Source organism: Dendrobates tinctorius, unplaced genomic scaffold, assembly GCF_039654945.1.
Source record: "Dendrobates tinctorius isolate UK_male_01 unplaced genomic scaffold, ASM3965494v1 ptg000044l, whole genome shotgun sequence".
Taxonomy (NCBI): Eukaryota; Metazoa; Chordata; class Amphibia; order Anura; family Dendrobatidae; genus Dendrobates; species Dendrobates tinctorius.
The window spans coordinates 6191877-6263965 of record NW_027361712.1 but is presented as its reverse complement, the minus strand read 5'-3'; positions in this window follow the sequence as shown (position 1 = coordinate 6263965).

The following is a 72089-nucleotide window of genomic DNA, read 5'->3' as shown; positions in this document are numbered from 1 at the left end:
AGACAGGCTAGGTGGGCCTTGTTTTTTACACGTTTTGATTTTGTGGTCTCTTTTCTTCCTGGAACTAAGAATGTAAAGGCAGACGCCCTCTCTAGGAGTTTCTTTGCTGATTCTCCTGTGGTAACCAAGCCTGCTACCATCTTAGGTGAAGGGGTAGTTCTTTCTGCCATCTCGACCGATTTGAGACTTTCTCTGGAAGAGTTCCAGGAGGACAAACCTGAGCGTTGTCCCAGTGGAAAGTTGTATGTTCCTGACCAGTGGAAGAAGAGAGTGATGTCTGAAGTTCATTGCTCTGCATTGGCTGGTCATCCAGGTATTTTTGGTACTAGAGATCTGGTGAGTCGCTCTTTTTGGTGGCCCACCTTGTCTCATAATGTCAGGAATTTTGTGCAGTCCTGTGGGACTTGCTCCCGGTCAAAATCTTGTTCTCGCTCTAGTGGGTTGTTGATGCCTTTGCCGGTCCCCAGGAGGCCATGGACCCATATTTCAATGGATTTCATCTCTGATATGCCGGTCTCTCAAAGAATGACTGTTATTTGGGTGATTTGTGATAGGTTCTCTAAGATGGTTCATCTTGTACCACTCCCTAAGTTGCCATCTTCCTCTGAGTTGGTGCCCCTGTTTTTGCAACAGGTGGTTCGCTTACACGGGATTCCTGAGAACATTGTATCTGACAGAGGAGTTCAGTTTGTGTCTAGATTTTGGAGGACTTTCTGTTCCAAGCTGGGAATTCAGTTGTCCTTCTCCTCTGCTTTTCACCCTCAGACCAATGGGCAGACAGAGAGAACAAACCAGACCTTGGAGTCTTATTTGAGATGTTTTATTTCTGCCGATCAGGATGATTGGGTTTCATTTTTGCCCTTGGCCGAATTTGCTTTAAATAATAGAACTAGTTCTGCCACTTTGATGTCACCTTTTTTTTTGTAACTTTGGGTTTCACCCTCGATTTTCTTCAGGGCAGGTGGAGCCTTCTGCCTGCCCAGGTGTTGACACTGTGGTGGAGAGAATGCACCAGATCTGGGACCAAGTAGTGGATAAGTTGTCTCTCTCCCAGGAAAAGGCCCAGCGGTTTTCCAACCGGCGTAGGACCGTTGGTCCCCAGTTTAAGGTGGGTGATATGGTCTGGTTGTCATCAAAAAATATCGCTATGAAGGTGGCTTCTCCTAAGTTTACGCCTAGATTTATTGGACCTTACAAGATTTTGGAGATTATTAATCCGGTCTCTTTTCGGTTGGCTCTTCCTGTCACATTTAAAATTCATAATGTGTTTCATAAGTCCTTGTTGAAGAGGTTTGTTGAACCAGTAGTTCCTGTGGTGGCACCTCCTCACCCTGTATTGGTTGAAGGTAACATGGAATATGAGGTAGAGAAGATACTGGATTCCCGTCTGGCTAGACGGAGACTCCAGTATTTGGTTAAGTGGAAGTGTTATGGTCAGGAGGATAATTCCTGGGTCTCTGCCTCTGATATTCATGCTGAAAGATTGGTGCGTGCCTTTCATCGGGCTCACCCTGATCGCCCTGGTGGCATGGATGAGGGTTCGGTGACCCCTCCTCAAGGGGGAGGTACTGTTGTGAGTTCATTTTTCCCTTCACCATTGAGGTCTGGTGAACTCCCTATTCTGGTAAAGGAAGGTAATGAGCCTGATTATCAGGCACCTGAGCCTAATGAGGATGACTGGCTGAGTGGAGTCACGGACTGGATATAAGGCTGCCGACGCCCTTCTGCCCTGCGGGTGATTTCTCTGTGGACTTCTAGGACACCAGTCTGATTCCTGCTCCTCTAAAGCTAAGTTTTCTGCTTTGCCTGTTAACATTTGTGTTTTGCTTTGTTTTCCTTGCTTTTCTGGATTCTGCCATTCCCTGCTGGGGTGAGCTGAATCTCCTTTTGCCGGTTGCTCTGTCTTCAGAATATTCCTGAGTACTGACATAGCTTTTTGAAGCCTAGCGTCTTCAGGGCCTTTTTCACTGTCAGTCTGTTGGCTCTTATTTTCATAGGGTTTTTCACGGATTGCAGACAGCAGCCTTCCTGTCCTTTCCTATGTAGTTAGCTTGGGCCCCTCTTTGCTCTGTCTATCTTTCTGTCTGTGTTAGTATTTTCATCTTGCTTCACCGTCATGATATGTTGGGGGCTGCCTATTGCTTTGGGGTCTGCTCTGGGGCAGTTTAGATTTCCCCTTTCTTTCTTTAGGCCTATTTAATTCTCCGGCTGTGATCGAGGGGTCTAGGACATCGTAGGAACCCCCCACGGCTACTGCTAGTTGTGTTGATAGTTTCAGGGGTCTGCAATTCGATAGCTGCCAACTTCTCTGGTTTTCTGGACTTAGCTAGCTTTTCTGTTTTTGCCTCCTACGGTGACTCAATCATAACACCTGTCTTTATTACATACCATCCTCTCTTGTTAGATATATAATTCAATGATGGCTGATGTACCATGTTAAAGCTTCTTTTCTAATGGAGGAGATAATGGACTGGTCATCTAGTCACCGGCTGTTCCCTCAGCAGTCAATTTATATCTGAGAGAGGGGACTATGTAATAAAAGAGCGTGCTGTGAATAGCAAGAATACACTATATAAGAGACAGTGCTGTACATTACATCAGAGGAAGCTATATAATAAGGAACTAGAGAGGATGGTATGTAATAAGGGACAGTATTATACATAGTAAAAAAGGAAACTATATAACTAATGACAGCGCAATACATAATAAGTGAGTATACTATATGCAAAGGGACTGTGCTATACATAAGTGAGTACACTATATATTAATAGACTGTGCTGTACATAATGAGTACACTATATACTAAGGGACTGTGCTATTTATAACAAGTAAGTACACTATATACTATGGGACAGTGTTATACATAATAAGTGAGTACACTATATGTCAAGGGACTGTGCTATACATAATAAGTGAGTACACTATATACTAATGGACTGTGTTATACAAAATGAGTACACTATATACTAAGGGACTGTGCTATACACAAGTAAGTGCACTATTTACTATGGGACAGTGCTGTACATGCCATATATAGTACTACATACTATATACTAAGGGACTGTGCTATACATAATAAGTGACTACACTATATACTAAGGGACTGTGCTATACATAATAAGTGAATACACTATATACTAAGGGACAGTGCTATACATAATAAGTGAGTGCTCTATATACTAAGGGACTGTGCTATAAATAATAAGGCTACATCTCTGTATCCATGTGGACTGTCGGTGTGCTGCACACTTTTACAGATGCATTGAGCATGTCCTATGCTGATCCTCAAAACCGGATCCATGATTTTTCATGTACTGTATGTGTGAATGGACCTATAAAACTATACGAGTCCACGTGCTGTCCAATTAAAACATCTGGAAGGACATGGACATTTCACACAAATGTGAGAATGTAGAATGAGGGATTTTACAGATAACATTATCACTCCAAGTCACACAGAACAGATACAGAATAATATAGAGCCGCTTTCTCTTGTTTGTTCTCCATCTGGTCAGACCATCATGTCGACATCTCCCAGCCATGCTTCATCTTGTCACAATGAAAATAACAAGGTCACATATATTGTATATATACTTGTGTCTCTCCCCTCAATACAGATACAGTTAGCTCCATATATATTTGGACAGAGACAACATTTTTCTAATTTTGGTCCTAGACTTTACCACAATGAATTTTAAACAAATCAATTCAGATGCAGTTGAAGTTCAGACTTTCAGCTTTCATTTGAGGCTATCTACATTAAAATTGGATGAAGTGTTTAGGAGTTTCAGCTCCTTAACATGTGCCACCCTGTTTTTAAAGGGACCAAAAGTAATTGGACAGATTAAATAATTGTAAATAAAATGTTCATTTCTAGTACTTGGTTGAAAACCCTTTGTTGGCAATGACTGGCTGAAGTCTTGAACTCATGGACATCACCAGACGCTGTGTTCCCTCCTTTTTGATGCTCTGCCAGGCCTTCACTGCGGTGGTTTTCAGTTGCTGTTTGTTTGTGGTCCTTTCTGTCTGAAGTTTAGTCTTTAACAAGTGAAATGCATGCTCAATTGGGTTGTCCTGTATCCCCGATTCATTATAAATCCTTGATAGCATTATAATGAATTTGGGGGTGGGAGAAGACCCCAATAATTTTGAAGTCCCCAATAGGTTCACAATGAACTGTGATATGGGGTAGGATGCTATCAGAGGCTTAGCACCCTCCTTCACTACCCAATTTATTTCACATCCATATCTTACGTCCTCTTCCCCTCCTCCTGTTCATAAGTCCATTATAAGTTCCCCTTACTCCCATCCCAATCCCCCACATCCATCAATGTCCTCTCCACCACCCCCATTATTGCCACTCCACCACCTCCATCATTGTACTTTTCACCACCCCAATCATTGTTCTACCCCACTACCTCCATCATTGCCCTCTCCAACACTCCAAACATTGTTCTCCCCCACCACTCCCATCATTGTCCTCTCCCCCACCCAATCATTGCCCTCTTCTTCATCTCCATCATTGCCCTCCCCATCACCACCATCATTGCCTACCACCCCCATAATTGCCCTTTCCACCATCATCATCGCTTTCCTCCCTACCACCCCATCATTGCCCTCTGCACCACCTCAATCATTGTTCTCCCCCACCACCTCCATCATTGCCCTCTCCAATACCCCAATTATTGTTCTCATCCACCACTCTAATCATCATCCTCTCCCCCACCACCCCATTATTGTCCTTTGCACCACCTCCATCATTGCCTTCTTTAGCCTAGGGGGGTGCTAGCAGGGGGCACATGCGCGAGCGCAGGGAGTGAAGGAGCCAGGCACGCAGTGCACAAGGACCTGAGCCTAAGCAGTGAGCACAGGACCTGGAACTAGGCAGTCACGTGACCAGGGGGCGAGTCACTGCACCGCACGTGAGGACAGGGAAAACAACTGAGCACATGGAGTACAGGACACAGAAAGTAAACGAAGTCAAGGGAGAGCCGAGAGTCAAAAGGCGGAAGAAAGCGTGGTACCTAGGGATTAGACAGAGAGTATACGGAGACAAGCCAAGTGGTCAGATAACCAGGAAGGACAGGGCAGTACAAAGCAGAATGCAAAAGTCAGGGGACAAACTGGGTCATACACAGCAAGGCACACAAGCACAGAGCACAGTGATTATGGGCGAGAAACCAGGGTCTGCAACCACAAACCGAGTATACAGAAGTATCACCTACTCCAAATCCAGGAACTGCCAACATTACATAGCGCTCCAGAACCAAGGAGAGGAGAACTAAAATTAACCCTGACCTTACCAGGATGGAGGCAGAACCATCCTGTCCAGAGTAATGACAGTACCCCTCTCAATGGGGGGCCACTGGACCCCCAGGTTTTCCAGGAACCTGGGCATGAAAGGAGCACACCAGACGATCAGCATGAACCATTGGGCAGGAACCCAGGATCGGTCTTCAGGACCATTCCCTTTCCAGTGCACAAGATACTGGAGGGAACGGCGGACCCACCGGGAATCCACAATGCACTCCACCTCGCATTCCTCCTGACTATCCACCAATACAGGCGGCGAGGGACACAATGATGTTTCTTCCATGGCCCTCAATGGTTTCAGCAGGGCCCTATGGAATACATTGGGGATCTTAATAGATGCTGGAAGGTGCAAACGAAACGCCACTGGGTTAACCACCTCAGTGATCTCATAAGGGCCAATAAACTTAGGACCCTTTTTGCCGAAGGAACCTTAAGCTTAATGTTCCTGGTGGACAGCCACACTTTATCACCAACCCGAAGGGTGGGACCCACAGTCCGTCTCCTGTCAGCAAATAGCTTAAACTTCCTTTGAGCATCCCCAATATTCTTTTGGACTTCCCGCCATAAATCTTGTGTAATCAGTATACTCGCTCATCACTATTACTCAGTAACGCTTGTTATTGTCTGTACATGTCCCCTCTGAATTGTAAAGGGCTGTAGAATATGTTGGAGTTATAGAAATAAAAAAATATTATAAAATTATGGTCAGTGGGGTCCGCTCTCTCTTTCCTGTAGAGTGTAAGCTCTTATGGTCAGCGTTGTCCTTTATCTTTCTCTATCTCACCTGTAAAGTGAAAGTTTTTATGGTCAGCCGGGTTTACTCTTTCTCTTCTCTACAATGTGTATTTTCTGAGCAATGGCAAGATTTGCAGTATTGAAAGGTGTGCAAATGTATTCACAACAAATAAAATTTTGGGGGAAAGTAAATGAATTTGCATTTCAAAAGATCCTCTCATCTCTATTCTCTTCACACCTCAGAGCATAATAAATGTAACATGTAAAAAATTTGAAAAACCTATTGATCACATCACAACTCACCTGTCATGGCATCCCTGTGGTCGCTGGTGCCTACTTCCTGCTCTTATGGTCTTTAGGGCTCTTTTTTATGCAGTTACGGATCAGTATCTTTACAGGATATTTGTCTGCAACCATGCCTTAGACATCACGGCACATTGAGACAGCAAGAATGATTCAATGCAATGCCTGTTGTTTTCATTCTTGATCAAGACCTGCAGCCACAACTAGGCCACAGAGATCATAGCATCTCATTTTGACATCATGATGTCACCTCTTAAGTTCTTTCCTAGAGTGAAGATTCTGGCTTACGGAATAAAGAGCCCTTAAGGACCATGGTTTTTGGGACAAGTGAGCAATGAGAGGCTAATTAGGTGAGCACATAAGCTCTGTGGTTAGCACTGTAGCCTTGCTGTGCTGGGATTGTAGGTTCAATTTACAATTAAGACAACATCTGCAAGAACTATGTGTGTTCTCTCCGTGTTTGTGTGGGTTTCTTCCCACACTGCAAACATATACTGATAGGGAATTTAGGATCGGATTCGACAATGCAAGTCTATGAGTGCGATTAAAAAACGCATTGAAAACGCACCACACGTGTGACTTGCGATTAAATCGCAAGACTTCTCCTGGTCAACAGGAAATAGCAGGAGGCATGGCCAGGAAGCTTTGGGATGCAAATTTCTCTTGCAGCATAAAAAAAGACCAGGAAGAACGCCTCCATGGAGTCCTCCATCATGTCCATGCCAGTCAATGTGGAAATGCTGATAGTTCTGGTCCAGGAGAGGCCAGAACTATGGGACCAGAGAGATACCCACTATGCTGACAGCACACGCAGGGAGGCAGTGTGGAGAAGAATCTGTGCCCAGATGTTCACTGGATATGCGGCAAGACCTTGGGAGGAGCGGGAGCAAATTAGTAAGTGAAATAATGTGTACACATAATCAAATCCCCAAATCTAATCTGCTCAATGTAAGTCCCAATATGTGTCGTCATTGCTCAGATATCTGGACATAACTACTCCGCCATCTGGACATAATTACTCCGCCATTTTTATTGTGTGCATATTTACAACATCTAAATTACAACTCCCTGACTGGTGGCACCATGACGAATTTGAAATACAGTCATATGTTAAAGATTGGGCACCCCTATTAATGTTAACCTTTTTTCTTTATAACAATTTTGGTTTTTGCAATAGCTATTTCAGTTTCATATATCTGATAACTGATGGACTCAGTTCTATTTCTGGATTCAAATGAGGTTTATTGTACTAACAGAAAATGTGCAATCTGCATGTTAACAAAATTTGACCGGTGCAAAAGTATGGGCACCTCAACATAAAAGTGACATTAATATTTTGTAGATCCTCCTTTTGCAAAAATAACAGCCTCTAGTCGCTTCCTGTAGCTATTAATGAGTTCCTGGATCCTGGATGAAGGTATTTGTGACCATTCCTGTTTACAAAACAATTCCAGTTCAGTTAAGCTTGATGGTCGCCGAGCATGGACAGCACGCTTCAAATCATCCCACAGATGTTCAATGATATTCAGGTCTGGGAACTGGGATGGCCATTCCAGAACATTGTAATTGTTCCTCTGCATGAATGCCTGAGTAGATTTGGAGCGGTGTTTTGGATCATTGTCTTGCTGAAATATCCATCCTCTGCGTAACTTCAACTTCGTCCCTGATTCTTGCACATTATTGTCAAGAATCTGCTGATACTGAGTTGAATCCATGTGACCCTTAACTTTAACAAGATTCCTGGTGCCGGCATTGGCCACACAGCCCCAAAGCATGATGGAACCTCCACCAAATTTTACTGTGGGTAGCAAGTGTTTTTCTTGGAATGCTGTGTTTTTTAGCCTCCATGCATAACGCCTTTTTGTATGACCAAACAACTCAATCTTTGTTTCATCAGTCCACAGGACCTTCTTCCAAAATGTAACTGGCTTGTCCAAATGTGCTTTTGCATACCTCAGGCGACTCTGTTTGTGGCGTGCTTGCAGAAACGGCTTCTTTCGCATCACTCTCCCATACAGCTTCTCCTTGTGCAAAGTGCGCTGTATTGTTGACCGATGCACAGTGACACCATCTGCAGCAAGATGATGCTGCAGGTCTTTGGAGGTGGTCTGTGGATTGTCCTTGACTGTTCTCACCATTCTTCTTCTCTGCCTTTCTGATATTTTTCTTGGCCTGCCACTTCTGGGCTTAACAAGAGCTGTACCTGTGTTCTTCCATTTCCTTACTATGTTCCTCACAGTGGAAACTGACAAGTTAAATCTCTGAGACAACTTTTTGTATCCTTCCCCTGAAAAGCTATGTTGAATAATCTTTGTTTTCAGATCATTTGAGAGTTGTTTTGAGGAGCCCATGATGCCACTCTTCATAGGAGAATCAAATAGGAGAACTACTTGCAAGTGGCCACCTTAAATACCTTTTCTCATGATTTGATACACCTGGCTATGAAGTTCAAAGCTCAATGAGGTTACAAAACCAATTTAGTGCTTCAGGAAGTCAGTAAAAAGTAGTTAGGAGTGTTCAAATCAAGAAAATGATAAGGGTGCCCATACTTTTGCACCGGTCAAATTTTGTTTAAATGCAGGTTGCACATTTTCTGTTAGTACAATAAACCTCATTTGAATCCAGAAATATAACTGAGTCCATCAGTTATTAGATATATGAAACTGAAATAGCTGTTGCAAAAACCAAAATTGTTATAAAGAAAAAAGGTTAACATTAATAGGGGTGCCCAAACTTTAACATATGACTGTATTTAGCTAATTGTTCTGCCACCAAATGCAGTGCTCTCCTTGTTTTTTTGCCCGTATCTTAGCCACTATATAAATTTTTTTTTTTTACTCAAAACATCATAGATGTTCGCATTATTGCCACAAGTTTTTCGAAATTTTGTTAGCAGTTCTGTTGGTTAGAAGGTCCTTTGTAGAAGGCCTCAACCTTTTCCTTTTTTTTTTGATTGGTGTGGAGCCAACAGGAATATAAATCATATCATTTGTAAAATGTGTGCCTAAGCATAGGTAAACCCTTGATACCATAGCCATATGTGTGGTGTAACAAAATCTTGTGTTTTTGTTCACATTGTAGTGACTGATGTGACAAGGCGTTGGCGCAGCTGCAGGGACACATATAGGAGGGAGAGACAGCTGAGGTCCCGTAGTGGAGCGGCCGGAACCACAAAGAGAAAATACCTGTACTTCGACCGCCTACATTTCCTTGCTCCTGTGATGGATCTGAGACCGTAACTGCATGGTTTAATGTAGTACTTTGGATATTCTCTATGCTAAATTTAATTTATGTTATTTTTTCCTTTGTAGCACCGAGTCAAACCTGTCAGAGACACCGCACTGCACTTGCTCATAGAGCCAGTGCGTGTGTCCTGAGAACAGAAGCAGTGCTAAAAGATACCTGTGGAGTGGGCAGCAGAGGTGACCATGCGTGCTTCAGGCTAATAGTGTCAGGGTCCAGTCAGCGCTGGAAGGTAAAGAGGCAAAGGACCTGCGGACACTGAAACTGAATAATGTGCACGGGACCTATGGTCATGTGACTGCAAGGGTGCGGGGCTTAGCGTCCTGTATTCAGATAGGACAGGACACCATACAACAACTCAGAGTCAGGCAAAACAGAGTCACAGCAGTACGGGCAAATGAGGTACAGGAGGGACAAACAGACGGGTAGTCAGACAGAGCCAAAGGTCATACACAAGAGGGCGACGTGGTACCAAGGGGACGAGCAGAGAGAAGTCGGGTCACAAGCAGAAAGTCATACACGAGAGGTAGCGCATTACAAGAGGGTCAGGCAGAACTCGTAACAGGGACAGAACCAGATCACAACCGAACAAGCAAGCAAGATATCAGGCACAAGGCACACGTATACAAGAGGTCACTTAACTCAGCCGAGGGCAGGAGTATAACTGACACCGGACCCAGGTCCAGTGAGCACTAAATAGCCTCCTGCTGCCAGAGAGAGGCAGCACAATTAACCCATAGTCTAACCAGGACGGGTCAAAGCGAAATCCCGTCCTGGATCATGACAAAACCTCACAGAAAGGGAGACGGGTTCCGACTCTGAGGTGGTGATTGATCCTGAGTCGGATGTTGCTGCAGGGTCCGGCCCATCTGCAGGACTTCCCAGAGCCACACCACCACCACCACCAAGATCACCACCACCAGAATCTGTTAGCCAGGCAGCACAGCATGATGACCAGGGCAACAGTAGCAGCCCCACCATGCCACTGGATACCTCTCCTCAGCCTTCGGCCTTACCACGACGAGGCAGGCGCAGGAGAGAAGGAGCACCTTTGGGAACAAGAATGCAGGTGGACCGAGGTGTATTGGACTACTTGTCCACAGCTGCTCATGATGATAGGGAGGAGGCTTATGGGCGCAATCTGGCACAGTATTTGAGGGCAATTCCCCGTGGGTACAGGCTGCGTACGAGAGGGGCTCTCCAAATCGTTTTGGATGCCAACACACCACCCAATAATCCCCGCAGTGTGTTTCAGTTTCTTGAAAGGTGGCAGCTGTCAGATGAGAATCAAATTGATAGGCTGGTTGGACTTGATGTGACAAGTCAACCATCCTTGGAACCTGTTCCTCCTCCTCCTCCACGGGTGCCAACACCTCCGCCTCAGCCTGCACACATCCCCAATGTGGCTCCACAGGTCCAATATATGGGCCAGGGCGCACATGCCCAATATGGCCAATTTAACGTACCCAATGTTGGTGGGTGGCCACAACATGGGTGTGTTAGACATGGACATATTGGGGGATATGGGCAATTAGGGAAGCCCTACCAGGACTACCCACACCAATATCAAAATTAACAAATTGATCTTGGCAAGATGCAACATATGACACAGCCAGCTGCCAGCGCACAGGGGGACAGAGATGTGGCCCAGCAACCAAGGCCAAATGTCCAAACAGGCCCCCCACCTTCACCACCCCCAACCTACCATGACTTGTAGGTTTTCGTTTTTCCCTTGATGTAATGTTTTGTGTTTTATACATGATGTTTCATTTTTGGTTTGGACTGTTAAATACTAATGTGCTGATAACATTAGGCCATATGCTATTACTATGATTATTTGGTACGGCAATACCAAAAAAAAACCAAGTAATAAACTTAACATTCACAATGTGTGTCTGTTCATGTTCGTACATGTTCTGCAATGTGTTAGATAGATATAGTAAAAAGTACTGTTTAAAAAAAACAAAACAAAAGGCCATGCAAACAATCTTTATGAGAACACAACACAACCAAAGCACTACATAGATAAGGCATCATCTTGCCAGGGAGTAGCACCCTGAGGTGTTAGAAAATAAGTTGTAAACACATCACGTACTTTGAGTCCGGAAATTGGACGACGGGGTGGGTTTACATGTGTCCTAGGCCTAGACACATTAGCAGACTCCAATTCAGCATCATCATGTGAGGGGCAGTCATAAATTCTTGTGAAGATATGTAGGACAACATAGGCTTTAATAACTTCATTGACATTAGCTTCACTGAGCTGAATTGCGGACTGTAGGACCCTCCATTTGGCCATAAGAATAACAAAGGCACGCTCCACCAGTCGCCGAGCACGTGATAGGCGAAAGTCAAATATTCTACGCCGGTGGTCAAGGGTTCGTCGTGGATATGGCCTCATGACATGTCTGCTCAATAGAAATGCCTCATCTGCTACAAGAACATAAGGCACCGGTTCCAGATTTGAGTTGGGAAGCTGACATGGTGGTGGTAGGTCAAGCTCATTATTACGCAGCCGCCGACCCATAATGGAAGAATTGAAGACTGTGGAGTCTCCAGTTCTTCCATAGGCCCCAATGTCTACAATTATAAACCTGTAGTGAGTGTCAACCAAAGCCAACAATACTACAGAAAAATATTGTTTATAATTATAGAATTGAGACCCTGAGTTCGGCGGCTAACACACGGATGTGCTTCCCATCTAGGGCTCCAATACATTGTGGAAACTGGCACGTGTCCTCAAATCCATGGGAGATACGCAACCAGTCAGGCATTTTGGGCTCCGGCATTACCACATGATGGAGTCTGGTCCAGATTTGGGAGCATGTAGACCGTACAATGCCAGAGATTGTTGATTTCCCAATTAAAAATTCTAAATGCAGACCAGCATATGAAAGGCCAGTTGAAAGGAAGCTAAAATTAAAAAAAACAAAAAAACATGAGTACACAGGCCAACAAACAACAGATACAGTTTCAAACACATTTAAAGTCGAGGAATTCTAAAGTGGGCACGATGAAGATTAAATTACATGCCATGGCTTGGTTCCGTAAGCCACAAGCATATAAATGTTTTGGGGAAATGTGGTGGAAATAATTTAAGAAAATAGGGCAATAATAAATAAGGTTCAAGGTCTGTTAAATAAATATGCTGCTTCACACATCATCAACATATTGGTTTGAGACATACCGTAAGGTGAGGAGTAGACGCTCCTCTGCAGACATAGCTTTGCGCATCCTCGTGTCCTGAAACGTGATCCCAGGGCGCACAATCTCAAGCAAAATATCAAAGGTAGCAAGGCTCATCTGACAGTATTGATAGAACTTCTCCGGATGGCTACGCAGAGATGTATAGAGACGGTGGAAATGGCCTTTAGATATCCTTCAGAGCAAAAGTGGTTGGACCCACATTCATCTAAGCCTCCTTGGATCCACAATCACAGGGTATTGCTCCCCAAAACGTCGTGATATAACCCAATAGAAAAGAACACGCTCAGTGGTGTTAAAAGTGAGTCTGTCTGTCATGTTTACCACAAAGCAGAGCTAACCAAATCCAAGCACTGACTGTATGTCAAAGGTAGCAGGCTCACACCTGTTGGAGAGCCCATAAATATAGGGCGGGATGATTTTTTAAATGAGTTTCAGGCCTAAAAACCGTTATTTGTCAATTTTGGAATGGTCAGAAAAAAAAAAAATCACCAGACGGATGTCAAACGGATGCTTACATGCGATTAAAATCGGATCAATGAAGAAAAATCGCATCAAAAACGGATCACTGGTCAAGAAACATTTGTGCGATTTCGGACCGTTAAAATCGGACCGATTTTTTAATGGTTGTGTGTGACTCCAGCCTAATAATGATTCTGAAAAGTGCTGTGGAATTAAAAGTGCAGTACAAGTGAGTAAATAAAATAAATATTTTATTTTTCACCAGCCCTTTAAAATTCTGTAAAATTACATCCACAGCTGGTCCCATTATGCTCAATTTGTGTAAATACAAAATATCTGTTCACTGGAGAACACAGATTTTTGCAAACTTGAAGTAAAATTCAATGCCAATTGGATGTTAAAAAATCCTTTGTTGTATCCTGTTTTATTTTGAATCTGCCGGAAAGGGATTAAAAAGAATTCTTAGCGTGCATTTTTTATTGGACAGCACACAAACTCACAGTGTATGTCCTATTCTGATTCCCAACATCGGATCAGAATTGGACATGCTCTAAGTTTCTCAGATCTCCTTCTCGGGTCTGCAATTCTCATGGATGTGTGAATGGATCTGTGACATTCTATGGGTCTGAATTCTGTCCAATGAAAAAATCGGAAAGCATTCGAACACTTCACAAAGATGTTGTAATGTACCCTCATGCTCAACTTTTCTCAGCCCTCCAAGTACCAGTCCCTTCACCACTGATCCCTCAGATCTCTATTTTTTATCTTCTGTCTTCTACAGTCATGGCCAAAAGTATTGACACCCCTGCAATTCTGTCAGATAATACTCAGTTTCTTCCTGAAAATGATTGCAAACACAAATTCTTTGGTATTATTATCTTCATTTAATTTGTTTTAAATGAAAAAACACAAAAAGAATTGTCCTAAAGCCAAATTGGATATAATTCCACACCAAACATAAAAAAGAGGGTGGACAAAAGTATTGGCACTGTTCGAAAAATCATGTGATGCTTCTCTAATTGGTGTAATTAACAGCACCTGTAACTTACCTGTGGCACCTAACAGGTGTTGGCAATAACTAAATCACACTTGCAGCCAGTTGACATGGATTAAAGTTGACTCAACCTCTGTCCTGTATCCTTGTGTGTACCACATTGAGCATGGAGAAAAGAAAGAAGACCAAAGAACTGTCTGAGGACTTGAGAAACCAAATTGTGAGGAAGCATGAGCAATCTCAAGGCTACAAGTCCATCTCCAAAGACCTGAATGTTCCTGTGTCTACCGTGCGCAGTGTCATCAAGAAGTTTAAAGCCCATGGCACTGTGGCTAACCTCCCTAGATGTGGACGGAAAAGAAAAATTGACAAGAGATTTCAACGCAAGATTGTGCGGATGTTGGATAAAGAACCTCCACTAACATCCAAACAAGTTCAAGCTGCCCTGCAGTCCGAGGGTACAATGGTGTCAACCCGTACTATCCGTCGGCATCTAAATGAAAAGGGACTGTATGGTAGGAGACCCAGGAAGACCCCACTTCTTACCCCGACACATAAAAAAGCCAGGCTTGAGTTTGCCAAAACTTACCTGAAAAAGCCTAAAACATTTTGGAAGAATGTTCTCTGGTCAGATGAGACAAAAGTAGAGCTTTTAGGGCAAAAGCATCAACATTGAGTTTACAGGAGAAAAAAGAGGCATTCAAAGAAAAGTACACGGTCCCTACAGTCAAACATGGCAGAGGTTCCCTGATGTTTTGGGGTTGCTTTGCTGCCTCTGGCACTGGACTGCTTGACCGTGTGCATGGCATTATGAAGTCAGAAGACTACCAACAAATTTTGCAGCATAATTTAGGGCCCAGTGTGAGAAAGCTGGGTCTACCTCAGAGGTCATGGGTCTTCCAGCAGGATAATAACCCAAAACACACTTCAAAAAGCACTAGAAAATGGTTTGAGAGAAAGCACTGGAGACTTCTAAGGTGGCCAGCAATGAGTCCAGACCTGAATCCCATAGAACACCTGTGGAGAGATCTAAAAATGGCAGTTTGGAGAAGGCACCCTTCAAATATCAGGGACCTGGAGTAGGTTGCCAAAGAAGAATGGTCTAAAATTCCAGCAGAGCTTTGTAAGAAACTCATTGATGGTTACCGGAAGTGGTTGGTCGCAGTTATTTTGGCTAAAGGTTGTGCAACCAAGTATTAGGCTGAGGGTGCCAATACTTTTGTCCGGCCCATTTTTGGAGTTTTGTGTGAAATGATCAATGTTTTGCTTTTTGCTTCATTCTCTTTTGTGTTTTTTCATTTAAGACAAATTAAATGAAGATAATAATACCAAAGAATTTGTGATTGCAATCATTTTCAGGAAGAAACTGAATATTATCTGACAGAATTGCAGGGGTGTCAATACTTTTGGCCATGACTGTATGGGTATGTGCACATGTCATCTTTTAGACACGTGCACACTCAGTGAGCTTTTCATGACAGTATCATGAATCAGCAAATCAGAGTATTTTTGCCTGAACCATCCTTTACAACATCTTTTCTATTAATTTTTAATTTTTTTGCATTGCATGACTTATATGCCTGAAGGACCGTCATCTAAAAAATGGTCAGTTTGCTTATTTTAAATGCTTTGCATCTTTGGAAATGTGAAGCATTTAAATAAAAGCTCCAAAGATTGAACATATCCCAGCAAGACACATTTACATTGCAATACATATGTAAAGACATTGTGTGCACATACTTTATCTTCCTTTATCTATCTTTTATCTTCATTCCAGGCCCACAGTCAATTCTGGCCAAGTTTTCCACTCATTAAGCCCTAGGACATGATGTGAGACATGATACACATCACTAAAATGTGATCACATGAGGTCTGGAATTGTAATGAAGGACAGAAAATAAAAGAGCCAAATAATAATTGGCATCAAAGAGAGGTGATTTTTAAGATTTTCTAAACTTCTTACCAGCCATCTCAGCCCTGGCCAGCGCCACCTCTTCCTGCTTGACTGATGGCTCCCTTGCCTCAAAGGGAACTTGTCCAGTGAAAAAACGCTATTGACATGCAAATATGGGGTTATTCTGCAGTTTAGTAGTCTGAACATGCCTTGCACCAGCACTTAGACCCCTGCTGCTGGAAGGAAATTAACATTGTTACTCCCCGTAACTTTGTTGTTACAGTCATGGGGTTGGCACTGATTCAGTCACAGCTCTGTGTATAGAGCCTGACAGCAGGATCCACATTAGACACAGCTGTTAGTCAGTGTCAGCGGTGCAGTTAAAGCCACCTCGCTCTATGCAGAAAGGTGACTGAAACTGTGCCACTGCATGAGGGTCCAGTCACCACAAAGGTACTGCACCTCATCCAGAGGTGTGGTACCCCACTCTCAGGTAAGGAGGGAGCACAACCCAGGACTCTAACACTCACACCCAACACAAACCAGTTCAGTCTGGGCATCTGGGTGTACCCTTAGGGAGGATGGCCTCATCCCAGGCTGGCTAGGAAAGGGTGTTGGGGAATGAGTGAGGAAGGTAAGAAAAAGGGGAGGAGCTTAGAAGGTGAGAGTGAATGAGCAGTGACAGTTGGTGGGAGGAGTTAGTGCTGAGGTAAGAAAATTGTTCTGGAAAGATTCAGTCAGGCAGTGAGTGAAAGACAGAGAAGGAGAAGGACTGCAGTAGGAAGATCTAGAGAGAGAGTTGTGAGGAGAGTCTGAAGAAAGCTCCTGGGAGAACAGAAGGGGTCCTTGGGGCACAGGAAGTGCAGAGACCACCCGTTGGGCCCATATACAGAAGTGGAGGGACCAGGTCGCAGTGGGGGAGCCGGCCCCTAAGACTAGTGGAAGACAACAAGACTCAGCTAGCAAGTCAGAGGCTCAGGTAACTGTATCCATTCAACAAAAAGGCAGCCATATAGGAGCAAGGGGGCTCAGAGAACGTCGCCTGACAAGGTCTGCAGCTGCTGACTTAGAGACACTGTTTGTGAAGGTGCTGGGCAGAAGAAGTGGAAACCAGTACAGTGAAATGGCCTGGAGAGAAATGCATAGAAGGGAGTCCTGGAAAGGTGTATCCCAATCTACCTGGGAGTTTGCTGGACCCCTCACCTGGAGGACACGGCACTAAGCAGGCACCTGCGCATAAGAGAACTGTGAGTAAAATATTGGAAACTGCTGTGTCATCTGTGTCTCACCTGCCCTGCACCGCACTCACCACAACAGCCACAATCATCTCTCAACATCCTAACTGCCCTGGGACCCAGGTCTACCCGTGGACAGCTTAACCATCTTTGCTGCCCTAACACCATGCCAGAGGATCTGCATTGCAGCATCGGCTACCCTTGACGAACACCACGGGTGGCGTCACAACTAAATCCCCTACAAACTACCTCATCATTATCATCTTTTATCTACATCATCATCATCATCATCATCTTCTTTTATTAATTTTACTGGACGCCCAGGGCCACGGATCGGGTCACTGCTGTCGTGAAATCCCCTGGAAAAACTGATTAGCCCAGTACCGAGTAACCTAAGGCCTTGTGGGGCGCTCCACTGCCCCATGACTAAAACCCGAATGCTACTGAAAGGAATAAGTTAATTTAATCCCAGCAGTAGGGTCCTGGTGCTGGAGCGAGCAGGTTCAGAACACGATTAACTTGCAGATTAACTCCAGGTTCCCTTTAAGTCACACACCATAAAGGCTGTCAATCTACCAGGAGGAGGCAGTGATGGGCAGGGAATAGGGAATAGAACTGAAGTGACTGAGGCTCAAGATTTGTCTTTGAGCTACATGCATATATTAATGGCCATAAATGGCTATAAAAAATATTAAGAAATTTATCAGCGCTTACATTTCAACCTATTTAGATAAAACAGACTGACATTTGAGGGTGGACAATCACTTTAAGGCATTGCTCAATTTGAAGTGAAGTAAAAACATTTAGTGCGTTACTTTTTTTCATAAATTTGCAGGTATTTTTATTATATGACAATGACATATTTTGCTCTTATAATATAATTAGAATTCATGGTAACTACAATAAGCAGCAAGTAATCTCTGTCCTCAGGGAAACTTTTTATATTGGCATTTATTGTAGGATGCTGAAGAACTAAGTATGATTGAACGTTTGAACTGACTGCTTTGCCACAGTTTTGTTTTTATTAAACATGAAACAGGAGACCTTTTCAGAAAGTCAATTTTTGCTGTCATGAGAGCACATCAACTAAAGTTAGAGCATGGCATTATCCTAATCCAATGTACCTTGCTGCGGTAACTTTTACCAAAATACAATTTCTAATCGCTACATTTGCATGTTTCGCATGCTCGATTTGACTGACATTCTTCTTTTCGGAAATATATCCCTAATGGCTCCACTTGTCAACACACAGACAATCAATTAGCCATGTGAAAATAATTGGTTTTGGGGAATAAAATGTGACCAGAGCTCTTCGAAACAAACTACCTGTCATTTGATAAAGAAGTGAATGTATATTTCAGTATTCTATTCAGGTGTAATTCCACATTACTTTGTAATCAGCATATACTTTTTAGATATTTTGATTATATTTATGCATATGAAATGGATTGAAGTCAAGTGTGCTGTGCACTTCTTTTGCTGACATTCCTATCCTTAGCAACTAGATACCTGACAGTACTCTTACCATATTTAAAAAAGGATCCTTCTGAAAGCTTTATCCTGCATGAAATGAGCTTATGTCTTAGTATCATTAATCTACGTGATACACTGTATAGAAGTCCTAGAAATCCTGGTAGCGCTGAAAGGTTCAGTTTTAACAATCTGAGACCTGATTTTTATGTTTCCTATCTAAAACCAGTAAAAAGAAATGCCGTAAGAACAAAGGTCCTTGCTATTAGTAGTACAGTTGCTTCTGTTTTTTGGTAAAATATATTTCATAATTGCAACCTCCGATGTACACGCCGTATGACAGCTTTATGCAAGCTCATACTATAGCTCTGTAAATGTCACCCAATCAGATTTGATACAATGCCTTAAAAAGGTTCTTTTTTAAAATCCATTGAGAATGCTCGATCAGATTCCATGTAACAGAACTATTCTTTCAAAAAGCATTACTTCTAAGAAGGTGTATATCTTCCTACAAATGTATCTGGTATTAAACGTACAGCCAGCATGACATACTGTACTGTACATGCTGTACCTGTTGCGCAGTCACAATTTGCTGCACAAAGTGAATAATTGGGTAAACTGTGCTGAGGCTGTTTGTTAAAAGGGAATCTGTCAGCAGGTTTTTGCTTTTTAACATGATGTATTGGCAGAGAACCTGATTCCAGCAGTGTATCACTTACTAGATTGCTTGGTTTAGTTTTGACCCTATTGTAGATCTAGTAGTGTTCAGAATATTTAGCCTTGTATAACTCCACCCTCTCCCTTGATTGGCAGCTTCCTGTCTACACTGTGAATTGACAGCAAGCTGTCAATTAGTGTTGGGGGCTAGGTTACACATATTAGCTGGACTTGTTTTCACATGGGACCTAGTCATGCAGTGATAATCTTCTGATGATAAAACACTGATTGTATGGAAACTTCAACACAAAGCCTAATAAGTGACACATCCCTGGAATCAGGCTTACTTGCCCTACAAAATTCTATTCTTATATTACATCGCTAAATCCTGCTCACAGAGTCTCCTTAATGCTTTGAACATCTCTAGGTAAAAAAAAATATTCTCACATACATAACAATGTTTGGGAAAATGAACAGTTACAATAGATGCCACAGTACTTTGCAAGCGCTAATAAATATGTATGAATTTTGAAATGAATTGCTGAAATATCTACTTATAACAATTATGTGGGTACTATGAAATATTATCTGATTGCGTGGGATAAAACAAGTCAGAGACCAAAGCTGAGACAAGTAAGTGTATTTCACAAAGCAAGAAGTAAAACATGAGCAAGCAGGGACTTTCCTGCAATTGTAACGAAATGACAGTGTGGCGCCCCAGAGTCCAGTTGCCACGGTGACATTGCCTCCCTCTTAGGGGTGATGTCATGCCTGGAGGCAGGGGTGGGTCTCCATGCCTGGTAATACACAGTATGCATCCAATTCCTGCTCTAGGCCAGAGGGGGAGCTCTAGACCTGACTTCAGGGGAGCAGTTCTCTCTGGTCAGGAAGTGGAGTCAGTTAAGTCTGTTTGGCAGTTGGTCGGTGGAGAGGGAAGGGACAGGAGCGGAGTCAAGGGCTCTGGGGAATTGAAGCTGCATGGAGCTGACCCCGGAGTGGAGCGCTGACAAAAAAAGGACAGCCAAATCTGGAGGGCAGAGGACTGCAAGCTCCCGGGCCACACCGAACACCTGGAGTCACCACAGCAGACCAAGAGCCCAGGGCCTGGCAGGGTGGACCCCCTGAGTGCCTCCAGGCTAGCCGGACTCCTTCTGTCATCTGTAACTGGTACCCCGGATTGCATTTTCATCTACCAAGAAGTAAAAGGTAAAGAAAACTGCACTTCTCTGTGTCCCTTACCTATTCTCTGCACCCCAATGTTCACCTCCACCTGCGCAGCCAATAATATTTGCCTTGGGGCCCCGCTCTACCCATGGGGAGCTGTACCATCTTTGCTATGTGACACGGCCAGGGCCACGGAAATAGATCACAGCCCCGTGACCTGACCCAAAGAACTGTACGGCCTGATTCCGAGTACCCCCTGGCCCTGGGGGGGGTGTTGTCAACGGCACAAAACAGAAATATCAGCAAATTTAGAAGCCCAACACACAGGCTCTCCATGCTTGTGCTGTGACTGTCACACAGCCACGACACATGCAGCTGCGGTGCCGATCAGCTGTTCAGCTGGCACGATCCAGGAAGCCTGATTCCCGCTGTAGCTTATTTGGCAAGTGCTATAGCTTGCCGAATAAGTGGGGAACCAAAGATATTCCCTCAACTCTACTCAAGAGAAGTGAAATTGTTTATTGAAACACCCCATGTAAAGATTACTATTTGTTATTACAGATGAGCTCACATGTTGTGATGAGAAGAAAATAATACGTATACACTCACTGGCCACTTTATTAGGTACACCATGCTAGTAAGGGGTTGGACCCCCTTTTGCCTTCAGAACTGCCTCAATTCTTCGTGGCAGAGATTCAACAAGGTGCTGGAAGCATTCCTCAGAGATTTTGGACCATATTGACATGATGGCATCACACAGTTGGCGCAGATTTGTCGGCTGCACATCCCTGATGCGAATCTCCCGTTCCACCACATCCCAAAGATGCTCTATTGGATTGAGATCTGGTGACTGAGGAGGCCATTTGAGTACAGTAAACTCATTGTCATGTTCAAGAAACCAATCTGAGATGATTCGAGCTTTATGACATGGCGCATTATCCTGCTGAAAGTAGCCATCAGATGTTGGGTACATTGTGGTCATAAAGGGATGGACATGGTCAGCAACAATACTCAGGTAGGCTGTGGCGTTGCAACGATGCTCAATTGGTACCAAGGGGCCCAAAGAGTGCCCAGAAAAAATTCCCCACACCATGACACCACCACCACCAGCCTGAACCGTTGATACAAGGCAGGATGGATCCATGCTTTCATGTTGTTTACGCCAAATTCTGACCCTACCATCCGAATGTCGCAGCAGAAATCGAGACTCATCAGACCAGGCAACGTTTTTCCAATCTTCTACTGTCCAATTTCGATGAGCTTGTGCAAATTGTAGCCTCAGTTTCCTGTTCTTAGCTGAGAGGAGTGGTACCCAGTGTGGTCTTCTGCTGCTGTAGCCCATCTGCCTCAAAGTTCGACGCACTGTGCGTTCAGAGATGCTCTTCTGCCTACCTTGGTTGTAACGGGTGGCAATTTGAGTCACTGTTGCCTTTCTATCAGCTCGAACCAGTCTGCCCATTCTCCTCTGACCTCTGGCATCAACATGGCATTTCCGGCCACAGAACTGCCGCTCACTGGATTTTTTTTCTTTTTCGGACCATTCTCTGTAAACCCTAGAGATGGTTGTGCATGAAAATCCCAGTAGATCATCAGTTTCTGAAATTCTCAGACCAGCCCTTCTGGCACCAACAATCATGCCACGTTCAAAGGCACTCAAATCACCTTTCTTCCCCATACTGATGCTCGGTTTGAACTGCAGGAGATTGTCTTGACCATGTCTACATGCCTAAATGCACTGAGTTGCCGCCATGTGATTGGCTGATTAGAAATTAAGTCTTAACACACAGTTGGACAGGTGTACCTAATAAAGTGGCCAGTGAGTGTATGTATTGTAGATAAGGCAGTAATGCAACTTGAAAGCCATACATTCGGAGATTATGTATTTCTTTATGCCCACAGAGTGCTTATTTGTCTTCTGTGATTTGTTGCCATAGGTACCATATATCTACAGTTGTGGCCAAAAGTATTGACACCCCTGCAATTCTGTCAGATAATACTCAGTTTCTTTCTGAAAATGATTGCAAACACAAATTCCTTGGTATTATTATCTTCATTTAATTTGTCTTAAATGGAAAAACACAAAACAGAATGAAGCAAAAAGCAAAACATTGATCATTTCACACAAAACTTCAAAAATGGGCCAGACAAAAGTATTGGCACCCTCAGCCTAATACTTTGTTGCACAGCCTTTAGCCAAAATAACTGCGACCAACAGCTTCCGGTAACCATCCATGAGTTTCTTACAATGCTTTGCTGGAATTTTAGACCATTCTTCTTAGGCAAACTGCTCCAGGTCCCTGATATTTGAAGCGTGCCTTCTCCAAACTGCCATTTTTAGATCTCTCCACAGGTGTTCTATGGGATTCAGGTCTGGACTCATTGCTGGCCACCTTAGAAGTCTCCAGTGCTTTCTCTCAAACCATTTTCAAGTGCTTTTTGAAGTGTATTTTGGGTCATTGTCCTGCTGGAAGACCCATGACCTCTGAGGGAGACCCAGTTTTCTCACACTGGGCCCTACATTATGCTGCAAAATTTGTTGGTAGTCTTCAGACTTCATAATGCCATGCACACGGTCAAGCAGTCCAGTGCCAGAGGCAGCAAAGCAACCCCAAAACATCAGGGAACCTCCGCCATGTTTGACTGTAGGGACCGTGTTCTTTTCTTTGAATGCCTCTTTTTTCCTCCTGTAAACTCTATGTTGATGCCTTTGCCCAAAAAGCTCTACTTTTGTCTCATCTGACCAGAGAACATTCTTCCAAAACGTTTTAGGCTTGTTCAGGTAAGTTTTGGCAAACTCCAGCCTGGCTTTTTTATGTCTCGGGGTAAGAAGTGGAATCTTCCTGGGTCTCCTACCATACAGTCCCTTTTCATTCAGACGCCGACGGATAGTATGGGTTGACACTGTTGTACCCTCGGACTGCAGAGCAGCTTGAACTTGTTTGGATGTTAGTCGAGGTTCTTTATCCAACATCCGCACAATCTTGCGTTGAAATCTCTTGTCAATTTTTCTTTTCCGTCCACATCTAGGGAGGTTAGCCACAGTGTCATGGGCTTTAAACTTCTTGATGACACTGCGCACGGTAGACACAGGAACATTCAGGTCTTTGGAGATGGACTTGTAGCCTTGAGATTGCTCATGCTTCCTCACAATTTGGTTTCTCAAGTCCTCAGACAGTTCTTTGGTCTTCTTTCTTTTCTCCATCCTCAATGTGGTACACACAAGGACACAGGACAGAGGTTGAGTCAACTTTAATCCATGTCAACTGGCTGCAAGTGTGATTTAGTTATTGCCAACACCTGTTAGGTGCCACAGGTAAGTTACAGGTGCTGTTAATTACACAAATTAGAGAAGCATCACATGATTTTTCGAACAGTGCCAATACTTTTGTCCACCCTCTTTTTTATGTTTGGTGTGGAATTATATCCAATTTGGCTTCAGGACAATTCTTTTTGTGTTTTTTTCATTTAAGACAAATTAAATGAAGATAATAATGCCAAAGAATTTGTGTTTGCAATCATTTTCAGGAAGAAACTGAGTATTATTTGACAGAATTGCAGGGGTGTCAATACTTTTGGCCACAACTGTATGTTGGGTACATGAGCCTGGGCAGAAATTTCAGTTGTTTGTTATACTGAATATAACAAGATACAGACAAGGATAAAAGTCCTTTGAAAATATTTTATTATTCTGCAATTCTACTTTTGTTAATTTTAACTCAAGGAATTTAAAAGCTATCCATTTAGAGTAGCATGTTTCAAAAGCAATCATTATTAGTGCCGTCAAGTGCCCAGTAAAAGGTGTACACATTGTGCAGGTACATAAGTGTGCATTATGAATACTTAGTAGTTCAATCCTATGTTCTTACACATTGCACTACATACTCAAACCTGAAATACCTGTGAAAAGTAATTTGATGGGTAAGAAGAGCAAAGTGTATTGTTAATGTTCGATTTTAGACAGATGTAGCTAAATGTGTGAAGGCCGAGAGATTAGAGATCTGCAAATCAACAATAATGCAAATTTCCTGAAATGTGCAAGTCCCCATGAAGCTAAACAATTTGCAATTTGATTAGTAGGAATTGCAAAAAATAAATAAATAATACCACACTTTGTTGTAGATTTCATGGGACAGAAAACAGGCTCATTCCACAATAAATGGTCAAAATGGGATCACACATTCCCATCGTCTATCCAATAAGTTACAATTTAGCTGTGTTTTACATTTTTCTGTTGGCGTTATACAAACCATTATGCTCAATGGTACCACATGTTTGCTCACTGTTTACTGTTTTTGTATGTTTTTATCCTATATTCCGCCTTCCTTCCCCTTCCTTGTCCTACCCTCCCCTCCCCTCCCCCTCCATTTCCAACTTCTTTCCCTGTTCAAGTCAAAAATAAAATTTTTGGAAAAGAAAACAGGCTCAGGACATCAGGTGCGGGGAGGCACACCCTTCTCATAAAGCTTTGCAGGTATCACATCACATGTTTTAGTACAGCTAATCAGGAGGACTATCACAGTGACTATAAAAAAAGAGTGAAGGGAAAGTAGAGGCCATATAGGATTTTACTGTCTAGGGATAGGAGGTCAGAGAACACTGCTCATCATTATAGCTAGATGATATCAATACATAAAACTCTGATTGTGGTGTACTACTGCAACGCTGAAAAAAAATGAAAATGGAAATGGTAGTCTCAGTCTGTAAATAGAAGTGCAAAGAGTCATGCAACATTGGGGTGCTGGACCTGCAGAGTCAATGTGACTGTGATATGATTAATCTGTGACATACTGCAGTACAAAACCTTAATAATAGTATTTATATATATATATATATATATATACACAAATACACACATATATATGTCAAATTCCTTGTAGAAATGCTCGGACCTGACACCAATAATGTGGTGGTGTACCATCTTGCTGGAAAAATTCAGGGAACGTGCCATCTTCAGTGCATAAAGAGGGCAAGACATCATCATGTAGCAATTTCAGATATCAAGTGGCATTGAGGTTTCCATTGATGAAGAGTGGCCCCACTATCTTTCTACCACATATACCACACCATACCATCAATTATGGGTGTCAGGTTTGAGCATTCCTATATGAACAGTTTCCTGGAAAGTGGATTGGTTGTCGTGGGCCAGTTGAATGGCTACCAAGGTCTACCGATCTGACCACCTTAGATTTTTATCTTTGGGGTCATCTGAAGGCAATTGTCTATGCTGTGAAGATATGAGATGTGCAGCATCTGAAACAACGGATACTGGAAGCCTGTGCTAGCATTTTCTTCTGTGGTGGGAGAAGAGGGTTGCATTGACAATCCAACACAATGGGCAGCACTTTGAAGACATTTTAAAAGTGGTCATTAGTGTTGAGCATTCCGATACTGTAAATATTGGGTATCGGCCGATATTCGCGGTATCGGAATTCCGATACTGAGTTCCAATACTTTTAGCATATCGAATACCGGAATTGGAAGTTCACATAATGCTATGAGCCAGTTTGATTTGATTCAGCCAATGAGGAATCCTAAGAAGTGTGGGCACATCCTGTTAGGCATGTAGGCATGTTAACTAATGGCATGGCTGTGATTGGCTGCTGAAATGATGTCATGATGCACTATAAAAGCCGCGGACGCCATTTTGGGATCACTCTGCTGTGAATTCAGTTAGGGACAGGACGCTGCTCTTCTGACTCTGAGGGACAGTTAGAGATAGCGATTTGCTAATTGTGCTTTACCCAGGCTACTTTAGCAAACCCTGTGTGAAGCTTTCTTTTGCCTTGCAGCGCTGTTCACAGCTGTCTGCAAGGTCTGTGTGTGTGAGTGCTGCTCACGCTGTAGTGTGTTCTGCAGCCACCTCTGGTTGTAGGCCACTCAGTGTGCGTCACTGCCTCATACATATTTTTTTTTTTTTATTGCTGCTCATTTTTACTGATTTCTCCTATTAGTGTGCATCCATCCGTATCCATCTACATTGGTTGCAAACACTATATAGGAGTAGATAGCGGAGCCTTTCTGCAGCCTTTCAGTGCTAGTGCACAGTTCTCTGCACTGTTCACGGCTGTCTGTGAGGTCTGTGCGTGTGAGTACAGCTCACGCTGTAGTGTGTTCTGCAGCCACCTCTGGTTGCAGTCCGCTCGGCATGCGTCATTGCCTCATACATTGTCCTTTATTGCTGTAGTGCTGCTTATTTTTCCTGAATTTCTCCTATTAGTGTGCTTCCATCTGTATCCAGCTAGATTGGTTGCAAACACTATATAGGAGTAGATAGAGGAGCCTTTTTGCTGGCTTGTGCTCTGCAGCCCCAGTCAGATTAGCATTAGCCTATTTTTTGGAGCCTCATCTATTGCATTGTAGGTTACCTTTCTGCATTTTAATAGCTCCAAAAAGTTTGTGATACTATCACTTTTACATCTTTGGTCACATCCTTTTTGTTTTTTTGAAAAAAACACGTAAATAAAGTTCACCAAACACTCCACTTTACAGTTGTGTAGGCCACATTAGCTCATATTAAAGTGTAGTCCACACACTTTATAAAATTAGTGTTTCTTATAACTGTTAGCAGCTGTTCAGGAATAAGCACACTAAGCCCTTAGTACTTTTCTGCCTATCTTCATCAGTCTACCAAGAGGAAGAAGGCAGGGAGTAAGGCACGTGGTCGTGGGCGTGGAGTTTCAGCAGGGAGAGGACATTGGGATTCTGTGCCTGCTGCGGGCACCAGTGACTCAGCATCCCCCAGTTTTAACAGAGAACAGTCCTTTATGCGCAGCTTTGTAGGAGCTCGCCGTACCCCACTGCTGCAGGAGGAACAAATTGAAGCCGTTGTCGGATGGATGGCAGCTAATGCATTGACTCCAATTACTTCCACATCCACTCAGGTCCAGAGCACTGAAGAGCAACCATCTGTCTTTTCACCACCTGCCAAATTGCCCAGGCAGTCAGAGAGCCCTGGACAGGAGCCATCTCATTCTCTACTTCTGTTCTCTGAATCTCTTGGCTTGGAAAGAATGGCCAGCCAAGCAGCATTCTAGAATGTGAAGAAGAGGGAGTATGCAGTGATGCTCAACAGCTTTGTTTCTCTGAATCTGAAGAGGCGGGTGGGCCAGTGCCTATGGTCAGCACACCTCAGTACGCATCTGATGATGAGACTCAGGTGCCACTTTCTGGTGTGTACTGTGCTGGCGAGACTACCCAGGAGAAGCAGGTGTTTGAAGAGGGTAAGTGTAGATGATGAGGTCCTTGACCCATCATGGAGTGAGGAACAGGAAGGTGGTGGGAGCAGCTCTGAGGAAGAGATTCCCCGAACGGCCAATACAGGAGGGAAAGGGAGGGGGCAGACTTGGTTGCCTGCAGCCTCCACTTTGGCACCCATTAGGAGCATTCCTCTTCCAAAACCCAAAACGGGCGCTCCCAGAACTTGCAGTGCTTGGTCCTTTTTTGACACAGTTGCAGATGACATTTGCTTTGTCAAATGCAAGCTGCGTAATGAGAAAGTCAAAAGAGGGAAAAGTGTCAGCAACCTCAATACCACAAATATGTGGAAACATGTGCGGACCAAGCACGTGGTGGAGTTACAAAGACACACTGAAGACGTAGGCCAACCTACAGCACCACCTACCACCTCTTCAGCTCATGTTGTAGCCTCTTCCTCCAGCTCACACACAGCTGGTTTGGCTTCCTCACAGGATCACCATGGAAGAACCTCTGGCACTGTTGTACAGAGACCCAGTGTAAATGCACCCACAACACCACGTTTCCTGTCATCCTCACACTCCCAGGTCACTCTACAGCCATCGGTAGCACAGGCAAGGGAGAAAAGGCGGCCATACTCGGCAAACCATCCCAGAGCACAGGCTCTGAATGCTGGCATTGCAAAACTACTGGCCCTTGAAATGCTCTCATTCAGGCTGGTGGAGACTGACACCTTCCGTAACTTCATTGGCAGTCCTACAATACAATGTGCCCAGCCGCTTTTATTTCAGCAGGAAAGCCGTCCCTGCCCTGCAAAAGCATGTGGAGGGAAAAATTAAACATGCGCCACTAAACGCCGTCAGTGGCAAGGTCCACCTGACCACCGATGCGTAGACCAGTAACCATGGACAGGGATTATACCTTTCCCTCACTGCCCATTGGGTAAATGTTGTGGAGCCGAGTACAGATCTTGAGAGTGCTGCTGTACGTGTTCTGCCAACTCTAAGGAATGCAGGAATCCAGTCTGTACACATTGACTCCTCCTCATGCTCCAGTTCCTCAGAATCAGCGCTGCAGGAGCCGTCACGGTCTACCTCCACATGGACCCGTGAACGCTTACCTGTTACAACCGATATGAGCAGAGCCTTGGCCAAACGTCAACAGGCCATACTGAAATTAATTTCTTTGGGGAATCGAAGCCACACAGCGCAGGAGCTCTGGAATGCCATCAAGCAGGAGAGCGACGTGTGGTTTGTGCCAGCGAATCTCCAGCCAGACTTGGCAGTGTGTGACAATGGCCGAAATCTGGTGGCAGCTCTTGGCCTAGGCAACCTCACTCATATCCCACGTCTGGCATATGTGCTCAACTTGGTTGTGCAGAGTTTTTTGAGGGACTATCCAGATCTTGATGCACTGCTGCACAAGGTCTGCATAGAGTGCGCTCACTTGCGGTGTTCCAGCATGGCAAGATCGCGCATTGCAGCTCTGCAGCGCCGATTCTGCCTTCCAGAACATCGCATCATATGTGACCTACCCACCAGGTGGAATTCAATGTTACATATGTTGGAGCGGTTGTGTGAGCAGCAGGCAGCAGTAATGGAGTACCAGCTGCATCAGGCGCAAACAAGTTGCACTTCGCACCATTCACACTTCACCACCACTGAGTGGGCCTCTATGAAGGACATCTGCCAATCTGCCACATTTTGCGTGCCTTCAATGATTCCACGCGGATGGCGAGTGCAGATGATGCACTAGTCAGCATGACTGTCCCCCTTATCTGCCTGCTTCAAAAAACACTGCAAGCTCCAAGGGAGGAGGTTTTAGAAGAGGTGGAGGATGAGGAGTCACAAATGCCATCTGCTTCTGGACAGTCTACGCAACATGGTTCCTCACAATGGCCTAGGCAGGGGACACTTTGTGAGGAGGAGGAGTCAGTGGAGGAGGAAGACATCTCTCCAGAGGAGTGAGGTACACAATGCTCTAGTAGTCAGTATGTAGAGCGAGGGTGGGATGATGCAGAGCAGGCAGAGATGACGCTTCAAGCAGGGGACAGCGTTTGTTGGCCAGTTGGGAGTCAGCAGCACATGGTTGATTTCATGCTGCAGTGCCTGAGAAACGACTGCTGCATCGCCCACATTCTCAACATGGATAATTATTGGGTGTACACCCTCCTAGATCCTCGCTATCGGGACAACTTACAAAGCCTCATATCACCGTTGAACCGGGAGCATAAAATAACGGAGTACCAAGACACACTGGTGCATTCCATCATGCTCTCCATTCCACCCGAGAGCAGTGCTGCTAGTGCTTTACAAAGCAGCTCTGTTCGTCGAGGCAGTGGAGGAAGCTCTGCACAAAGAGGGAGCAGAGGCAGTGTCTCAGCACAAGGCATGTCCAATATGGCCCAAAACTGGCAAAGTTTTGTGTGCCCGCCACAAATGTCTACACCATCACAGACGGCTCCAGTCAGCAGGAGGCAACGTTTCCGTCAAATGGTGACAGACTACATGTCTTGCCCTCTCAGTGTACTCCCAGACGGCTCTTCCCCCTTCAAGTTTTGGGTCTCTAAGCTGGATACATGGCCAGAGCTTTGCCAGTATGCATTGGAGGTGCTGGTTTGCCCTTCTGCTAGTGTATTATCGGAACGCGTCTTCAGTGCCGCAGACAGTGTACTAACAGACCGTCGCATGCGACTATCCTCCAATAACGTTGACCGGCTTACTTTTCTGAAAATGACCAAGGCCTGGATCTCGCCGGAATTTGCCAGTCCTCTTCCAGAATAAATAATTGGTTGGCAACAGTATCCAGGTCTCCTGTTGTGTTCATGTTTCTACCACCTGAATTGTAAACCCTGGGCTCCAACACTGCCAGTTGTTGCTCAGAAGTGATGTATGCACAGAGAAAAACACTGGCTCCTGTGTTAGTGGGGTTCAGTAACGCCAGCTGCTCCCCTGCTGTGTGTCCGGCAATATCTCCTGCTCCCTCCACATTCATCCCAACATCAGATATTAAACTTGCTCCAATTAGGCCTCAGCCTACACCATGATTGACCCTGTGCTCCAACATCGCCAGTTGTTGCTCAGAAGTGCCGTCTGCACAGTCAACATATGCTCCAGTGTTATTGGGGTTCAGTAACGTCAGCTGATCCCCTGCTGTAAGTCCAGCAATTTCGCCTGCTCTGTCCACATTCACACTACTCCAGATTTTAAACTTGCTCCAATTAGGCCTCTGTCTACACTCTGTTTCTACTGTAATCCCTGGGCTCCAACACCAGTTGCTGCTCAGAAGTGTCTTTGGCACAGGTACTCCCTCCTGCCCAGCCTGGTTCCAGCACACCAGCTATTTCCGGGTAGTGTCAACGTCACCTTGGCACCAATACGTTGTCCTGTCGTGTTGCGGTCGGGTTAGCCGACTCTATGGTGCCTGCAGTTTAGGTGCTTCCTATGTGGGCTGCGGGATCTGGCAATAAAGGCTGGTTCCGTAGTGCCAATAGGACAAGCACCCCCTGTAGGACTGTGGGTTTCGGTAAATGTGGCCGGCTCGCGGCCTTGCAACTTTGTTTTTTATGGGTACCTTCTGCTACCCATCCGGGTTCCAGTACCGTAAGCTGGTTCTCGGCAGTGCCTTTAGCTTAGGTGCCGCCTACTCGGTATCCGAGTTCCAGCAACATCTGCTGGTCCTTGGTAGTGCTTTCTAGCACAGGTACCTGTTATGATGAGTCACCGAAGGAGGAAAAAACAAAATACTAGCTAAGTCCAGAAAAACCAGAGAGGTTGGCAGCTATCGGATTGCAGACCCCTGAACCTATCCACAACAACTAGCAGTAGCCGTGGGGGGTTCCTACGGTGCCCTAGACCCCTCGATCACAGTCGGAGAACTACATAGCCTAAAGACAGAAAGGGGAAAAACTAAACTGCCCCAGAGCAGACCCCAAAGCAATAGGCAGCCCCCAACATATAATGACGGTGAAGCAAGATGAAAACACTAACACAGATAGAAAGATAGGTTGAGCAAATGATGGGGCCCAAGCTAACTAAATAGGACAGGACAGGAAAGCCGCTGTCTGCCATCCACAAAAACCCTATCCAAAATGTGCCAACCGACTGATAGGAAAAACAGGCCCTGAAGTCGCTAGGCTTCAAAAGACTATATCAGCACTCAGGTATATTCTGAAGACAGAGCAAAAGATCAACAGATCAGAGACAAAAATGGAATTCAGCTCACCCCCGGCCGGGGATGGCAGAACTCCCAAAAAACAAGGCAAAACAAAAACAAAACTGAAGTGTACAAAGCAGAGCAGAAAAACTTAGCTTTGAGATGCAGGAATCAGACTGGTCTCCAAGAATCCAGCAGGATCACCAGCAAGGCAGAAGGGTGTCGACCGCCTTATATCCAGTCCTCAATTCCAGCCACCCAGTCATCATCTAGCTGCCCAGGTGTTTGGTAATCAGCCTCACTACCTTCCTTCACCAGAGGAGGGAGTTCATCAGACCTCAACGGTGAAGGGAAAAATGAACTCACAACAGGTACCTCCTGCTTAGTAACCGGGTTCCAGTACCGTCAGCTGGTCCTCAGTAGTGCCATTGGCTCTTGTTCCTTCTGCTGCCCCTCCGTGTTCCAGCACCGTCAGCTGGTCCTTGGTAGTTCCATTGGCTCTTGTTCCGTCTGCTGCCCCTCCGGGTTCCAGCACCGTCAGCTGGTTCTCGGCAGTGCCTTTGGCTTAGGTGCCTCCATCTCGGTATCCGAGTTCCAGCAACGTCTGCTGGTCCTTGGTAGTGCTTTCTAGCACAGGTACCTCCTGCTTAGTAACCGGGTTCCTGTACCGTCAGCTGGTCCTCGGTAGTGCCATTGGCTCTTGTTCCTTCTACTGCCCCTCCGAGTTCCAGTACCATCAGCTGGTCATCGGTAGTTCCATTGGCTCTTGTTTCTTCTGCTACCGATCCAGGTTCCAGTACCGTCAGCTGGTTCTCGGCAGTTCCTCAGCCTTCTTGTACCTTCTGCTACATTTCCAAGTTCAAGCTTTTTGAAATGGTGTTTGGTAATCATTCTGGATCTCCCTGACGATGACCCTGAAGACCACCCCAAAGAAGACCAAAAAGATGACCCTGAAGAAGATGACCAAGAGAACAAAGAACATGAAGACAACCACCAAGATACAGAACAACAAGAGACAGAAGACCAAGAAGCAGAAGAACAAAAATCAGAGGAACATTAAGCATAAGACTAAAAATCAGAGCAAAAGATACTATCTAAATTATAAGCAGAAGAAAACTAAGCAGTGTATGGGGGTGAGTCCGCTCCTCCTTGTGGTGCCACTGGAAAATGCCTGCTGCTGCAGGCCAAACTGAACGTGGACAAATCCTGTTGTAAATCTTTTGTGACAGGGAGAACGGAAGGTGTAATCTTCAAACTTTTATAGATAACAACTACAGGAATGCCTGTCACAAATAAGAATATGATGAAGAAGAAGAAGAATAGGAAGAAGATGAAGAAGTAGAATATGAAGAAGAATAATAGTTGAATAAGAAGAATATGAAGAATGTTAAAAAAAAAGAGTAATAGGAAGAAGGTGAAGAAGAAGAAGATGAATAATGTGAAGAAGAAGTTGATGAAAAAGATGCTGCTGAGGATCATGAAGGAGAAAGTGTGGGAGAGTAAAAAAGAAGGTGAAGAGCATGGAAGTAGTGAAACATACATATCTGACAAAATATAGCAAAGGTTAACATAGTCAATATCTTTGTAACTCCGAACATCTTAAAAAAATATATATATTCCTGCTATTCCATTTGATTGGGCTAAACCTCTATGCCTTTAATGTCTCCTCCACCTCCCCCAATACATTCTACATTATTCTTAGTTGTTTTTCTTCATGTAGAATTAACCTACAAGGAAAGAAAGGGTTTATTTTAATTCCAATATTTCTGTCCCATTGACTTGCTTTGGTTTCCGGTATCGGAATTGGCGATATCCGATGCTTTTTGGGTATCGGTCCGATCCAATCCGATCCGATATTTCACGATATCGGAAGGTATCGCTCAATACTAGTGGTCATAAACTTGTAAATAACTCATGAAAGAATAAAGTTACATTAAAACCAAGAACACCACTTTTTTTTGTGAAATTTTCAATAAGGCTGGTTTCACACTTGCGATTTTTTGCGCTGTATTTTAGCGCTAAAAAACGCATGCGTTTTTTTCCTATATTTTGCATGGGATGCGCTTATGTGCGCATACACATGCATTTGTATGCGTTTTTCTGCGCATGTGTTTTCTTGTGGTGTGCACTCGGGCGCACAAAATGCATCCTGTTGCATTTTTTGGGCGTCCGACTTGCCTCAAAAAAACGCATGCACGCGCAATGCGTTTTTTCTTACAGCAAGACACCCATTATAAGTCTATGGGTGTGCATATGTGTGCATTGCCATGCTCATGTATGCGTTTTTTTGCGCATGCGTTTTTTTGTTGACCATTAGTTAGACAATGGAATTTAGGGGTTTGGGTTAGAGTTAGGGTTAGTTAAGGGGGTTTAGGGTTAGGGTTAGGGTTAGTATTGTTTGGTTAAGGGTTAGGGTTAGGGTTTGGGTAGGGTTTGGTTAAGAGTTAGGGTTAGGGTTAGTATGGTTTGGTTAAGGGTTAGGGTTAGGGTTAGGGTATGATTTGGTTAAGGGTTAGGGTCAGGGTTAGGGTTAGGGTTAGTAAAGTCATGGTTTGGGTTAGTGTGAGGGGCCAACTAATGTTGGAAAAAACGCAAACGCGGTAAAAGTGCACTAAAAACACATACAAACGCATAAAAACGCTGCATTTTTTTCATGCATGTTCATAAAAATGCTTGAAAAAAACGCAGCATTTGTATGCGTTTGTATGCGTTTTTTCCATGCATTTTTTGTGGGAAAAGCGCGCTGCAAAAAAAAGCAAGTGTCAAAGTAGCCTAAGTTTGGTGTGTCACATGACCCTCTTCCGATTGGAAAAATAAAGTTGGATCCAAAATGTCCGACTTCAAAATGGCCACCATGATCACCACCCATCTCGAAAAGTTTCCCCCCTTCCATATACTAATGTGCCACAAACAGGAAGTTAATATCACCAACCATTCCCATTTTATTTGGGTGTATCCATATAAATGGAACACACACACTATATATATATATATATATATATATATATATACACACACATATATATATATATATACAGCTCTGTCAAAAATTAAGAGACCACTGCACAGTTTTATAAAAATCAGCTTCTCTACATGTCTGACAGCTATTCCATTCCAGTGTCAGATGAATTTCAACCAGAGTACACCTCATTCTACTTAATGTGCTTCTGATTAGATGAGCACCTGAACCACATCTTATTTAATGAAGGAAAGTATAAGAAACCCTGCGGTGATGTTCACAATCCTCTTCCAATAGGACAAGCTGGATGGCAAAACAAGTGCTAGTAATATCCCAAAAGTAACAGGAATTAAAAAATAACTTTTAACCATGCCAAAGGAGTTGAAAAGAAATGTCTTGAGTGAGGAAAAGAAGGGCTCTATTCTGTCTTTTCTAGCAGAGGGATACAGTGAGCGTCATGCTGCCTCCATCCTTAAAATTTCTAAGACGGCAGTCCATTACAATAAGGTCAAGCAGCAGACATTGGGGACTAGAATGCTACAGACCGGCATAGGGCGAAAAAGACTCTCCACTGACCAGGATGACTGTCATCTTATTCGAATGTCTCTCAGCAACCGCAGGATGACATCAAGTGACCTACAAAAGGAATGGCAAATGGCAGCTGGGGTGAAGTGCATGACAAGAAGAGTTCATAACAGGCTCCTAGAGGCAGGGCTCATGTCATGTAAAGGTAGAAAAAAGCCTTTCATCATTGAGAAGCAAAGGAGAGCCAGGCTGAAGTTTGCCAAAGACCATAAGGATTGGACCATAGAGAACTGGAGTAAGGTAATCTTCTCTGATGAGTCTAATTTTCAGCTTTTCCCAACTCCTGGTCATCTAATGGTTAGACGGAGACCTGGAGAGGCGTACAAGCCACAGTGTGTTGCACCCACTGTGAAATTTGGTGGAAGATCGGTGATGACCTGGGGATGCTTCAGCAAGGCTGGAATTGGGAAGGCTAGTCTTTGCGAAAGACGTATGAATCAAGCTGCATACAATGTTATCCTGGAAGAAAAGTTGATTCCTTCTGCTCAGGCAATGTTCCTCAGCTCTGAGGACTGGTTTTTCCAGCAGGACAATGTGCCATGCTACACAGCTAGGTCAATCAATGTGTGGATGAAGGACCACCACATTAAATCCCTGTCATGGCCAGCCCAATCTCCAGACCTGAACCCCACTGAAAACCTCTGGAATGTAATCAAGAGCAAGATGGATAGTCACGAGCCATCAAACAAAGAAGAACTGCTTAAATTTTTGTACCATGAGTGGTCTTCTCTTCCATCCTCCCAGTGGATGGCCATGGAACAAGGAGGTGGAATAAGATTCTGCAGGTGAACAACTGGCTACGTCGATGGTGCTGTCAGCAACGATTTGGATTTCTGGATCACGGAGTGAACTACTTATACGATGGACTACTTGCTAGAGATCGGGTGCACCTTACGAAGACTGGAAAGCATGTATTTGGAAGTGGCCTTGCTACACTTGTAAGGAGAGCTTTAAACTAGAACAACATGGGAAGGGAAGCAAAAGACCAGAAAAAGCCATACACCTGACAAATGCTATTGAGAACTCTGCTATTAGAAGTGGAAAGGAAGAACAAAGACGAAAGAATCTAATTAATAAAAATATTGGAGAAAGAGTAACCAATCACAAACTAAAATGTTTCTATACTAATGCACAAAGCATGGGCAACAAACAAGGAGAATTGGAACTACTAACACAGGAAAAGAAATATGATGTCATTGGAATCACTGAAACTTGGTGGGACAATACACATGATTGGAATACAAGACTAGAAGGATACAACTTATTTGCAAGAAACAGACTTGATAAACGAGGAGGGGGTGTCGCATTGTATGTTCGAAACGCGTATATCTGCACAGAGATTAAGCTTCAGAGACTGGGAGTTCTGTGGAAACTGTTTGGGTAAGAATACAAGGACAGAACAATGGAAAGGACACCATTGTAGGCATTTACTACAGGCCGCCTGTGCAAGCCGAAGATATAGATGAACTCTTTATGCATCAGATGGCCAAGTTCTCCAAAAAATATGACATAGTTGTCATGGGAGATTTCAACTATCCAGACATTTGTTGGGAATCTCTCTCAGGCAAAACTAACAGGTCAAGGAAATTCTTATCCTCTCTTGCTGACAACTTTACCTTCCAAAAGGTAAGGGAGAAAACAAGGGGAACTGCTACCTTGGATCTAATCCTTATAAACAGGGAGGAAATGGTTGAGGAGGTAAAAGTGGCTGGGACCCTAGGAGGTAGCGACCATGCTATTTTAGAATTTTGGATAACTAGAGGTGGAAGACCTGTGAAGACTCAGACGTCAAGGTTAGATTTCAGAAAGGCAGATTTTAAGGGATTCAGAAAGAGAATTGGAGGGATCCAATGGCTGGATATCCTTAAAGACAAAAATGTCCAGGAAGGATGGGGAATCTTGAAAAATGAAATTCTCAAAGCACAGTTGTTAACAATTCCGAAAAGAGGTAAGAATAGGAAGCATTTAAGGAAACCAGGATGGATGAACACAGAACTTAAGCACATGCTAAAAAGGAAGAAAAAAATGTTTATAAAATGGAAAGAGGGAGGCATATCTAAAGAAGAATATAATGCTGTCTGCAGAACCTGCAGGGCACAAATCAGATTATCTAAAGCTGAAAATGAACTGAGGCTTGCAAGAGATGTCAAAAGCAATAATAAAGGATTTTGGGGATATGTCAAAAGTAAAAGAAAAGTCAAAGATGCTATAGGATTTTTACAGGATGAAAATGATGAAATGGTAAGACAGGATGTTGAGAAGGCTGAACTTTTAAATTCCTATTTTGCATCTGTTTTCTCTCAGAAAGGAAATGCAACATAAACTGTTATTCACTGTCCTATTAAGGGAATAGAAGAATCCAGGATATCTATAAACAGAAAGATAGTGAGGAAACACTTAGCTAACCTAAATGAATTCAAGTCTCCAGGTCCAGATGAATTACACCCCAGAGTACTGAAGGAGATAGCAGAAGAAATTTTTGAACCCCTCTCCATAATCTTTGAAAATTCTTGGAGAACAGGAGAAGTGCCAGAAGACTGGAGAAGAGCAAATGTTGTTCCTATCTTCAAAAAGGGGAAGAAGGTGGACCCAGGCAACTATAGGCCGGTGAGTCTGACTTCTATACCAGGAAAGATCTTTGAACAAATTATTAAACAACATGTATGTCAATACCTGGATAAGAATGAAGTGATTAAACAGAGTCAGCATGGGTTTGTAACTAATAAGTCATGTCAGACTAACTTAATTTCCTTCTATGACGGTATCACTGATTGGGTGGATCAAGGAAATGCTGTAGATATAGTATATCTTGACTTCAGCAAAGCATTTGACAAGGTCTCTCATACAATCCTTATTGAAAAAATGACTAAGTATGGAATGGACAAGGCAACTGTTAGGTGGATTCATAACTGGCTTAGTGATCGGACCCAAAGAGTGGTCGTAAATGGCTGCACATCCAGTTGGAAGAATGTCTCAAGTGGGGTACCACAGGGCTCTGTCCTGGGCCCTGTATTGTTCAACATCTTTATCAACGATTTAGATGAAGGAATTGAGGGTAAACTGATTAAATTTGCTGATGACACAAAGCTAGGAGGGATAGCTAATACTAGAGAAGAGAGAGAGGATTCAAAAAGATTTAAATAAACTGGAGAAGTGGGCAGCAACTAACAGAATGGTTTTTAACAGGGAGAAATGCAAAGTACTACATCTAGGCAATAAAAATGAAAAAAGCATATATAGAATGGGAGGAATAGGGCTAAGTGACAGCACATGTGAAAAAGACTTGGGTATACTAATAGATCACAGACTGAATATGAGTCAACAGTGTGATGCAGCAGCAAAAAAGGCAAATGCAATTCTAGGATGTATTAACAGAAGCATACAGTCTAGATCACGTGAAGTCATTATTTCCCTCTACTCCTCTTTGGTCAGACCTCATCTGGAATATTGTGTCCAGTTTTGGGCACCACATTTTAAAAAAGACATCAACAAACTGGAGCAAGTTCAGAAAAGAGCGACCAGAATGGTGACCGGTCTGCAAACCCTGTCTTATGAGGAAAGGTTGCAGGATTTGGGAATGTTTAGTTTGCAAAAGAGAAGACTGAGAGGAGACTTAATAGCTGTCTACAAATATCTAAAGGGCTGTCACATTGTAGAAGGATCAACTTTATTCTCATTTGCACAAGGAAAGACTAGAAGCAATGGGATGAAACTGAATGGGAAGAGACACAGATTAGATATTAGAAAAAACCTTTTGACATTTAGAGTGATCAATGAGTGGAACAGGCTGCCACGAGAAGTGGTGAGTTCTCCTTCAATGTAAGTCTTCAAACAGAGGCTGGACAGACATCTGACTGGGATGATTTAGCGAATCCTGCTTTGAGCAGGGGGTTGGACCAGATGGCCCAGGAGGTCCCTTCCAACTCTACGATTCTATGATTCTATGATTCTATGCATAAGGTCACCCAAAAGCAGTGTGAAATACTCGTGGAAAGCATTCCAAGACGCATGAAAGCTGTGATTAAAAATCATGGTTATTCCACAAGATATTGATTTCTGAACTCTTTCTGAGTCAAAACATTAATATTGTTTCTAAATGAGTATGAACTTGTTTTCTTAGCATTATTTGAGGTCTGCAAGCACTGCATTTTTTTGTTATTTTGACCATTTCTCATTTTATGAAAATAAATACAAAATTTAGTGCTTGGAAATTTGAAGACATGCTGTCAATAGTTTATAGAATAAAAGAGCAATTTACATATTACTCAAATATAAACCTATAAAGAGAAAAATCGTACAAACTGAAAATTTTGCAGTGGTCTGAATTTTTGCCAGAGCTGTATATACATACAGATATACACACATATATATATATATATATATATATATATATATACACTCACTGGCCACTTTATTAGGTACACCTGTCCAACTGTGTGTTAAGACTTAATTTCTAATCAGCCAATCACATGGCGGCAACTCAGTGCATTTAGGCATGTAGACATGGTCAAGACAATCTCCTGCAGTTCAAACCGAGCATCAGTATGGGGAAGAAAGGTGATTTGAGTGCCTTTGAACGTGGCATGATTGTTGGTGCCAGAAGGGCTGGTCTGAGTATTTCAGAAACTGCTGATCTACTGGGATTTTCACGCACAACCATCTCTAGGGTTTACAGAGAATGGTCCGAAAAAGAAAAAAAATCCAGTGAGCGGCAGTTCTGTGGCCGGAAATGCCTTGTTGATGCCAGAGGTCAGAGGAGAATGGGCAGACTGGTTCGAGCTGATAGAAAGGCAACAGTGACTCAAATTGCCACCCGTTACAACCAAGGTAGGCAGAAGAGCATCTCTGAACGCACAGTGCGTCGAACTTTGAGGCAGATGGGCTACAGCAGCAGAAGACCACACTGGGTACCACTCCTCTCAGCTAAGAACAGGAAACTGAGGCTACAATTTGCACAAGCTCATCGAAATTGGACAGTAGAAGATTGGAAAAACGTTGCCTGGTCTGATGAGTCTCGATTTCTGCTGCGACATTCGGATGGTAGGGTCAGAATTTGGCGTAAACAACATGAAAGCATGGATCCATCCTGCCTTGTATCAACGGTTCAGGCTGGTGGTGGTGGTGTCATGGTGTGGGGAATTTTTTCTTGGCACTCTTTGGGCCCCTTGGTACCAATTGAGCATCGTTGCAACACCACAGCCTACCTGAGTATTGTTGCTGACCATGTCCATCCCTTTATGACCACAATGTACCCAACATCTGATGGCTACTTTCAGCAGGATAATGCGCCATGTCATAAAGCTCGAATCATCTCAGATTGGTTTCTTGAACATGACAATGAGTTCACTGTACTCAAATGGCCTCCTCAGTCACCAGATCTCAATCCAATAGAGCATCTTTGGGATGTGGTGGAACGGGAGATTCGCATCAGGGATGTGCAGCCGACAAATCTGCGCCAACTGTGTGATGCCATCATGTCAATATGGTCCAAAATCTCTGAGGAATGCTTCCAGCACCTTGTTGAATCTCTGCCACGAAGAATTGAGGCAGTTCTGAAGGCAAAAGGGGGTCCAACCCGTTACTAGCATGGTGTACCTAATAAAGTGGCCAGTGAGTGTATATATATATTATATATCTTACACAAGTTAATTTGTTTGCCCTATTCAATGCTGAAAACTTTTTTAGCCCTAATTTAGATGTCATTAAATTTTTCACCTTCATGAAAAAATGATACGGGTTTTTACCATCAGTGTTTCATCAATTATTTTCACATATGGAAAAATAAATAAATTGCAAACCTTCTCCTGTTCATTGCAATGTTAATCACAGGCAGCACATGGATTGTGCACTAATGATATCCATGTGCTGTCTTTGATTTTTCAGGTACAGTGGGTACAGTGGGTATGGAAAGTATTCAGACCCCTTTAAATTTTTCACTCCTTGTTTCATTGCAGCCATTTGGTAAATTCAAATAAGTTCTTTTTTTTCTCATTAATGCACACTCTGCACCTCATCGTGACAGAAAAAAACAGAAATGTTGACATTTTTGTAAATTTATTAAAAAAGAAAAACTGAAATATCTCATCGTCTTAAGTATTCACTCAGACACTCATATTTAAGTCACATGGTGTTAGGCTTTCGCCTCCGCACAGAAGAAATCACAACCCTTGCAGTCTCCCATTACTCTCCAGCCGCAGAGAAGCCTGCTCAGCAAAGACATAAGTCCCAGCGTCTTGCTCAGTCTACTGCTGTTGACTTAGTTACTGCTGCTACAGGGTTCAGCTATAGTAACCTGCAATAGCCCGCAGCGAACAGCTCCTGGGGCTAAGTCCTTCTTTTGGTCCACTGAGCATGCCCGTGTGAAGTCCTCTCATTGGAGGTCTGAGGTCACATGCTCAGGCCCTATTGCTGCTCCCATTGGACCACTAGGAAGGTCCCGGAAGGACGCTACTATAAAAGAGTCGCATGGCCTCACGACCATGCACTTTAGACTCTTATGGTATTATGTGTGAGTGATGATTGATGCTTGTATCTGGAGACTGACTCATTAAGACTCCCCTCCCTTGGATACGTATGGTTAAGGGCAGTTAGAGTCAGAGTCAGCGCCTTGTAGTGGCTGAGTCTAGTGCCACAGTGCTCCCAGTTCACAGAACCTCTTAGCGCCATATTGTGCCATCCTACCTAAGGCACTAACGTACCTCATGTACAGCAGCTCCCATCTGAGCGGCGCCATGCGCAACTAAATCACTTTCCAGTCCTAAGTTTAGGCTGGTTAGTGGTGTCTGCTAGAGCTGCCCTGTACATACCTAGTGGGGTATGTGTCTTTCTGCTTCACCCTGTGACAGCTAAAAGGGCACAGCGTCCATAATGTCTTTCCCTAGTGACTCCGTGCGCAAGTGGGTTAAGAAGGACTCAATCCCTGTGTCCTGTGACCTCATCACTTGCACTCATCTTAGGTCACAGTGGCCCTGTGAAGTAACAGAGTTTGCCTCTTATACACCGGGTCAGTGGTTACCCGTCAGTGTTCATATAGTTCTCCGCCATTCCTGAGCAGCAGCTTTCCATCTCTGCACGGTGGACCCCGGGCTGCAAACGCACCTTATACCATCTTCATTATTAGGCGCTAGCCCCTAACACATGGTAAGCATTTCCTTGTGATCCTCCTTGAGATGGTTCTACTCATTCATTGGAGCCCAAGCTGTGTTTAATAATTAAACTGATAGGACTTGATTTGTATAGGCATACATCTGTCTATATAAGACCTCACAGCTCACAATGTATGTCAGACCAAATGAGAATCATGAGGTCAAAGAACCTGGCGAAGGACCTCAGAGACAGAATTGTGGCAAGGCACAGATCTGGCCAACACTACAAAAGAATTTCTGCAGTACTCAAGGTTCCTAAGAGCACAGTGGCCTCCATAGTCCTTAAATGGAAGAAGTTTGGGACCACCAGAAGTCTTCCTAGACCTGGCCAGCCAAACTAAGCAATCATGGGAGAAGAGCCTTGGTGAGAGAGGTAAAGAACCCCAAGATCACTGTAGGTGAGCTCCACAGATGCAGTAAGGAGATGGGAGAAAGTTCCACAAAGTCAACTATCCCTGCAGCCCTCCACAAGTTGGGCCTTTATGGCAGAGTGGCCAGACAGAAGCCTCTCCTCAGTGCCATACCTAAAAAGCCAGCAAAAAGTTTGCTAAAAATTATATGAAAGACTTCCAGATAGAGATGAGCGACTTTGCCTTTTTTAGGGTCGAGTCGGGTTTCATGAAACCAGACTTTCGCAAAAGTCGGGTCGAACGAAATCGGCCGACTATAGGGAAAAGTCGGAGGCCGACTGAAACACGAAACCCAATGCAAGTCAATGGGGAAGCAAACTCGGCAGGGAGTGGAGGACAGTAAACACACCTACAGTGTCCATTTCAATACCAAAAGCATCAATTCTTATTACTGAAGCTTGTCAACCTTAATTTACTTCATAATAATAGTTATGCATTGAAAACTGAGGGTTATTTGGCTAAAGTTGTCGGGGGTAGGGCTGGCTCTAATGCTCCACTGTATAATGGGCCCCGTAAATGCTGCTCCAGTGTCTGATATCCCCAATCTGGAATGCTCCAGTATATGATGGGCCTCATGGATGATATTCCAGTGTATGATGGGCCCTAATAATGCTCCATATATAATAGGCCCCATTTCTAATGCTCCAGTGTATAATGGGCCTCATAAATGCTGCTACAGTGTCCAGTGTCTGATGTCCCCCATTTGGAATGCTCCAGTATATGATGAGCCTCATGGATGATGCTCCAGTGTATAATAGGCCCTAATAATGCTCCATATATAATGGGCTCCATTTCTAATTCTCCAGTGTATAATGTGCCCCATAGATGCTGCTCCAGTGTCTGATCTGCCCAATTTATAATGCTCCAGTATATAATGGGCCTCATGGATGATGCTCCTGTGTATGATGGGCCCTAGTAATGCTCCATATATAATGGGCTCCATTTCTAATGCTCCACTGTATAATGGGCCCCGTAAATGCTGCTCCAGTGTCTGATGTCCCCAATCTCTAATGCTCCAGTATATGATGGGCCTCATGGATGATGCTACAGTGTATGATGGGCCCTAATAATGCTCCTCATATATTGGGCCCCACTTCTAATGCTCTAGTGTATAATGGGCCCCGTAAATGCTGCTCCAGTGTCTGATGTCCCCCATTTGGAATGCTCCAGTATATGATGGGCTCCATTTTTAATTAACCCAGGTGTGGTATGTGAAAAGAGCTCCATGGAGTAATCTGAAGTGTGTGCTGCTGCATCCTTCACTTTTGGTGTGGGTGAAGGACACAAGGAAAGGGGTTGCTCCTGACCAGAAGCCTGCACTGACGACTTAGTGCTTGCATTTTTTTAAATTTCAGAAGAGGAGGCGATAGAGCTGGAGGCTGTTTCAGCAATGTAAGCCAAAAACAGTTCCTGATGCTCTGGCTTTAAAATCAGTCTACCTACTCCCAGAAAAGGGAGCCTTACAGGCCTTTCAGAGCTACACCATGACACAGGCTCAACACCTCCTGCCTTAGCTGCTATTGTGTTTTTGGCACTACCCGCAGATGCACCACCACTACCATCAGTACCAGGTGTTCCACCACGCCCACGTCCGCATCCTCTTCCACCATACTTCCTCATGTTTTGGAAAATGGACCCAAAATGCCAGCAGATATATGGTACTGTATCAGAAGCGTACAGCTCTATACAGTCTAGGGATAACAGTAAATCTCCATATATATTTCATACACAGACGCTCACAGGCTCAGTATGGATTACACAATAAAATAAAAAGTTGAAAAAGGGTACAGTATGACCAGATACAAGGTGTATATAGTATAGTGTAAACATTATGAATCTCCGTATATATTTCAGGAGGCAGACACAAGCACTCTCAGGCCCAGTATGGATTACACAAGAATATGAAAAGCTGTAAATGGGTAATGTAACACAAGCATACAGCTGTATACAGTGTTGGGGTAATCTTAAAGCTCCAAATATATTTCCGGAGTAACAGACAGACGTTCACAGGCTCATTATGGATTACACCAGGATCTAAATAGCAAAAAAGGTTACTGTAGCAGAAGCATACAGCTGTATACAGTGTTGGCCAAACTTGAAATCTCGGTATATATTTCCGGAGTCACCCTCAGACGCTCACTCAGTCTGGGTTTGACCATAATAAAAAATGTTATAAAAAAGGTACTGGATAACAAGATAGCAAGTATATATATATTATAGGGTACAAATGAAATCTCCATATACATTGTACCGTAGTCACGCTCAGACGCAAACTCAGTATGGATTTGACCATAATACTAAGTGTCGAACAAAGGTACTGTATAACAAGATACAGGCTGTATCGAGTATAGGGTAAAAATTGGTATCTCCGATTCACCGTATATATAGAAGGCGTAAACCACACACGCTCCCTCACTATGGATGATACAGTAATAATAAATTTTGAACAAAGGTACTGTTTCAGCACATACCAGGTGTATGCAGTCTAGGGGTAATTGTAAATTTCCGTCTATACTTCCAAAGTCAGACACAGACACTCACAGGCTCAGTATGTATTACACCAGAATTTAAAAAGTAGAAAAAGGGAAAGGTTTTCGAAGCGTACAACAGTATACAGTGCTGTGCTACTTTTAAATCTTCGTATATATTTCAATTTCAGTAAGCCAGTCAAGACTCTCCGCTACTGGAAACTACATGAATACAAGTACAGACGGAAAGTCGAGAGTTAGCCGAAATTTGGGAATTACTCATCGCGGGAAAACCTCCCGGTAGATGTTGCAGAGGTGATGCAGACCCTCAATTACTGTGTCTGTGGAGACAGTGAAAACGGTTCTTTGTGAAGAAAGGATTGCTTTATTACAGTAGCGTTTATCACATCACCGTTACTCGTCTCCATCAAATTGTGATCACAGGGAGAGATGTAGACATGGTCCTCACTGCCTATCATGATGTGTATGGTCATCTTGGAGTGCAAAAGACAGAAGCCACAGACTGTAGGCGATTCTATTGGATTGGCATGAGAGGAGACATTGAAAAATGGTGACAGGAATGTCACACGTCTGAGACTATCACAACTGTGAAAGGTGATCATAAATCACCACTGCATCCGCTTGTAAGTTGATGTCCATTACAAATGGTAGCCATTGATCATCTGAAGGTAGAGGCCAGCAGGACAGGCCATAGCTACATCTTAACCATCATCGATCAATACACCAAATTTCTAGTGGCCATCCCTGTGAAGGATTTTTCTGGCCAGACTACACAGCAGTGGAGCAGGGAGAGGTAGGTATTGCAACTTGCAAGTGCTGTGGCCATGACCAAGCAGGGGGGGCAATCTCGTGGATGACAGTACTGGCACAGGGCCCCTCATAGTATGCTGGTGTGTCTGATGGTGAGTGGGCCCCCCCACCATCAGAGACACTGTATTGTACTATGAGGGGCCCTGTGCCAGTGCAGTCGGCCATCAGTGGGCCCATGCACTTGTTCAGAGCAACGGCACTTGCCCGGGTGTGCCAGGTGTTGACCCCAGCTCTTGGGGGGGGTGGGCAGCCCAGTTAGGGAGGTTTAAAAAATGGCATATGTTGATGTGTAGGCTGGACATTCAGCTGCTGCAAAGGGCGGAATTGGGCAAGTCCGAGGAAGAGGAGGACAAAAGTGAGGCAGTTTTCTGGCAACCTATGTGTCATCAGGGGAACGTGGGACAAAATCCTTTGAAACCCATGCATGGTTCATTTTAATGATGGTTGGATCATCAACATTTTTGGTCGACAGACGGGTCCTTTTTTCTGTCAGGATTGATCCATCAGCACTGAAGACTCTTTCAGATAACACACTAGCAACAGGGCAAGCGAGCTCCTGTAAGGCATAGTGTGCCAATTCAGGCCAGGTGTCCAGTTTAGAGGTCCAATAGTCAAAGGGGAATGACCTGTGAAGGAGAACATCGATATGGGAGGAGAAGTAGTTTGTAATCATAGTTCACAACTGCTGTCTCCTGTCACTATTAATCGATGCAGTATTAGCAGTAGTGCGAGCGGTACTTGAGAAATCATTCCACAACATAGTCATTAAACCCCTGTCTCCAATGCTACTTCGGCTGTGTGCACCACGAACACCTCTTCCATTGTGCCCACTACGGCTCGTGGGAGAACCAGCTCCGCTGCTGTGTGCTGGAAAAGCCTCAAACGAACGGTTTACCAGAGTTGCTTGTTTGTTTGCTTTTGCAGCGTGGATCGAGGATGCTGGCCGGCCAGTAGTCATCCTTCATCATTTTGGCTATGCGGGGGTCCCTTTTTAGGATCCGCAAGGCATAATTGCACATGTGGGCCAATGTTCCAGGTGTCAATAATGCACTGCCACTGCTGGGTGGAGGAGCACTTTCTGGCAAATCCACATCCCTACAGTCACGCATAAACACTGTACCTGACCTTGGAATGCCAATATTTTCTCTTGCCCCCTAAGAAGCATCCTCCTGCCCAAAATAATCATCCCCCTCATCTTCCTCCTCTTCCTCTTCTTCCTCCACCTTGTCCAGGACAGTTCCCTGACCAGACCATGGCTGACTGTCATCAAGGCTTCCCTCCTCCTCCGCTGCAGACGCCTGATCCTTAATGTGTGTCAAACTTTGCATGAGCAGATGCATAAGTGTGATGCTCATGCTTATGATGGCATCGTCTGCGCTTACCAGCCATGTGCATTCCTCAAAACACTGAAGGACTTTACAGAGGTCTTTCAGTTTTGACCACTGCACACCCGACAATTCCATGTCTTCCCTCAAACTGCCTGCCTATGTATCCTCCCACAAATGCATTACAGCCTGCCTTTGTTCGCACAGCCTCTCAACCATGTGCAGGGTGGAGTTCCACCTTGTTGCAACATCTATGATTACGCTTTGCTTGGGGAGGTGGAGCAATCGCTGCAGCTTCTGCATACGACTGGAGTGGACGTTTGAGTGATGGATGTGCAAACACAGTCTTCGCACCTTATGGAGCAGGGATGTTAACTCTAGATAATTATTAAGGAAGCACTGCACCACCAGGTTCAAAGTGTGAGCCAGACAAGGTATGTGTGTGAGTTTTGCACAGGCTATGACTGCCTCAAAATTACGGCCGTTATCACTGACTACCTTGCCTGGCTCAAGATTTAGAGTGCCCAGCCGTGACTCAGTTTGTTGCTGCAAGTAGTCGGCCAGTACTTGCACAGTGTGTCTGTTGTTGCCCAAAGACATCAACTTTAACACAGCCTGCTGACGCTTACCACTAGCTGTTCGATAGTGGGACACCTCGTGTGCAACACTGCCAGCTGCGGATGAAGTGCTCGTGCGACTGCGCTCTGTGGATGAGCTTTCGCCTAAGGAGGAGGAGGAGGGTCGAACTGTTTCCTATACCGTGGGCTAGGCAGCACTGTTCCACCGCCACTGTCCCCTGTGGAGCCTGCATCCACCACATTAACCCAGTGCGCAGTGATGGATACGTAATGGCCCTGGCCATACCTACTGGCCCATGCATCGGTTGTGAGGTGCACCTTTCCACTCACTGATTGCTTGAGTTCATGGACAATGCAGTCTTTCACATGCAGGTGGAGGGCTGGGATGGCTTTTCGAGAAAAGAAGTGCCGACTGGGTAGGTCATAGCATGGGACTGCGTAGGCCATGTGCTCCCGGAAAGCTTTGCTTTCAACCAAACGGTAGGGTATCATCTCTAATGAGATTAGTTTGGCAATGTAGGCGTTCAAACACAGTGTACGCGGATGAAAGGATGAGTGCCTTCTTGTCCTACTCAGAGTGTCTGGTAGGGTGAGCTGGACTGGAGAGCTGCATATGGGGGAAGTAGTGGTGGACCGGACGGAGTGAGAGGGGGTTGGTGATGGTATTGGTGGTGATGGCCTAGATTCAGTGTTGTGTTTCAAAACCATTGTGATTCCCTGAGTGCTTTGGCCTTGCGACGACACCTAAACATTTAGCGCTGGTGGTGTGCTTAACAGTGGCGGTGGTCTAACAGTGGGGGAAGCGATGGAGCGTTGCTGGCTACCTTCAGTCGGAGCAGGTGCACATGTGCTACCTGAGGTTTTGTAATCCGTTCACGCTTGCAAGTGCATGTTGATTAAATGTCTAAGCATGCAGCTGGTATTCAAATTTCTGAGTTGTTTACCTCGGTTAAAGGTCCTTCCGCACTTCTTACAGGTAACCTTTGCCTCACCAGTAGGATTTTGGACAATGAAAAGTGCCACACTGCACTCTTCCTACTATGGTATACATTTTCTGGCCTTGCACACTGTGCTAAGTTGACCGTCTTGCCAAGCTGTCCTGCAACTCTTTTAGTTTTGGTCCACGTTTTTGGACAGCTACGGGCCTGCCAGATAACCGCAGATGCGATGTCAATGCCTGCTGCGGATCCTTCTCCTTATCTGAACTTTTGACAGCGCCACCCTCCTCCCCCAATGGATGCCAATCCGGGTCAAGATCTGGGTCATCCATCACCTCCTCTTCAAAGTCATCTGCACCTTCCTCTTTACCTTCCTCTGTGTCACCGTGTAAGGTGGTATAGTATGTGGGAAGGGGCACTTCAGTTTAATCAGGGTCAGATTCTGGCTCAGTAGACTGCGCAGGCAATGTAGTGCTCTGGGTCAATGTACCACCAGAATCATCTAGCAGTGGCTGTGCATCAGTGCACTTCATGTCAGATTCATCTTGGACTGGGGAATTCAGGATTTGACTGGATAACCCAGGCATGGTATGTGAAAAGAGCTCCAAAGAGTAATATGAAGTGTGGGCTGATGCATCCTTAACTTTCGCTGGGGGTGAAGAACACAATGAAAGGTGTTTTTCCTTACCAGAACCCTGCACTGACGACTCCGTGCTTGCAGGTTTCGAACGTTCAGAAGAGGAGGCAATAGAGCTGGTGGCTGTTTCAGCAATGTACGCCAAAACCTGTTCCTGATGCTCCGGCTTTAAAAGTGGTTTTCCTACTCCAAGAAAAAGGAACCTTACTGGCCTTCTTGGGTCAGACGATGACGCAGGCTCCACACCTCCTGCCTTTGCTGCTATTGTGCTTTTGCCAGAACCAGCCGATGCACCACCACCATCAGTACCAGCTGCGCCCCCTACCCACGTCCGCGGCCTCTTCCACCATACTTCCTCATGTTTGGGAAAATGTACCAAAAATACCAGCTGGTACTGTATGAGGAGCGTCCAGCTGTTTAAGGTGTATTAAAAAAATTAAATCTACGTATATATTTTGTTAGTAACTGACGCTCTCCCAGTATGTATTTGACTGTAATCCAACAAGCAGATATACGGAACTGTATCAGAATTGTACACCTGTATACGCTTTTTGTATAAATAACAATCTCCGTATATGTATTTACGGAGTGTCACACACAGATGCTGACTCTGTATGGATGTGACTGTAATGCGAATGGCAGATATACAATACTGTTTGAGAATCAGACAGCTCTATATGGTATCTGTATGGAAAATTGTCAGACTCCGTCTATTTTTATACGGAGTGACACACGCTGTCTCTGTATAGTTTTGACCGTCATCAAACAGCAGATATACAAAACTGTTTGAAAATCGGACAGCTCTATAAGATGTAGGTGTGGAAAAATGGAAAATCTCCTTGGTTTGTTTTTCCAGAGTCACACACAGATAGCTTGTATTTGTCTGTGTTACCAGTCGGTACACGGTAGTGTGTGAGGAGCGTACACCACTATATGGTGTCTGTATGGAAAATTGTCAATCTCCGTCTATTTTTATAAGGAGTGACACACACTGTCTCTGTATAGTTGTGACCGTCATCAAACAGCAGATATACAAAACTGTTTGAAAAGCAGACAGCTCGAGAATGTGTAGGTCTGGAAAAATGGAAAATCTCCTAGGTTTGTTTTTCCAGAGTCACACACAGATAGCTTGTATTTGTCTGTGTTACCAGTCGGTACATGGTAGTGTGTGAGGAGCGTACACCGCTATACGGTGTCTGTATGGAAAATTGTCAATCTCCGTCTATTTTTATATGGAGTGACACACGCTGTCTCTGTATAGTTTTGAGCGTAATCAAACAGCAGATATACGAAACTGTTTGAAAAGTGGACAGCTCGAGAAGGTGTAGGTCTGGAAAAATGGAAAATCTCCTTGGCTTGCTTTTCCAGAGTCACACACAGATAGCTTGTATTTGTCCATGATACCAGTCAGTACACGGTAGTGTGTGAGGAGTGTACGCCGCGATATGGTGTGTGAAAAAATGAACGCTCGGTAACTCACCAGAACAAAATAATAAAAGTTGGAGTGCTTTGAAAAAAGCAGTTTGAACAGCAGTGTGCACACAGCAATGCAGCTATCAGGTAGCCTTAAAAGACAGCCTAATCACCACCAGTGCTGCTGCACACAACGAAAATCCTCCCCTTTCACTGCACACTAACTGTACAGTGAAAAGCACTATCAGCAGAAGCAATTTTTTTTCTTCTTCCCTGCCTAACGCTCTCCCTTATTCAGAATCAGCAGCAGCACCTCTCCCTATTCTAAGATCGGCAGAAGTAAGATGGCGGTCGGTGATCACAGCCTTTTATAGCCACTGTGACGCCACACAAAGCCAGCCAATCACTTCAATTCCCTTCTCTAAGATGGTGGTGGCCGCTGCCCATGTCATCGCGTTGCCCACAGTGTGCGTCCTCCATCATTGGCTGAGAAAAGGCGCTGGAAGCATTATTTGAAACGCGACTTTGGCGCTCGGCTCGGTGACCTCATGGCCGACCTCACGCTAAGGTCGGGTTTCGATCAGCGAAACCCGACTTTAGCTAAAGTCAGCGATTTTTTAATTTGACCAACCTGTTTCCCTCAACTCTACTCCCAGACTATGAGAAATAAGATTCTCTGGTCTGATGAGATGAAGATAGCACCTTTTGGTGATAATTGTAAGCAGTATGTGTTGAGAAAACCAGGCACTGCTTATCACCTGCCCAGTACAATCCCAACAGTGAAACATGGTGGTGTCAGCGTCATGCAATGGGGGTATTTTTCAGCTGCAGGGACAGGATGACAGGTTGCAATTGAAGGAAACATGAAGGCGGCCAAATACAGAGATATCCAGGATGAAAACCTCTTCCAGAGTGCTCTGGACCTCAGACTTGACCAAAGATTCACCTTCCAACAAGACAATGACCCTAAGTACACAGCTAAAATAACAAAGGAGTGGCTTCAGAACAGCTCTGTGACCATTTTTGACTGGCCCAGCCAAAGTCCTGACCTAACCCAATTGAGCATTTCTGGAGAGACTTAAAAATGGCTGTCCACCAATGTTCACCATCCAACCTAATGGAACTGGAGAGGATCTGCAAGGAAGAATGGCACAGTATCCCCAAATCCAGGTGTGAAAAGCTTGCATCATTCCCAAGAAGACTCATGGCTGAACTAGCTCAAAAGGGTGCTTCTACTCAATACTGAGCGAAGGGTCTGAATACTTATGACCATGTGATATTTCAGTTTTTCTTTTTTAATAAATTTGCAAAAATTTCTACATTTCTGTTTTTTTCTGTCAAGATGGGGTGCAGAGTGCACATTAATGACAAAAAATGAACTTTTTTGAATTTACCAAATGGCTGCAATGAAACAAAGAGTGAAAAATTTAAAGCGGTCTGAATAATTTCCGTACCCACTGTACATAGATGTATGGATGAATTTCATTTGTGACGCTGATAAATAAATGTACATAGTTTTATAGTTATATAGGTTCAAAAAAGACATTATTCCATCAAGGTCAATCTTTCTCATCTAGTTATGCAATCTCTTTAGCTAGAGTATTTATAATCCACAATGCCCCTTAGTGATGGAGCCAAGTTGCAGCTTAAAGACCAGGCCAATTTTTACAATTGTGATAACTCTAAAATGCTTTAACGGATCCCGCTGATTCGGAGACTGTTTCTTTCTTTACCAGCGATTTCTCATTTTCACAACAAAATTTACAAAACCATTTTTTTTAGTGACCACATCACATTTGAAGTCACTTTGAGGGGTCAGTATGACAGAAAATACCCAAAAGTGACACCATTCTAAAAACTGCACCCCACAAGGTGCTCAAAACCACATTAAAGAAGATTATTAACCCTTTACATGCTTCACAGGAACTGAAGCAATATGGAAGGAAAAAATTAACATTTAACTTTTTTTTACAAACATTTTACTTCAGAACCAATTTTTTTTTATTTTCACAAAGTAAAAAGAGAAAATGAACCACAACATTTGTTGTGCAATTTCTTCTGAATACGGCGATACCCCATATGTGGAGGTAAACCACTGTTTTGGCGCATGGTAGGGATAGGAATGGAAGAAGCGCCGTTTGACTTTTTCAATGCAGAATTGGCTGGAATTGAGATTGGACGCCATGTCTCGTTTAGAGAGCCCCTGATGTGCCTAAACAGTGAAAACCCCCCACAAGTGACACCATTTTGGAAACTAGACCTCTTAAGGAACTTATCTAGATGTGTGGTGAGCACTTTGAACCCCCAAGGGCTTCATAGAAGTTTATAACGCAGAGTCGTGAAAATAAAAAATAATTTTGTTTCCTTAAAAATGAATTTTTAGCCCGCAATTTTTTATTTTCCCAAGGGTAACAGGAGAAATTGGACCACAGAAGTGGTTGGGCAATTTGTCCTGAGTACGCTGATACCCCATATGTGGGAAGAACCACTGTTTGGATGCATGGCAGGCTCGGAAGGGAAGGAGCACCATTTTGGAATGCAGACTTTGATGGAATGGTCTGCAGGCATCATGTTGCATTTGGCGGCATGTTGATGTGCCTAAACAGTAGAAATCCACCACAAGTGACCCCATTTTGGAAACTAGACCCCCCAGGGAGCTTATCTACAGTAGATGTGTGGTGAGCACTTTGAACCCCCAAGTGATTCACAGAAGTTTATAACACAGAGCCATGAAAATAAAAAATCATTTTTTTCCTCAAAAATGATTTTTTATCCTATTTTTTTATTTTCCCAAGGCTAACAGGAGAAATTGGACCACAAAAGTTGTAGTGCAATTTGTCCTGAGTACACTGATACCCCATATGTGGGGGAACCATTGTTTGGGGGCATGGCAGAGCTCAGAAGGGAAGAAGCGCCATTTTGGAATGCAAACTTTGATGCAATGGTCTGCGGGCGTCATGTTGCGTTTGCAGAGCCCCTGATGTGCCTAAACAGTAGAAACTCCCCACAAGTGACCCTATTTTGGAAACTAGACCCCACAAGGAGCTTATCAAGATGTGTATTGAGCACTTTCAATCCCCAAGTGCTTCACAGAAGTTTATAACGCAGAGCTGTAAAAATAAAAAAACATTTTTTTCCTCAAAAATGATTTTCTAGCCCGCTATTTTTTATTTTCAAAAGGGTAACAGGAGAAATTGGACCACAAATGTTGTTGTGAAGTTTGTCCTGAGTATGCTGATACCCCAAATGTGGGGGGAACCACTGTTTGGGCGCATGGCAGAGCTCGGAAGGGAAGGAGCGCCATTTTGGAATGCATACTTTGATGGAATGATCTGCTGGCATCACATTGTGTTTGCAGAGCCCCTGATGTGCCTAAACAGTAGAAAAATGTAGACATGTGCCTAACATGTGCCTAATCAGTAGATCATGATTAAGACCCACAGGTCGAAACGTGTTGATTCGCGGCATTTAGCCAGTGTGTGTATTGTACTGAACATTATCTAAATAGAATTTTAACCATTGTTTGCATTAAAAGTTACATTTCATCTTTTGATTATTCGCTGGACGTTACTCTTCATTACTGGATCCTGCTGTGGTTGCTTCTCCCTTGTCCGTGCGGAGTACTATGAAGCAAGCTGGACATCTAGATTGACTAACAGTGGTGAGCTGATTTCTCCTATTTTTTAAAACAGTAGAAACACCCCACAAGAGACCCCACTTTGGAAACTAGACCCCAAAGGAGCTTACCTAGATGTGTGGTGAGCACTTTGAACCTCTAAGTGCTTCAGAGAAGTTTATAATGCAGTGCCCTGAAATTAAAAAATCATTTTTTTCCACAAAAGAAATTTTTTAGCCCCCAATTTTTTATTTTCCCAATGATAACAGGAGAAACTAGATCCCCAAAGTTGGTGTTCAATTTGTCCTGAGTACGCTGATGCCTCATATGTTGGGGTAAACCACTGATTGGGCACAGAAAGAAGGGAGCACCGTTTGACTCTTTGAACGCAATATTGGCTGGAATCAATGGTGGCGCCATGTCGCGTTTGGAGACCCCGATGTGCCTAAATAGTGAAAACCACTCAATTCTAGCTCAACCCTAACTCCAACACACTCCTAACCCTAGTCCCAACCCTAACCATAACCCTAACCACAAACCTAACCCTAACACACCCCTAACCTTAATCCAAACCCTAACCATAACTCTAACCACAAACCTAACCCCAACACACCCCTAACCCTAATCCCAACCCTAACCATAACCCTAACCACAAACCTAACCCTAACACACCCCTAACCTTAATCCCAACCCTAACCATAACTCTAAACACAAACCTAAGCCCAACACACCCCTAACCCTAATCCCAACCCTAACCATAACCCTAACAACAACCCTAACCTCAACACACCCCTAACACTAATCCCAACTCTAACCATAACCCTAACCACACCCCTAACCCTAACCTCAACCCTAACCACAAACCTAACCCCAACACACCCCTATCCCTAATCCCTAACCCCAATTGCAATACTAACCCTAATTCCAACTCTAAACCTAATTCCAACCCTAATTCTAACCATAACCCTAGTTCCAACCTAATTCTAAACCTAATGGAAAAATTAAAAGAAATATATTTTTCCACAAATATATTTATCACAGTGATAAAAATGTACCTTGAATGAATGAATGAAATCTTGTCAGGGTGCCAGCCGGTAGATCTCGGCGGGCGCACTGTGCATGTGCCCGCTATTTTCTTCCCGAAAGAAGATGGAAGCGCCCATGGAGGGGAGGCACGTGGGCCAAGGTACCGGGGGGATAAGGGACCCTATTTATCTCTCCTCTGATGTGCAATCACATCAGAGGAGAGAGAAATTTAATGAAACATAGGACTTTTTTTTGCTGTCGCTGTTATACAGTTAGCAACGGTAATCGCAAAAGTGGGGTCGGTAAAAACCGTCCCGAATCATGTTCTCGGAGAAAATCTGACTCTGGGAGGTGCTATACACTGTTTCCACAGTGCCATGAATTCATGGCACTGTGGTTTAAGCACCCTTAACTACCGCTGATAAAAGGCGTATCGGCGTTCGTTAAGGGGTTAATAGCTGTTTTAGTGCCTGCCATTACTACCTCTTTTGGTAGGAAATTCCACAGTCTGAATGCTCTAACTGTAAAGAACGCTTTCTTATTTAGCTGCCAGAATTGTCTTTCCTTCACAAATTCCTTTGTAAGGTATCTGGAAGGAATAAATCATGTGCCAGTCCTTTATACTGACATGTGTACGTTATTATTTTGCAGATGAACAAAGAAACATGGACATGTGAACAGCCTCATAGAATATAATGGGCATGTGATCTATCCATGAAAATGGATGTCTGAATATGTCCTTAATCTACGTTCATTAAATGGAGACCTATGATTTCTCAGTGGATACTGAAATGCAGAGAGAAAAGAGTCTACTATTTTACTTGGGAAAGATGCAGCGGAAGCCTTTTAAGCTTATTAGGCAATACACACAGAATACTTTGTTGAAAATTGATATCCCACCATACTTCAGGCGATAGTTGCCATTACTTGACTCTTAATACAAGTTATGCTTAATGATACCCTATTACAATTTGGTATGATCAAAAATGAAAATGTTCAGGGCCATCCTTTTGTTCCATTAATCTTTACATTAGTCATCGAGACTCTCAAGTCATTCATGCAAAACCAAATTAATCAAGAATTTAAATACATTACAAAACAAGTTAACATATGCCGATTACTTATTTCTAACCTAAAATATACATTCCCTAAGATCCAACAGGTCCTGTTTACCTTTTATCAAATATTGAAATGTATAATAAAAAAAAATCTTACCCCAAACTTTTGGGTCCTAATGCATCAAATAATTTTGCCAAAATTATTCAGTATATCTAATATATAAAGCTCAATGTGGAAGTGTGTGTATGTATGTATGTATGTCCGGGATTGGCATCCGCACCGTCGCAGCTACAGCAACAAAATTTGGCACAGTCACACGTCTGACCCCCAAGAGTGTCATAGGCTAAGTTGTGAGTCAAAATTTTAACCCCACATGTTCCAATTCACCAAACAATTTTGCCCCTATCTACATAATGGGGAAAAAGTGAAAGGAAAAGTGTTGGAGGCAAATTGACAGCTGCCAGATGTGAACAAGGGGGACTTAAAGAATGAGAGCGATGGCGCCAAAGAGTATATACCGTACAGTAGCTAAGGTGGGGCCCTGACATGGGATACTCACCACACACGGGGATATAAACACACACACAAAATGCGCCACACACTACCACGTGCTTCAACACATATACCATCCTCAGCACACATTTCACCACACATACACCAACCTCGCCACATAAAAGTCGAAACACAAAACTCGCCACACTGTCCCAGAGCTGTTTAAAAGATGAAAAATGAGCTGTGATTGGTTTCTATCAGCAACAGTTTTTTTTGTAGACAGTTTGAGGGAACCCGGCCGGGATATGCGGGGGGCCAATGACTGGACATAACGAGCAAAGGAGTGAGTTTATAATAATTTCCCTGGGAGCGCAGTTAAGGGTTAAAGAATCTGTTTGCTGGGCTTACCTGAATAGGTGCGTGGTTGGTGGAGAATTACTGCTTCCGGGGCTGGTTCATCCTGGAAGGGGTATAAAGGGGAGGGCCGGATGTCGCCCGGCCTCTTTGTCCTCAGGATCGAGAGCGGAGGTGCCACTGTTAGGTGGGTGCAGTAATGGCAGCATGGGAGGCTGAGATTACAGAAAGAATAGGCAAGGAAGGACTGGGCTGGATAGCAGCGCTAATGCAGGCGCCGGGGGTACCGCAGCAGAACGCGGCAGCAGGTCGGCGTTCAGTGCGGGGGGTTAAACCCAGGAGCCGTTGGAGCCCTGGGACCGGTAAGAGTGGCCATGCGCGCGGCACAGAGGTGCCTGTGAGGGAGACACAGGCAGCTTCACAAGAAGGAAGCGAGTCTGTAGCCCCGCCCCCTGTGAAGGAGAGGAAAAAGAGGGGCGGGAAAATTAAGGCACATGGCCGCCCAGTGCTGCAGCGCTCTGTGAGGAAAGGCGTTCTGTCACCTCAGCAGATGACAACTGATAGCGGGCTCTGTGGAGGGAATAAAGGGAGGGCAGGGATTAATGAACTGTCAGTAGGACATAAGACAGTTACAGAAATGGGGGGTGGTCAGAGCAATAATTCCTCAGCTAGTGAGGAGGTGAGAGAGGTGAGGTCTGAGGACCGGCAAGGCATTGCTACGCAGGAACAAAGTGAGAAACGGGCAGCAGAGAATAGTGCAAGTAAAATGACACAAGGAATAGGTAGTCAGCAGGAGACTTTGAGTATGACAGTGATGGACACATTAGCTAGTCAGTCAACCCAGCCACAAGGGAGGCAGAACTTGCAGCCGCAGTTTTTTCTCCCTATGGCCGTTACATCGCAGGCTGTTACCCTCCCTCAAGAAATGGTGGCACCTCCAATAGTGGCGGGTTCGGTGGTTACCTCACAAACAGGTGGGGTGATTTTGAACCCGTCACAGAGTCAGTCCCAGTTAGGTCTGTCATTGACGGATGTTACAGTTAACCCAGCCATGACTAGCTATTTGGGAGCCTGGAATATACCTCAACAGCAGGTTCCGTTGGCTTCATCCTTTGGGGGTATTGCTCCTGCAGGCGTAGCTAGCGGGGATATTTCTGTGGAAACAACGAGGCATAGGAGCTTGGAAAAAAGGAGACGCAGAAGGTCTTCGTCCTCTTCTTCTGACTCACGTAAAGGGTCGGCTAGCTGTCATAGCCGACACAGTCGTCGCAGGAGGAGGAAGTCTGGGTCCAGGTGCAGTCGCTATTCAAGATCGTCATGACATCACTCATCATCCTCATCAGGGTCACGGGGCAGGAGTCGGGTTTCGGCTCGACAGGCGGAGCAGACCCGGCAGGAGAGCAAAGGAGGAAATGCAGTAGAAGAGGTGTCAAGTCAGTCCGCAATTGTCGGTCGGGAGGAGTCGAGTGGTGAGTTTAATTACGCGGGAGCCTGGGGGGGTGTGGGTGAGAGATTTGTGACCATGGAAAATTTAAGGAGTATTTTGGAAGGAAGAAAATTGGTATTGAACCCAAAAGTGGTGCTAGGAGAGAAGGTTTCCAAGCAATCTGAGCCGGCGCCAAGAGCAGATATACATAAGGATGTATTTTATTGTGGTATAGCCCCACTAGGTTCCCATTTGGAGCAGGAGACAATAGAGAAAATTTGGTCGAATGATTATGTGGATATTTGGTCGCTGGTGACGCCGGATCAAAATACGGTGGACCGAGAGAGGCGGCACATGGACAGGCCTTATGAACGAAGGCCAAAAGTTGCAAAGACAATTAATAACTGGCTGCAAGCCTTTTTCGTGTTAGGATGTGTGATGGGTAAGAAGCATCCGGAGCGTTGCTCAGAGTTGTTTTTATATATGGATAGCATATATAATTCGTATAAGACACATGGGGGTTCAGCGTGGTGGAGATATGACGAGGATTTTAGGAGGAGGTTGGCCATTAACCCACAATTGGGTTGGGGGGTTAAGGCTACGGATTCTTGGCTGAGGCTAATGATGTCGCAAAAAGGAAGTCATCCCTTTCATTCGGGGGCCCCTAGCCAGCAATCCGGCTCGGGGCCAGCAGCCAACCGGAGACCGGGAACGTGTTGGTTGTTTAACGATGGTCACTGCAGGTTCTTTGGGCTATGCAAATATAAGCATGTATGTGCATCATGTGGCGGACCACATGCTGTCACAAAATGTACACGAGGATTCTCAAAAGTCCCAGTTCCCAGGGCATTTGTCCAACAAGATAGCAAGGACTCCGGTGAAAATAACCGAGATGGAGCCTTGGTTAAGCAGGTATCCCAATAAGGCAGCAGCAGCACAGTTGAGAGTGGGTTTCAAATATGTTTTTTTCATACCTTTCAAGTTTTCAGAATGCCCATCGTTCTCGTTAAATTTAAAGTCTGCTAGGGAGCTTCCGTTAGTTTTGTCCCAAAAAATCAAGAAGGAAGTGGTATTGGGAAGGATGAGGGGGCCTTTTGTTTCGCCACCATTCACGAATATGAGGGTTTCGCCTTTAGGAATTGTTCCGAAAAAAGAGCCTGGTGAGTTCAGATTAATTCAGCACCTATCACACCCAAAGGGTTCATCGGTGAATGATGGAATCAGCGCTGAAGGGTCTTCAGTGGTATATGTGTCTTTTGACAAGGCCGTAAAATTGGTTCGACAAGCAGGGCCAGGGGCGCTATTGGCTAAGTCGGATATTTCTTCGGCTTTCCGATTGTTGCCTGTTCATCCTGATTGCCATCATTTATTGGGTTGTTTTGTTGATGGGGCCTATTATTATGACACCTGTCTGCCTATGGGCTGCGCTATTTCTTGCAGATATTTTGAACTATTCAGTAGTTTTTTAGAATGGGTGACAAAATTGGAAACTGGATCACAGTGGATTACCCATTATTTGGATGATTTTTTGTTTTTAGGACCAGCTGAATCTGATGTTTGTGGGAAAGTTTTGAAAAAATTTAGGGAGATCATGGGTGCTTTTGGAGTTCCATTAAACGAAGAAAAAACGGTTGGCCCAGTATCTTGTTTGTCATTTTTAGGGATAGAGATTGATACGGTGGAAATGGTCTTTCGTTTACCGGGGGGAAAAAATTTCTAAGATATTGGATTTGATAGATGGTTTTTTGGCACGAAAGAAAGTGACGTTAGTGCAAATGCAATCGTTGTTGGGGTTGCTGTCTTTCGCATGTAGGGTTATGCCTATGGGTAGAATTTTTTCCCGTCGATTGTCTATGGCTACACGGGGTGTTAAACTACCTCATCACAGGGTTCGTTTAGGTCTTCCGTTGTTAGAAGATTTGAGGATTTGGAAAACATTTTTGCAGGAATACAACGGTCGTACTTGTTTTCAGGATGAAGAAAAGTCATGTCAGGAGATATCATTGTTTGCGGACGCGGCTGGTTCGGTAGGTTTTGGTGTGATTTTTCATAGCCAGTGGTGTGCGGAAAAATGGCCAGAAATATGGGTTAGGAATGAGTGGACAAAGAATCTTACCCTTCTGGAGCTTTTTCCATTGGTTGTGGCTGTTGAGTTATGGGGAATGCAGCTTCGGAACTCTCGGATTTGTTTTTGGAGCGACAATGAAAGTGTGGTTCACGCGATTAATCATTTGTCGTCTTCTTCCATTCCAGTGATAAAGCTTATTCGCTTTCTGGTTTTGAAGTGCTTGCAGCTTAATATTTGTGTACGTTCTCGGCACGTGCCGGGCAAGGAAAATGCCATGGCTGACTCATTATCACGTTTTAATTTTCAGAAGTTTCGGAAGCTTGCCCCAGAGGCCAATCGGATAGGAGCGCAATGCCCAGGATACCTGTGGACAATACCAGAGACCTCTTAAGCCGTTAATTAGGGCATCATTAGCACCATCGACATGGAATGCATATGGTAAGGCCTGGCAGGATTGGTTAAAGTTTGTAGGAGGTCGTCCAGTGGGCTCGTCGAAGGAGGCAAGGTTGGAAGTGACTTTGGGATATATTCAACATTTGCATTCCATTGGGGCGTCGGCTACGCTGGCAAGAAATAGATTAACGGGATTAGCATTTCATTTTAAGCTTCGTGGTTGGGAGGATGTAACAAAATCTTTTGTTCTGCAGCAAGCGCTAAAAGGTTGGAAAAAGATTAGTATACCAAAAAATTCAAAGCGACCTATTTCCTTTTCCTTGTTAGCCAGGATCATTGAAGGTACAAATGCGGTTTGCAGCTCTTCTTTTGAAGCGATATTGTTTTCCGCAGCGTTTGCAGTGGCGTTTTTTGGGGCATTGTGGGTGAGTGAGTTAGTTGCCCCGTCATCTAGGGTTATTGGGGGCTTGCAGCGCAATGACGTGATTTTGTGTAATGGCGGGGTTCGTATTCGGATTCGGCGATCAAAAACGGATACCATGGGTTGCGGTCTATGGTTTTCACTTTTTTCCATTCCGGGCCCAGTATGCCCAATTATCCTGGTGAACAGGTATTTGGAGGTCAGGTCTAGCGAGAGTATAACGTTTTTTGCACATGCAAACGGGGCCCCGTTAACCAGATTCCAGTTCTCGACGTTGATGCGTCATATTTTAGTAGTTCTGGGTCTTCCCGCTGGTGAATTCGGAACGCATTCATTCAGAATTGGCGCAGCGACAGAGGCAGCTCGCGCAGGCTTTAGAGAAGAGGAAATAATGAGAGTAGGCAGATGGCGGTCGTCGTGTTTTTTCAGGTATATCAGACCGGAGCTGTTAATTGCATAAGAAGTGAAGTGTGATGTAATTTTAAGTTTCTTTTCATTTCAGGTCAAGCCAGGCCAAGTGTGTGGATCTTGGGACATTCATATGTCTTTTGGGCTGAGCGGAGAGCAGAGTTGTGTCCTGGCGGGAAGGTTCTGGGGTTTTACAATATTGAAGTGAATTGGAGAGGTATACGGGGTTTGTTGTGGTCTCAAGTGCTCTGTGAAGTGGTGCAAATTTCAAGAATGGTAAACACCCCTGTCATCCTGGTAGTCCATGCAGGAGGAAACGATTTGGGGTCTATACAGTTGGCAGAGCTGTTAACATTAATGCAAGCGGACATAGACAAGTTTTCGCGGTTTTTTAATCAGTTGGTTATGGTTTGGTCAGAGATTATTCCGAGGCTCGTATGGAGTGGAGCTAGAGATTGGGCTGGGATTGAAAGGGCGAGAAGAGTCGTGAATCAACGCATAGCTCGTTTTGTGCAATTTAAGCGAGGCGTCGTTGTTAGGCACAGGCAGCTTGAGGGTAATAATGCCAGGTTTATGCGGGCGGACGGGGTTCATTTAACTGAAATAGGATTGGATATTTTTTTGGCGGGCTTGCGTGAAGGTATTGAGGAGGCATTGTTTACACTTGGGGGGGGGTCGTAGCTCCGTTGAGGCGTAGCTACTCCGTGGCGGAAGTACAAGGCTGGGTAACATGTGCCGGGAGTCCGGTGACATAACCCCACAATCTTTCAATGGTTAATACGAGAGCTGCGACCTTACCCCTCCAACAATGGGTGTTATATATAAAAGAAGAGAGTTGTTGTTAAAAGGTTACTCTCCAATAAAATTGTTTTCTGAATTGTTTTGTTGCTGTTTTCGTTGCAAAGGGAAATTGGGAAGGGTTAAGTTTATAAGGTATGGGCAGTCTGAGGGAACCCGGCCGGGATATGCGGGGGGCCAATGACTGGACATAACGAGCAAAGGAGTGAGTTTATAATAATTTCCCTGGGAGCGCAGTTAAGGGTTAAAGAATCTGTTTGCTGGGCTTACCTGAATAGGTGCGTGGTTGGTGGAGAATTACTGCTTCCGGGGCTGGTTCATCCTGGAAGGGGTATAAAGGGGAGGGCCGGATGTCGCCCGGCCTCTTTGTCCTCAGGATCGAGAGCGGCCCACCCTCCCTCCCATGTTTGATGATTTGCTATTAATGTTCATTCTGTATAATTTACGTTGAAGTCGCAGTGATGGCGGAAGTACAAGGCTGGGTAACATGTGCCGGGAGTCCGGTGACATAACCCCACAATCTTTCAATGGTTAATACGAGAGCTGCGACCTTACCCCTCCAACAATGGGTGTTATATATAAAAGAAGAGAGTTGTTGTTAAAAGGTTACTCTCCAATAAAATTGTTTTCTGAATTGTTTTGTTGCTGTTTTCGTTGCAAAGGGAAATTGGGAAGGGTTAAGTTTATAAGGTATGGGCAGTCGTGGTAAGTGAGGCCTATTATTCTTATCATTTCTATGGTGTTATCGTCCTTCTGTAAAGCTGGAAATAACACAATTTATTACCGTGCCAACTCAGATCACCCTCTGACACAGACTGCAGGGGGAGCCCAGTATCACACAGGATAGGATTAGATACACGGCTCAGCAGTCAGTATCACGCAGGATAGTATTACATACACAGCACAGCTGTCAGTATCACACAGGAGAGGATTAGACACATGGCTCAGCAGGCAATATCACACAGGATAGTATTACATACACAGCTCAGCAGACAGTATCACACAGGAGAGGATTAGACACATGGCTCAGCAGGCAGTATCAAACAGGATAGGATTAGATACACTGCTCAGCAGTCAGTTTCACACAGAATAGGATTAGATACACGGCTCAGCAGTCAGTATCACACAGGAGAGGATTAGACACATGGCTCAGCAGGCAGTATCACACAGGAGAGGATTAGACACATGGCTCAGCAGGCAGTATCACACAGGAGAGGATTAGACACATGGCTCAGTAATCAGTATCACACGGGATAGGATTAGATACACGGCTCAGCAGTCAGTATCACACAGGATAGGATTAGATACACAGCTCAGCAGTCAGTATCACACAGGAGGAGAGGATTAGACACATGGCTCAGCAGGCAGTATCACACAGGATAGGATTAGATAAACAGCTCAGCAGTCAGTATCACACAGGATAGGATTAGATACACAGCTCAGCAGTCAGTATCACACAGGATAGGAATAGATACATGGCTCAGCAGACAGTATCACACAGGATAGTATTAGATACACAGCTCAGCACACAGTATAACACAGAATAGTATTAGATACACGGCTCAGCAGACAGTATCACACAGAATAGAATTAGATACATGGCTCAGCAGTCAGTATCACACAGAATAGGATTAGATACATAGTTCAGCAGTCAGTATCACACAGGAGAGGATTAGACACATGGCTCAGCAGTCAGTATCACACAGGATAGGATTAGATACACGGCTCAGCAGTCACTATCACACAGAATAGGATTAGATACACAGTTCAGCAGTCAGTATCACACAGGAGAGGATTAGACACATGGCTCAGCAATCAGTATTACACGGGATAGGATTAGATACACGGCTCAGCAGTCAGTATCACACAGGATAGGATTAGATACACAGCTCAGCAGTCAGTATCACACAGGAGGAGAGGATTAGACACATGGCTCAGCAGGCAGTATCACACAGGATAGGATTAGATACACAGCTCAGCAGTCAGTATCACACGATAGGATTAGATACGCAGCTCAGCAGTCAGTATCACACAGAATAGTATTAGATACACGGCTCAGAAGACAGTATCACACAGAATAGGATTAGATACACGGCTCAGCAGTCAGTATCACACAGGATAGGACTAGATACACTGCTCAGCAGTCAGTATCACACGGGATAGGATTAGATACGCAGCACAGCAGTCAGTATCACACAGAATAGTATTAGATACACGGCTCAGAAGACAGTATCACACGGAATTGGATTAGATACACGGCTCAGCAGTCAGTATCACACAGGCACACAGGATAGGAATAGATACACGGCTCAGCAGTCAGTATCACACAGAATAGGATTAGATACACGGCTCAGCAGTCAGTATCACACAGAATAGGATTAGATACACGGCTCAGCAGTCAGTATCACACAGGATAGGATTAGATACACTGCTCAGAAGACAGTATCACACAGAATAGGATTAGATACACGGCTCAGCAGTCAGTATCACACGGGATAGGATTAGATATACGGCTCAGCAGTCAGTATCACACAGGATAGGATTAGATACGCAGCTCAGCAGTCAGTATCACACAGAATGGTATTAGATACACGGCTCAGAAGACAGTATCACACAGAATAGGATTAGATACACAGCTCAGAAGACAGTATCACACAGAATAGGATTAGATACACGGCTCAGCAGTCAGTATCACACAGGATAGGATTAGATACACAGCTCAGCAGTCAGTATCACACAGGATAGGATTAGATATACAGCTCAGCAGTCAGTATCACACAGGATAGGAATAGATACATGGCTCAGCAGACAGTATCACACAGGATAGTATTAGATACACAGCTCAGCACACAGTATAACACAGAATATTATTAGATACACAGCTCAGCAGACAGTATCACACAGAATAGAATTAGATACAAGACTCAGCAGTCAGTATCACACAGAATAGGATTAGATACACAGTTCAGCAGTCAGTATCACACAGGAGAGGATTAGACACATGGCTCAGCAGTCAGTATCACACAGGATAGGATTAGATACACGGCTCAGCAGTCAGTATCACACGGGATATGATTAGATACATGGCTCAGCAGTCAGTATCACACAGGATAGGATTAGATACACAGCTCAGCAGTCAGTATCACACAGGAGGAGAGGATTAGACACATGGCTCAGCAGGCAGTATCACACAGGATAGGATTAGATACACAGCTCAGTAGTCAGTATCACACGATAGGATTAGATACACAGCTCAGCAGACAGTATCACACAGAATAGGATTAGATACACGGCTCAGCAGTCAGTATCACACAGAATAGGATTAGATACACTGCTCAGCAGTCAGTATCACACGGGATAGGATTAGATACGCAGCTCAGCAGTCAGTATCACACAGAATAGTATTAGATACACGGCTCATAAGACAGTATCACACAGAATAGGATTAGATACACGGCTCAGCAGTCAGTATCACACAGGCACACAGGATAGGAATAGATACACGGCTCAGCAGTCAGTATCACACAGAATAGGATTAGATACACGGCTCAGCAGTCAGTATCACACAGGATAGGATTAGATACACTGCTCAGCAGTCAGGATCACACGGGATAGGATTAGATACACGGCCCAGCAGTCAGTATCACACAGGATAGGATTAGATACGCAGCTCAGCAGTCAGTATCACACAGAATAGTATTAGATACACAGCTCAGAAGACAGTATCACACAGAATAGGATTAGATACACAGCTCAGCAGTCAGTATCACACAGAATAGGATTAGATACACGGCTCAGCAGTCAGTATCACACAGAATAGTATTAGATACACAGCTCAGAAGACAGTATCACACAGAATAGGATTAGATACACAGCTCAGCAGACAGTATTACACAGAATAGGATTAGATACACGGCTCAGCAGTCAGTATCACACAGAATAGGATTAGATACACTGCTCAGCAGTCAGTATCACACGGGATAGGATTAGATACGCAGCTCAGCAGTCAGTATCACACAGAATAGTATTAGATACATGGCTCAGAAGACAGTATCACAAAGAATAGGATTAGATACACGGCTCAGCAGTCAGTATCACACAGGCACACAGGATAGGAATAGATACACGGCTCAGCAGTCAGTATCACACAGAATAGGATTAGATACACGGCTCAGCAGTCAGTATCACACAGGATAGGATTAGATGCACTGCTCAGCAGTCAGGATCACACGGGATAGGATTAGATACACGGCCCAGCAGTCAGTATCACACAGGATAGGATTAGATACGCAGCTCAGCAGTCAGTATCACACAGAATAGTATTAGATACACAGCTCAGAAGACAGTATCACACAGAATAGGATTAGATACATGGCTCAGCAGTCAGTATCACACAGGATAGGATTAGATGCACGGTTTTTATCTGCAATATAATCATTAAAATTTGTTATAACTAACCACAGTTGGTTACTATGCCCAGGCAACGCCGGGCTCTTCAGCTAGTTATTTTAAAAAGCTGCAAGTCAGAGTTTTATAAAAATGTTAGCCCTTTAGGTGTTTTCACATCAGATTCTACAAGCTTTGACAAAAAGGGAGTAGCTAACGCGAGACAGTGGTGAGGTGAGGATGTGACCCTACAGCTCATCTAACTAATGGCAAGCCATGGAATTTCTTATGCTAGAACACTTACTTCAGTCACTGACTAGAGTAAGATCCGTAGTAAGCTGCATGGCTCTAATTGAATAAGAAGCATTTGACTGCAGCACGCCAATTCAAGACCGGTGTATAAATCGCCAGTCTTGATGAATCCATCATAAAATTTCTCACCACAATCACAGGATTACCTGTAGAAATTCTTTCCATTTATCTGTATGATACCTTTGCATAAATATCTTCTCAATAAAAAGCTCCATTTAGTTTTCAATCCTGATACACTAAAAACATAATCACAATCTTTCTTATCTTCGTAAGCTAGAAATGTAAATGTGTTCCTGTTGTATAACCCTATAGCTTCAATTCACCATAAAAATTTTCTACTAACACAATAAGATCTGTTAAGAATATTTACAGCTATGTAAATATTGTGAATATTTAGCTTTGTGCTATGTAAGTAACATGAAGCAATGCAATGCAACAAGATCGTAAACTAGTTCAGATTCCCATCATGCAAAACCTGTAAGCTCTTGCACTATTATACGGTTTGTCCCAGGAACAAAGTAGATTTTAATCAACAGACTTTGGAATAATTATGTTATACAACTGGATGTGTTAAAAAATGTTCTTGTGCCTTGATAATATTATAAATGTATCCTGCAATGTACCATGCAAATTTCACAGATGTGTCAGAGGGTGCAGACCGTTGCACTGCATCTGTCTGAACCTAGAGCTTCAAATTTTGAGGATTGAAGATTCATGCTTCTGACGTTGTTCCCTACAGTACTTGGTGCATTGGTGGGTTTATGGCCCAGAGGAAAGGATGTGGGTTTTTACATCAGAGGTGAACACACAGAGGCTGGTTCAATCATTCCACACATCTTATCCTGATAAACCTGGTCCTGAGTGTCCGGAGGTTACTCGCAGAAGGGGGTATTGTCGCGGATGTGTAAGAGTGTACAGACCGCTGCACTGCATCTGTCTGCAGAAGGCCACTGTAGTTTGCTTTGCAGACTAGTGGCCACCCCCCCTTTGCTAATGGCCACAACTTGACCCGGGTGTTTATAACAGCCAAATTCCTGGCGAAAGTTGCGGGTGATATTTTTCTATTTGCATGTCTCTATTTCTGAGTCAACCTAAGTTTTCCCCTTGTTTTGTGTTGACTAGTTGACTAGTGCTCATCCTGTCCTTCCTGGTGCAGGGCTTATCTCCAGGGTCAGGCAGGGATTAGGTATCCTGATCAGAGATAGGTGTGGAGCCTATATACGGACAATAGGGCAGACAGTGTGAAGTTAGATCTGCCTAGGGGTCTAAAAATCCCTGATTCCCTAGTGTTGGGCCCCTCTTCGCATTATCCCTTTGTGTTGCACTTAGTCTGTCCTACACTGTGCATGACAGCAAAGTTGATGGTCTGCATATAGCACAGCTTCTTGCCATGGTGGAAGTATAAGTTACTTTTGATGAGGGAGTATAGAGATGTAACAGTAGTGGCTCACCACAGCTAGATTCTCAGATTGCACATTTCTCTTCCTGTGTTATCACAGGAGTGAGTGTTCCTGCTGCTTGTCCAGCTCTCTGAACTCATCATAAATCAAGTCAGCGAGGTAGAAGCTCCAGCAGCTTCTACAGTCAGGAGCTGTTGCATGTGTCCATCATGACCTGGGATGGATCTGCATAAATGGACATATAAATGTGACCCTGCTATATATTATTTGCTAAGATTATCTCAGAACATCAACATTTTTTTTAACAGATCCAATAGTGGAACTTATCATTATTCCAAGATCAAGTGGTATAAATGTACTTTTTGTGACAATCTCTTTATTAAAGCCCCCTAAAAACAGCTTATAAAAATTATTGGTCTTGGGTTGAATATTATCTCCTTGTCATATAACATAACCTACCATGTGGATTCGGATAGAAGAATACATTTGCAGCTTATTTTCCTGCTTCTTTCACTACTGTTACAGATCTGGGATTGTGTCCTATGAGATGTTCAGGAAAAACAAAGCCACCATTCTTAAAGTGAATCTGTCCCCAGGTTTTTGCATCTGAGAACAACGTAACGTAGGAAAATAGTTCCTGATTCTAACAATGTATCACTTAGTCTACTGTGTGCAGCAGTTGTGATAGAATCAGAGTTTTTAGATGTAGCACGAATCTGAGGGCAGAAAGCTAACCACCCTACTAGGCTCTCTATGCACATTGTCTATTGACAGTAAGCTGCTTATCAGAGGAGGAGCTGGAGTTGTACCAGTTCTCACATGCAATCTGGTCAGGGCAATGATAATCTCTTAGTGATAAAGCCCTCATTATAAGTAAACAGCAGCATACAGCTTAATAATATGATACACCCCTGTATTCAGTGTTCATTTGCCATCTCATGCTGTTCTCAGATTATATAGCAAAACATGCTGACAGATTCTCTTTAATGAACACGCTTACATCTTTTTCTCTGTTGCCCAATCTTTTCTCATACCCCAAGATCAGGCAACAGAGCAGGTGGAGGCGTTGGTCTGCTACTATCACTCAAATGTACCTTTCAAGTTATCCCTCAAGTACCCTCATTTGTCTTCCCTTCTTTTGAGGTCCATGCTTTCAGACTCTACATTCCCCTGTCCATGCGAGTGGCGGTGGTGTATCGTCCTCCCGGCCCCTCCCATCAGTTCCTGGATCACTTTGCCACCTGGCTTCCACATTTTCTCTCCTGTGACATCCCCACCCTCATCATGGGTGATTTCAACATCCCCATTGCTTTTCCCCTCTCCCCATCTACGACACAGACGGCGGTAACTCTGGCACATGCTGCAAACACTTTTCCTGCAGCGGTACTCCAGATGCACCAAACGTCTGTGGAGAAAATCTAATCTACCCGAAGATTTCATCCATTATAAGTTTATGCTTAAAACATACAACTCTGCCCTTCACCTCTCTAAACAAACCTATTTCAACACCCTCATCACCTCACTATCCAATAACCCTAAACATCTCTTTGACACTTTCCATGCCTTACTCAACCCAAAAGTGCAGGCCCCAACCACAGATCTCCGCGCTGACGATCTATTTCAAAGAAAAAATTGACCACATCTGACAGGAAATTATCTCCCAATCCCCTCATACCATGCAATGTCCTCCCTCCTCCACTGCATTTAGCTCACTCTCTGATTTTGAATCAGTCACAGAAGAAGAAGTAATCGGGCTCCTTGCATCTTCTTGCCCTACCACTTGCACCAATGACCCCATTCCGTCACATCTCCTCCAGTCCCTTTCTCCTGCTGTCACCTCTCACCTAACAAAAATATTCAACCTCTCTCTCTTCCAGTATCTTTCCCTCCTCATATAAGCATGCCATCACACATCCATTTCTTAAAAAATCATCCCTCAACCAAAACTGTGCCGCTAACTATAGACCTGTCTCAATTCTTCCCTTCATCTCTAAACTCCTGGAACACCTGGTCCACACCCGTCTTATCCACTATCTCTCAGATAACTCTCTTCTTGACCCTCTTCAATTTGGTTTCCGCTCTTTACATTCTACTGAAACTGCCCTCACTAAAGTCTCTAATGATCAACTAACTGCTAAATCTAATGATCACTACTCCTTGCTAATTCTCTTGGATCTCTCCGCAGCATTTGACACTGTGGATCATCATCTCCTCCTCACTATGCTACACGACATCAGCTTCAAGGACACCATTCTCTTCTGGTTCTCCTCCTATCTCTCTGACCGTTCCTTCACTGTATCTTTTGCTGGTTCCTCTTCCTCTCATATTCTCCTTACTGTTGGGGTTCCTCAAGGATCAGTCCTAGCCCCCCTCCTCTTCTCTTTGTCTACCACCCTTATTGGACAAAGAATCAGTAGATGTGGCTTCCAGTACCATCTCTATGCTGATGACACTCAATTATACACTTCTGCGGATATCACACCTGCATTTTTAGAAAACACCATTGATTGTCTTACCGCTGTCTCTAACATCATTTCCTCCCTCTATCTGAAACTGAACCTGCCAAAAACTGAATTCCTCATGTATCTTCCTCTACAAATCTACCTTTGCCCGACATT